Here is a 72,089-nt window from a genome sequence, read left to right on the forward strand (position 1 = left end):
CCAGTATACGCCCAGAACCATCGACCCGGTACTTGTGGTTCGGACTGTCTCCAACCAGCCATAATGTTGTGAGAGTGAAATTATGTCTAAGTCCAGCTTTGGTACATTAGAAGCAACTCTGAAACTTAACCTAAGCGTTTTTCCAAGCTACTTTTTGGCTAACTTCTTATAGGAAGGTCTAGGAGCTCTGAAAATGAACGTGCGCGTCTTTCACTCTTCCCGAGGGACTTAGAAGAATTTTGTGATATTTTTTATTAAAATGGTGTATAAGGGTATATATATAAATATATTATATAAATATATTTTATGCACTGTATATGAGCTGGCGATTTCTAAGTCTGTGGTTCCGAGAGGGGGTAACCAGGCTCACTAATAAAGGTCAAGTCACTTGGTTGCCAGAATGCCCTGCTTCAGCACAGACCAGAAAGGCATTGTGATAAGCGTATCCCCGGTATAGTCAGGGGTTAATGGGAGTCGTCCCCGTCCCCCCAGTATACGGCCAGAACCATGGACCCGGTACTTGTGGTTCGGACTGTCTCCAACCAGCCATAATGTTGTGAGAGTGAAATTATGTCTAAGTCCAGCTTTGGTACATTAGAAGCAACTCTGAAACTTAACCTAAGCGTTTTTCCAAGCTACTTTTTGGCTAACTTCTTATAGGAAGGTCTAGGAGATCTGAAAATGAACGTGCGCGTCTTTCACTCTTCCCGAGGGACTTAGAAGAATTTTGTGATATTTTTTATTAAAATGGTGTATAAGGGTATATATATAAATATATTTTATGCACTGTATATGAGCTGGCGATTTCTAAGTCTGTGGTTCCGAGAGGGGGTAACCAGGCGCACTAATAAAGGTCAAGCCACTTGGCTGCCAGAATGCCCTGCTTCAGCACAGACCAGAAAGGCATTGTGATAAGCGTATCCCCGGTATAGTCAGGGGTTAATGGGAGTCGTCCCCGTCCCCCCAGTATACGCCCAGAACCATGGACCCGGTACTTGTGGTTCGGACTGTCTCCAACCAGCCATAATGTTGTGAGAGTGAAATTATGTCTAAGTCCAGCTTTGGTACATTAGAAGCAACTCTGAAACTTAACCTAAGCGTTTTTCGAAGCTACTTTTTGGCTAACTTCTTATAGGAAGGTCTAGGAGCTCTGAAAATGAACGTGCGCGTCTTTCACTCTTCCCGAGGGACTTAGAAGAATTTTGTGATATTTTTTATTAAAATGGTGTATAAGGGTATATATATAAATATATTATATAAATATATTTTATGCACTGTATATGAGCTAGCGATTTCTAAGTCTGTGGTTCCGAGAGGGGGTAACCAGGCTCACTTATAAAGGTCAAGCCACTTGGCTGCCAGAATGCCCTGCTTCAGCACAGACCAGAAAGGCATTGTGATAAGCGTATCCCCGATATAGTCAGGGGTTAATGGGAGTCGTCCCCGTCCCCCAGTATACGCCCAGAACCATCGACCCGGTACTTGTGGTTCGGACTGTCTCCAACCAGCCATAATGTTGTGAGAGTGAAATTATGTCTAAGTCCAGCTTTGGTACATTAGAAGAAACTCTGAAACTTAACCTAAGCGTTTTTCGAAGCTACTTTTTGGCTAACTTCTTATAGGAAGGTCTAGGAACGCTGAAAATGAACGAGCGCATCTTTCACTCTTCCCGAGGGACTTAGAAGAATTTTGTGATATTTTTTATTAAAATGGTGTATAAGGGTATATATATAAAAATATTTTATGCACTGTATATGAGCTGGCGATTTCTAAGTCTGTGGTTCCGAGAGGGGGTAACCAGGCTCACTAATAAAGGTCAAGCCACTTGGCTGGCAGATTGCCCTGCTTCTGCACAGACCAGAAAGGCATTGTGATAAGCGTATCCCCGGTATAGTCAGGGGTTAATGGGAGTCGTCCCCGTCCCCCCAGTATACGCCCAGAACCATGGACCCGGTACTTGTGGTTCGGACTGTCTCCAACCAGCCATAATGTTGTTAGAGCGAAATTATGTCTAAGTCCAGCTTTGGTACATTAGAAGCAACTCTGAAACTTAACCTAAGCGTTTTTCGAAGCTACTTTTTGGCTAACTTCTTATAGGAAGGTCAAGGAGCTCTGAAAATGAACGTGCGCGTCTTTCACTCTTCCCGAGGGACTTAGAAGAATTTTGTGATATTTTTTATTAAAATGGTGTATAAGGGTATATAATAAATATATTATATAAATATATTTTATGCACTGTATATGAGCTGGCGATTTCTAAGTCTGTGGTTCCGAGAGGGGGTAATCAGGCTCACTAATAAAGGTCAAGCCACTTGGCTGCCAGAATGCCCTGCTTCAGCACAGACCAGAAATGCATTGTGATAAGCGTATCCCCGGTATAGTCAGGGGTTAATGGGAGTCGTCCCCTTCCCCCAGTATACGCCCAGAACCATGGACCCGGTACTTGTGGTTCGGACTGTCTCCAACCAGCCATAATGTTGTGAGAGTGAAATTATGTCTAAGTCCAGCTTTGGTACATTAGAAGCAACTCTGAAACTTAACCTAAGCGTTTTTCGAAGCTACTTTTTGGCTAACTTCTTATAGGAAGGTCTAGGAGCTCTGAAAATGAACGTGCGCGTCTTTCACTCTTCCCGAGGGACTTAGAAGAATTTTGTGATATTTTTTATTAAAATGGTGTATAAGGGTATATATATAAATATATTATATAAATATATTTTATGCACTGTATATGAGCTGGCGATTTCTAAGTCTGTGGTTCCGAGAGGGGGTAACCAGGCTCACTAATAAAGGTCAAGCCACTTGGTTGCCAGAATGCCCTGCTTCAGCACAGACCAGAAAGGCATTGTGATAAGCGTATCCCCGGTATAGTCAGGGGTTAATGGGAGTCGTCCCCGTCCCCCCAGTATACGGCCAGAACCATGGACCCGGTACTTGTGGTTCGGACTGTCTCCAACCAGCCATAATGTTGTGAGAGTGAAATTATGTCTAAGTCCAGCTTTGGTACATTAGAAGCAACTCTGAAACTTAACCTAAGCGTTTTTCCAAGCTACTTTTTGGCTAACTTCTTATAGGAAGGTCTAGGAGCTCTGAAAATGAACGTGCGCGTCTTTCACTCTTCCCGAGGGACTTAGAAGAATTTTGTGATATTTTTTATTAAAATGGTGTATAAGGGTATATATATAAATATATTATATAAATATATTTTATGCACTGTATATGAGCTGGCGATTTCTAAGTCTGTGGTTCCGAGAGGGGGTAACCAGGCTCACTAATAAAGGTCAAGCCACTTGGCTGCCAGAATGCCCTGCTTCAGCACAGACCAGAAAGGCATTGTGATAAGCGTATCCCCGATATAGTCAGGGGTTAATGGGAGTCGTCCCCGTCCCCCAGTATACGCCCAGAACCATCGACCCGGTACTTGTGGTTCGGACTGTCTCCAACCAGCCATAATGTTGTGAGAGTGAAATTATGTCTAAGTCCAGCTTTGGTACATTAGAAGCAACTCTGAAACTTAACCTAAGCGTTTTTCCAAGCTACTTTTTGGCTAACTTCTTATAGGAAGGTCTAGGAGCTCTGAAAATGAACGTGCGCGTCTTTCACTCTTCCCGAGGGACTTAGAAGAATTTTGTGATATTTTTTATTAAAATGGTGTATAAGGGTATATATATAAATATATTATATAAATATATTTTATGCACTGTATATGAGCTGGCGATTTCTAAGTCTGTGGTTCCGAGAGGGGGTAACCAGGCTCACTAATAAAGGTCAAGCCACTTGGCTGCCAGAATGCCCTGCTTCAGCACAGACCAGAAATGCATTGTGATAAGCGTATCCCCGGTATAGTCAGGGGTTAATGGGAGTCGTCCCCTTCCCCCAGTATACGCCCAGAACCATGGACCCGGTACTTGTGGTTCGGACTGTCTCCAACCAGCCATAATGTTGTGAGAGTGAAATTATGTCTAAGTCCAGCTTTGGTACATTAGAAGCAACTCTGAAACTTAACCTACAGTAAGCGTTTTTCCAAGCTACTTTTTGGCTAACTTCTTATAGGAAGGTCTAGGAGCTCTGAAAATGAACGTGCGCGTCTTTCACTCTTCCCGAGGGACTTAGAAGAATTTTGTGATATTTTTTATTAAAATGGTGTATAAGGGTATATATATAAATATATTATATAAATATATTTTATGCACTGTATATGAGCTGGCGATTTCTAAGTCTGTGGTTCCGAGAGGGGGTAACCAGGCTCACTAATAAAGGTCAAGCCACTGGGTTGCCAGAATGCCCTGCTTCAGCACAGACCAGAAAGGCATTGTGATAAGCGTATCCCCGGTATAGTCAGGGGTTAATGGGAGTCGTCCCCGTCCCCCCAGTATACGGCCAGAACCATGGACCCGGTACTTGTGGTTCGGACTGTCTCCAACCAGCCATAATGTTGTGAGAGTGAAATTATGTCTAAGTCCAGCTTTGGTACATTAGAAGCAACTCTGAAACTTAACCTAAGCGTTTTTCGAAGCTACTTTTTGGCTAACTTCTTATAGGAAGGTCTAGGAGCTCTGAAAATGAACGTGCGCGTCTTTCACTCTTCCCGAGGGACTTAGAAGAATTTTGTGATATTTTTTATTAAAATGGTGTATAAGGGTATATATATAAATATATTATATAAATATATTTTATGCACTGTATATGAGCTGGCGATTTCTAAGTCTGTGGTTCCGAGAGGGGGTAACCAGGCTCACTAATAAAGGTCAAGCCACTTGGCTGCCAGAATGCCCTGCTTCAGCACAGACCAGAAAGGCATTGTGATAAGCGTATCCCCGATATAGTCAGGGGTTAATGGGAGTCGTCCCCGTCCCCCAGTATACGCCCAGAACCATCGACCCGGTACTTGTGGTTCGGACTGTCTCCAACCAGCCATAATGTTGTGAGAGTGAAATTATGTCTAAGTCCAGCTTTGGTACATTAGAAGCAACTCTGAAACTTAACCTAAGCGTTTTTCGAAGCTACTTTTTGGCTAACTTCTTATAGGAAGGTCTAGGAACGCTGAAAATGAACGTGCGCATCTTTCACTCTTCCCGAGGGACTTAGAAGAATTTTGTGATATTTTTTATTAAAATGGTGTATAAGGGTATATATATAAATATATTTTATGCACTGTACATGAGCTGGCGATTTCTAAGTCTGTGGTTCCGAGAGGGGGTAACCAGGCGCACTAATAAAGGTCAAGCCACTTGGCTGCCAGAATGCCCTGCTTCAGCACAGACCAGAAAGGCATTGTGATAAGCGTATCCCCGGTATAGTCAGGGGTTAATGGGAGTCGTCCCCGTCCCCCCAGTATACGGCCAGAACCATGGACCCGGTACTTGTGGTTCGGACTGTCTCCAACCAGCCATAATATTGTGAGAGTGAAATTATGTCTAAGTCCAGCTTTGGTACATTAGAAGCAACTCTGAAACTTAACCTAAGCGTTTTTCGAAGCTACTTTTTGGCTAACTTCTTATAGGAAGGTCAAGGAGCTCTGAAAATGAACGTGCGCGTCTTTCACTTTTCCCGAGGGACTTAGAAGAATTTTGTGATATTTTTTATTAAAATGGTGTATAAGGGTATATAATAAATATATTATATAAATATATTTTATGCACTGTATATGAGCTGGCGATTTCTAAGTCTGTGGTTCCGAGAGGGGGTAATCAGGCTCACTAATAAAGGTCAAGCCACTTGGCTGCCAGAATGCCCTGCTTCAGCACAGACCAGAAATGCATTGTGATAAGCGTATCCCCGGTATAGTCAGGGGTTAATGGGAGTCGTCCCCTTCCCCCAGTATACGCCCAGAACCATGGACCCGGTACTTGTGGTTCGGACTGTCTCCAACCAGCCATAATGTTGTGAGAGTGAAATTATGTCTAAGTCCAGCTTTGGTACATTAGAAGCAACTCTGAAACTTAACCTAAGCGTTTTTCGAAGCTACTTTTTGGCTAACTTCTTATAGGAAGGTCTAGGAGCTCTGAAAATGAACGTGCGCGTCTTTCACTCTTCCCGAGGGACTTAGAAGAATTTTGTGATATTTTTTATTAAAATGGTGTATAAGGGTATATATATAAATATATTATATAAATATATTTTATGCACTGTATATGAGCTGGCGATTTCTAAGTCTGTGGTTCCGAGAGGGGGTAACCAGGCTCACTAATAAAGGTCAAGCCACTTGGTTGCCAGAATGCCCTGCTTCAGCACAGACCAGAAAGGCATTGTGATAAGCGTATCCCCGGTATAGTCAGGGGTTAATGGGAGTCGTCCCCGTCCCCCCAGTATACGGCCAGAACCATGGACCCGGTACTTGTGGTTCGGACTGTCTCCAACCAGCCATAATGTTGTGAGAGTGAAATTATGTCTAAGTCCAGCTTTGGTACATTAGAAGCAACTCTGAAACTTAACCTAAGCGTTTTTCCAAGCTACTTTTTGGCTAACTTCTTATAGGAAGGTCTAGGAGCTCTGAAAATGAACGTGCGCGTCTTTCACTCTTCCCGAGGGACTTAGAAGAATTTTGTGATATTTTTTATTAAAATGGTGTATAAGGGTATATATATAAATATATTATATAAATATATTTTATGCACTGTATATGAGCTGGCGATTTCTAAGTCTGTGGTTCCGAGAGGGGGTAACCAGGCTCACTAATAAAGGTCAAGCCACTTGGCTGCCAGAATGCCCTGCTTCAGCACAGACCAGAAAGGCATTGTGATAAGCGTATCCCCGATATAGTCAGGGGTTAATGGGAGTCGTCCCCGTCCCCCAGTATACGCCCAGAACCATCGACCCGGTACTTGTGGTTCGGACTGTCTCCAACCAGCCATAATGTTGTGAGAGTGAAATTATGTCTAAGTCCAGCTTTGGTACATTAGAAGCAACTCTGAAACTTAACCTAAGCGTTTTTCCAAGCTACTTTTTGGCTAACTTCTTATAGGAAGGTCTAGGAGCTCTGAAAATGAACGTGCGCGTCTTTCACTCTTCCCGAGGGACTTAGAAGAATTTTGTGATATTTTTTATTAAAATGGTGTATAAGGGTATATATATAAATATATTATATAAATATATTTTATGCACTGTATATGAGCTGGCGATTTCTAAGTCTGTGGTTCCGAGAGGGGGTAACCAGGCTCACTAATAAAGGTCAAGCCACTTGGCTGCCAGAATGCCCTGCTTCAGCACAGACCAGAAATGCATTGTGATAAGCGTATCCCCGGTATAGTCAGGGGTTAATGGGAGTCGTCCCCTTCCCCCAGTATACGCCCAGAACCATGGACCCGGTACTTGTGGTTCGGACTGTCTCCAACCAGCCATAATGTTGTGAGAGTGAAATTATGTCTAAGTCCAGCTTTGGTACATTAGAAGCAACTCTGAAACTTAACCTACAGTAAGCGTTTTTCCAAGCTACTTTTTGGCTAACTTCTTATAGGAAGGTCTAGGAGCTCTGAAAATGAACGTGCGCGTCTTTCACTCTTCCCGAGGGACTTAGAAGAATTTTGTGATATTTTTTATTAAAATGGTGTATAAGGGTATATATATAAATATATTATATAAATATATTTTATGCACTGTATATGAGCTGGCGATTTCTAAGTCTGTGGTTCCGAGAGGGGGTAACCAGGCTCACTAATAAAGGTCAAGCCACTGGGTTGCCAGAATGCCCTGCTTCAGCACAGACCAGAAAGGCATTGTGATAAGCGTATCCCCGGTATAGTCAGGGGTTAATGGGAGTCGTCCCCGTCCCCCCAGTATACGGCCAGAACCATGGACCCGGTACTTGTGGTTCGGACTGTCTCCAACCAGCCATAATGTTGTGAGAGTGAAATTATGTCTAAGTCCAGCTTTGGTACATTAGAAGCAACTCTGAAACTTAACCTAAGCGTTTTTCGAAGCTACTTTTTGGCTAACTTCTTATAGGAAGGTCTAGGAGCTCTGAAAATGAACGTGCGCGTCTTTCACTCTTCCCGAGGGACTTAGAAGAATTTTGTGATATTTTTTATTAAAATGGTGTATAAGGGTATATATATAAATATATTATATAAATATATTTTATGCACTGTATATGAGCTGGCGATTTCTAAGTCTGTGGTTCCGAGAGGGGGTAACCAGGCTCACTAATAAAGGTCAAGCCACTTGGCTGCCAGAATGCCCTGCTTCAGCACAGACCAGAAAGGCATTGTGATAAGCGTATCCCCGATATAGTCAGGGGTTAATGGGAGTCGTCCCCGTCCCCCAGTATACGCCCAGAACCATCGACCCGGTACTTGTGGTTCGGACTGTCTCCAACCAGCCATAATGTTGTGAGAGTGAAATTATGTCTAAGTCCAGCTTTGGTACATTAGAAGCAACTCTGAAACTTAACCTAAGCGTTTTTCGAAGCTACTTTTTGGCTAACTTCTTATAGGAAGGTCTAGGAACGCTGAAAATGAACGTGCGCATCTTTCACTCTTCCCGAGGGACTTAGAAGAATTTTGTGATATTTTTTATTAAAATGGTGTATAAGGGTATATATATAAATATATTTTATGCACTGTACATGAGCTGGCGATTTCTAAGTCTGTGGTTCCGAGAGGGGGTAACCAGGCGCACTAATAAAGGTCAAGCCACTTGGCTGCCAGAATGCCCTGCTTCAGCACAGACCAGAAAGGCATTGTGATAAGCGTATCCCCGGTATAGTCAGGGGTTAATGGGAGTCGTCCCCGTCCCCCCAGTATACGCCCAGAACCATGGACCCGGTACTTGTGGTTCGGACTGTCTCCAACCAGCCATAATGTTGTGAGAGTGAAATTATGTCTAAGTCCAGCTTTGGTACATTAGAAGCAACTCTGAAACTTAACCTAAGCGTTTTTCGAAGCTACTTTTTGGCTAACTTCTTATAGGAAGGTCTAGGAGCTCTGAAAATGAACGTGCGCGTCTTTCACTCTTCCCGAGGGACTTAGAAGAATTTTGTGATATTTTTTATTAAAATGGTGTATAAGGTTATATATATAAATATATTATATAAATATATTTTATGCACTGTATATGAGCTAGCGATTTCTAAGTCTGTGGTTCCGAGAGGGGGTAACCAGGCTCACTTATAAAGGTCAAGCCACTTGGCTGCCAGAATGCCCTGCTTCAGCACAGACCAGAAAGGCATTGTGATAAGCGTATCCCCGATATAGTCAGGGGTTAATGGGAGTCGTCCCCGTCCCCCAGTATACGCCCAGAACCATGGACCCGGTACTTGTGGTTCGGACTGTCTCCAACCAGCCATAATGTTGTGAGAGTGAAATTATGTCTAAGTCCAGCTTTGGTACATTAGAAGCAACTCTGAAACTTAACCTAAGCGTTTTTCGAAGCTACTTTTTGGCTAACTTCTTATAGGAAGGTCTAGGAGCTCTGAAAATGAACGTGCGCGTCTTTCACTCTTCCCGAGGGACTTAGAAGAATTTTGTGATATTTTTTATTAAAATGGTGTATAAGGGTTTTATATAAATATATTATATAAATATATTTTATGCACTGTATATGAGCTGGCGATTTCTAAGTCTGTGGTTCCGAGAGGGGGTAACCAGGCTCACTAATAAAGGTCAAGCCACTTGGTTGCCAGAATGCCCTGCTTCAGCACAGACCAGAAAGGCATTGTGATAAGCGTATCCCCGGTATAGTCAGGGGTTAATGGGAGTCGTCCCCGTCCCCCCAGTATACGGCCAGAACCATGGACCCGGTACTTGTGGTTCGGACTGTCTCCAACCAGCCATAATGTTGTGAGAGTGAAATTATGTCTAAGTCCAGCTTTGGTACATTAGAAGCAACTCTGAAACTTAACCTAAGCGTTTTTCCAAGCTACTTTTTGGCTAACTTCTTATTGGAAGGTCTAGGAGCTCTGAAAATGAACGTGCGCGTCTTTCACTCTTCCCGAGGGACTTAGAAGAATTTTGTGATATTTTTTATTAAAATGGTGTATAAGGGTATATATATAAATATATTATATAAATATATTTTATGCACTGTATATGAGCTGGCGATTTCTAAGTCTGTGGTTCCGAGAGGGGGTAACCAGGCTCACTAATAAAGGTCAAGCCACTTGGCAGCCAGAATGCCCTGCTTCAGCACAGACCAGAAAGGCATTGTGATAAGCGTATCCCCGATATAGTCAGGGGTTAATGGGAGTCGTCCCCGTCCCCCAGTATACGCCAAGAACCATCGACCCGGTACTTGTGGTTCGGACTGTCTCCAACCAGCCATAATGTTGTGAGAGTGAAATTATGTCTAAGTCCAGCTTTGGTACATTAGAAGCAACTCTGAAACTTAACCTAAGCGTTTTTCCAAGCTACTTTTTGGCTAACTTCTTATAGGAAGGTCTAGGAGCTCTGAAAATGAACGTGCGCGTCTTTCACTCTTCCCGAGGGACTTAGAAGAATTTTGTGATATTTTTTATTAAAATGGTGTATAAGGGTATATATATAAATATATTATATAAATATATTTTATGCACTGTATATGAGCTGGCGATTTCTAAGTCTGTGGTTCCGAGAGGGGGTAACCAGGCTCACTAATAAAGGTCAAGCCACTTGGCTGCCAGAATGCCCTGCTTCAGCACAGACCAGAAATGCATTGTGATAAGCGTATCCCCGGTATAGTCAGGGGTTAATGGGAGTCGTCCCCTTCCCCCAGTATACGCCCAGAACCATGGACCCGGTACTTGTGGTTCGGACTGTCTCCAACCAGCCATAATGTTGTGAGAGTGAAATTATGTCTAAGTCCAGCTTTGGTACATTAGAAGCAACTCTGAAACTTAACCTAAGCGTTTTTCGAAGCTACTTTTTGGCTAACTTCTTATAGGAAGGTCTAGGAGCTCTGAAAATGAACGTGCGCGTCTTTCACTCTTCCCGAGGGACTTAGAAGAATTTTGTGATATTTTTTATTAAAATGGTGTATAAGGGTATATATATAAATATATTATATAAATATATTTTATGCACTGTATATGAGCTGGCGATTTCTAAGTCTGTGGTTCCGAGAGGGGGTAACCAGGCTCACTAATAAAGGTCAAGCCACTGGGTTGCCAGAATGCCCTGCTTCAGCACAGACCAGAAAGGCATTGTGATAAGCGTATCCCCGGTATAGTCAGGGGTTAATGGGAGTCGTCCCCGTCCCCCCAGTATACGGCCAGAACCATGGACCCGGTACTTGTGGTTCGGACTGTCTCCAACCAGCCATAATGTTGTGAGAGTGAAATTATGTCTAAGTCCAGCTTTGGTACATTAGAAGCAACTCTGAAACTTAACCTAAGCGTTTTTCGAAGCTACTTTTTGGCTAACTTCTTATAGGAAGGTCTAGGAGCTCTGAAAATGAACGTGCGCGTCTTTCACTCTTCCCGAGGGACTTAGAAGAATTTTGTGATATTTTTTATTAAAATGGTGTATAAGGGTATATATATAAATATATTATATAAATATATTTTATGCACTGTATATGAGCTGGCGATTTCTAAGTCTGTGGTTCCGAGAGGGGGTAACCAGGCTCACTAATAAAGGTCAAGCCACTTGGCTGCCAGAATGCCCTGCTTCAGCACAGACCAGAAAGGCATTGTGATAAGCGTATCCCCGATATAGTCAGGGGTTAATGGGAGTCGTCCCCGTCCCCCAGTATACGCCCAGAACCATCGACCCGGTACTTGTGGTTCGGACTGTCTCCAACCAGCCATAATGTTGTGAGAGTGAAATTATGTCTAAGTCCAGCTTTGGTACATTAGAAGCAACTCTGAAACTTAACCTAAGCGTTTTTCGAAGCTACTTTTTGGCTAACTTCTTATAGGAAGGTCTAGGAACGCTGAAAATGAACGTGCGCATCTTTCACTCTTCCCGAGGGACTTAGAAGAATTTTGTGATATTTTTTATTAAAATGGTGTATAAGGGTATATATATAAATATATTTTATGCACTGTATATGAGCTGGCGATTTCTAAGTCTGTGGTTCCGAGAGGGGGTAACCAGGCGCACTAATAAAGGTCAAGCCACTTGGCTGCCAGAATGCCCTGCTTCAGCACAGACCAGAAAGGCATTGTGATAAGCGTATCCCCGGTATAGTCAGGGGTTAATGGGAGTCGTCCCCGTCCCCCCAGTATACGCCCAGAACCATGGACCCGGTACTTGTGGTTCGGACTGTCTCCAACCAGCCATAATGTTGTGAGAGTGAAATTATGTCTAAGTCCAGCTTTGGTACATTAGAAGCAACTCTGAAACTTAACCTAAGCGTTTTTCGAAGCTACTTTTTGGCTAACTTCTTATAGGAAGGTCTAGGAGCTCTGAAAATGAACGTGCGCGTCTTTCACTCTTCCCGAGGGACTTAGAAGAATTTTGTGATATTTTTTATTAAAATGGTGTATAAGGGTATATATATAAATATATTATATAAATATATTTTATGCACTGTATATGAGCTACTGTAGCGATTTATAAGTCTGTGGTACCGAGAGGGGGTAACCAGGCTCACTTATAAAGGTCAAGCCACTTGGCTGCCAGAATGCCCTGCTTCAGCACAGACCAGAAAGGCATTGTGATAAGCGTATCCCCGATATAGTCAGGGGTTAATGGGAGTCGTCCCCGTCCCCCAGTATACGCCCAGAACCATCGACCCGGTACTTGTGGTTCGGACTGTCTCCAACCAGCCATAATGTTGTGAGAGTGAAATTATGTCTAAGTCCAGCTTTGGTACATTAGAAGCAACTCTGAAACTTAACCTAAGCGTTTTTCGAAGCTACTTTTTGGCTAACTTCTTATAGGAAGGTCTAGGAACGCTGAAAATGAACGTACGCATCTTTCACTCTTCCCGAGGGACTTAGAAGAATTTTGTGATATTTTTTATTAAAATGGTGTATAAGGGTATATATATAAATATATTATATAAATATATTTTATGCACTGTATATGAGCTGGCGATTTCTAAGTCTGTGGTTCCGAGAGGGGGTAACCAGGCTCACTAATAAAGGTCAAGCCACTTGGCTGCCAGAATGCCCTGCTTCAGCACAGACCAGAAATGCATTGTGATAAGCGTATCCCCGGTATAGTCAGGGGTTAATGGGAGTCGTCCCCTTCCCCCAGTATACGCCCAGAACCATGGACCCGGTACTTGTGGTTCGGACTGTCTCCAACCAGCCATAATGTTGTGAGAGTGAAATTATGTCTAAGTCCAGCTTTGGTACATTAGAAGCAACTCTGAAACTTAACCTAAGCGTTTTTCGAAGCTACTTTTTGGCTAACTTCTTATAGGAAGGTCTAGGAGCTCTGAAAATGAACGTGCGCGTCTTTCACTCTTCCCTAGGGACTTAGAAGAATTTTGTGATATTTTTTATTAAAATGGTGTATAAGGGTATATATATAAATATATTATATAAATATATTTTATGCACTGTATATGAGCTGGCGATTTCTAAGTCTGTGGTTCCGAGAGGGGGTAACCAGGCTCACTAATAAAGGTCAAGCCACTTGGTCGCCAGAATGCCCTGCTTCAGCACAGACCAGAAAGGCATTGTGATAAGCGTATCCCCGGTATAGTCAGGGGTTAATGGGAGTCGTCCCCGTCCCCCCAGTATACGGCCAGAACCATGGACCCGGTACTTGTGGTTCGGACTGTCTCCAACCAGCCATAATGTTGTGAGAGTGAAATTATGTCTAAGTCCAGCTTTGGTACATTAGAAGCAACTCTGAAACTTAACCTAAGCGTTTTTCCAAGCTACTTTTTGGCTAACTTCTTATAGGAAGGTCTAGGAGCTCTGAAAATGAACGTGCGCGTCTTTCAGTCTTCCCGAGGGACTTAGAAGAATTTTGTGATATTTTTTATTAAAATGGTGTATAAGGGTATATATATAAATATATTATATAAATATATTTTATGCACTGTATATGAGCTGGCGATTTCTAAGTCTGTGGTTCCGAGAGGGGGTAACCTGGCTCACTAATTATTGTCAAGCCACTTGGCTGCCAGAATGCCCTGCTTCAGCACAGACCAGAAAGGCATTGTGATAAGCGTATCCCCGGTATAGTCAGGGGTTAATTGGAGTCGTCCCCGTCCCCCCAGTATACGCCCAGAACCATGGACCCGGTACTTGTGGTTCGGACTGTCTCCAACCAGCCATAATGTTGTGAGAGTGAAATTATGTCTAAGTCCAGCTTTGGTACATTAGAAGCAACTCTGAAACTTAACCTAAGCGTTTTTCCAAGCTACTTTTTGGCTAACTTCTTATAGGAAGGTCTAGGAGCTCTGAAAATGAACGTGCGCGTCTTTCACTCTTCCTGAGGGACTTAGAAGAATTTTGTGATATTTTTTATTAAAATGGTGTATAAGGGTATATATATAAATATATTATATAAATATATTTTATGCACTGTATATGAGCTGGCGATTTCTAAGTCTGTGGTTCCGAAAGGGGGTAACCAGGCTCACTAATAAAGGTCAAGCCACTTGGCTGCCAGAATGCCCTGCTTCAGCACAGACCAGAAATGCATTGTGATAAGCGTATCCCCGGTATAGTCAGGGGTTAATGGGAGTCGTCCCCTTCCCCCAGTATACGCCCAGAACCATGGACCCGGTACTTGTGGTTCGGACTGTCTCCAACCAGCCATAATGTTGTGAGAGTGAAATTATGTCTAAGTCCAGCTTTGGTACATTAGAAGCAACTCTGAAACTTAACCTAAGCGTTTTTCGAAGCTACTTTTTGGCTAACTTCTTATAGGAAGGTCTAGGAGCTCTGAAAATGAACGTGCGCGTCTTTCACTCTTCCCGAGGGACTTAGAAGAATTTTGTGATATTTTTTATTAAAATGGTGTATAAGGGTATATATATAAATATATTATATAAATATATTTTATGCACTGTATATGAGCTGGCGATTTCTAAGTCTGTGGTTCCGAGAGGGGGTAACCAGGCTCACTAATAAAGGTCAAGCCACTTGGTTGCCAGAATGCCCTGCTTCAGCACAGACCAGAAAGGCATTGTGATAAGCGTATCCCCGGTATAGTCAGGGGTTAATGGGAGTCGTCCCCGTCCCCCCAGTATACGGCCAGAACCATGGACCCGGTACTTGTGGTTCGGACTGTCTCCAACCAGCCATAATGTTGTGAGAGTGAAATTATGTCTAAGTCCAGCTTTGGTACATTAGAAGCAACTCTGAAACTTAACCTAAGCGTTTTTCGAAGCTACTTTTTGGCTAACTTCTTATAGGAAGGTCTAGGAGCTCTGAAAATGAACGTGCGCGTCTTTCACTCTTCCAGAGGGACTTAGAAGAATTTTGTGATATTTTTTATTAAAATGGTGTATAAGGGTATATAATAAATATATTATATAAATATATTTTATGCACTGTATATGAGCTGGCGATTTCTAAGTCTGTGGTTCCGAGACGGGGTAACCAGGCTCACTAATAAAGGTCAAGCCACTTGGCTGCCAGAATGCCCTGCTTCAGCACAGACCAGAAAGGCATTGTGATAAGCGTATCCCCGATATAGTCAGGGGTTAATGGGAGTCGTCCCCTTCCCCCAGTATACGCCCAGAACCATGGACCCGGTACTTGTGGTTCGGACTGTCTCCAACCAGCCATAATGTTGTGAGAGTGAAATTATGTCTAAGTCCAGCTTTGGTACATTAGAAGCAACTCTGAAACTTAACCTAAGCGTTTTTCGAAGCTACTTTTTGGCTAACTTCTTATAGGAAGGTCTAGGAGCTCTGAAAATGAACGTGCGCGTCTTTCACTCTTCCCGAGGGACTTAGAAGAATTTTGTGATATTTTTTATTAAAATGGTGAATAAGGGTATATATATAAATATATTATATAAATATATTTTATGCACTGTATATGAGCTGGCGATTTCTAAGTCTGTGGTTCCGAGAGGGGGTAACCAGGCTCACTAATAAAGGTCAAGCCACGTGGTTGCCAGAATGCCCTGCTTCAGCACAGACCAGAAAGGCATTGTGATAAGCGTATCCCCGGTATAGTCAGGGGTTAATGGGAGTCGTCCCCGTCCCCCCAGTATACGGCCAGAACCATGGACCCGGTACTTGTGGTTCGGACTGTCTCCAACCAGCCATAATGTTGTGAGAGTGAAATTATGTCTAAGTCCAGCTTTGGTACATTAGAAGCAACTCTGAAACTTAACCTAAGCGTTTTTCGAAGCTACTTTTTGGCTAACTTCTTATAGGAAGGTCTAGGAGCTCTGAAAATGAACGTGCGCGTCTTTCACTCTTCCAGAGGGACTTAGAAGAATTTTGTGATATTTTTTATTAAAATGGTGTATAAGGGTATATAATAAATATATTATATAAATATATTTTATGCACTGTATATGAGCTGGCGATTTCTAAGTCTGTGGTTCCGAGAGGGGGTAACCAGGCTCACTAATAAAGGTCAAGCCACTTGGCTGCCAGAATGCCCTGCTTCAGCACAGACCAGAAAGGCATTGTGATAAGCGTATCCCCGGTATAGTCAGGGGTTAATGGGAGTCGTCCCCGTCCCCCCAGTATACGGCCAGAACCATGGACCCGGTACTTGTGGTTCGGACTGTCTCCAACCAGCCATAATGTTGTGAGAGTGAAATTATGTCTAAGTCCAGCTTTGGTACATTAGAAGCAACTCTGAAACTTAACCTAAGCGTTTTTCGAAGCTACTTTTTGGCTAACTTCTTATAGGAAGGTCTAGGAGCTCTGAAAATGAACGTGCGCGTCTTTCACTCTTCCCGAGGGACTTAGAAGAATTTTGTGATATTTTTTATTAAAATGGTGTATAAGGGTATATATATAAATATATTATATAAATATATTTTATGCACTGTATATGAGCTGGCGATTTCTAAGTCTGTGGTTCCGAGAGGGGGTAACCAGGCTCACTAATAAAGGTCAAGCCACTTGGTTGCCAGAATGCCCTGCTTCAGCACAGACCAGAAAGGCATTGTGATAAGCGTATCCCCGGTATAGTCAGGGGTTAATGGGAGTCGTCCCCGTCCCCCCAGTATACGGCCAGAACCATGGACCCGGTACTTGTGGTTCGGACTGTCTCCAACCAGCCATAATGTTGTGAGAGTGAAATTATGTCTAAGTCCAGCTTTGGTACATTAGAAGCAACTCTGAAACTTAACCTAAGCGTTTTTCGAAGCTACTTTTTGGCTAACTTCTTATAGGAAGGTCTAGGAGCTCTGAAAATGAACATGCGCGTCTTTCACTCTTCCCGAGGGACTTAGAAGAATTTTGTGATATTTTTTATTAAAATGGTGTATAAGGGTATATATATAAATATATTATATAAATATATTTTATGCACTGTATATGAGCTGGCGATTTCTAAGTCTGTGGTTCCGAGAGGGGGTAACCAGGCTCACTAATAAAGGTCAAGCCACTTGGCTGCCAGAATGCCCTGCTTCAGCACAGACCAGAAAGGCATTGTGATAAGCGTATCCCCGATATAGTCAGGGGTTAATGGGAGTCGTCCCCGTCCCCCAGTATACGCCCAGAACCATCGACCCGGTACTTGTGGTTCGGACTGTCTCCAACCAGCCATAATGTTGTGAGTGTGAAATTATGTCTAAGTCCAGCTTTGGTACATTAGAAGCAACTCTGAAACTTAACCTAAGCGTTTTTCTAAGCTACTTTTTGGCTAACTTCTTATAGGAAGGTCAAGGAGCTCTGAAAATGAACGTGCGCGTCTTTCACTCTTCCCGAGGGACTTAGAAGAATTTTGTGATATTTTTTATTAAAATGGTGTATAAGGGTATATATATAAATATATTATATAAATATATTTTATGCACTGTATATGAGCTGGCGATTTCTAAGTCTGTGGTTCCGAGAGGGGGTAACCAGGCTCACTAATAAAGGTCAAGCCACTTGGTTGCCAGAATGCCCTGCTTCAGCACAGACCAGAAAGGCATTGTGATAAGCGTATCCCCGGTATAGTCAGGGGTTAATGGGAGTCGTCCCCGTCCCCCCAGTATACGGCCAGAACCATGGACCCGGTACTTGTGGTTCGGACTGTCTCCAACCAGCCATAATGTTGTGAGAGTGAAATTATGTCTAAGTCCAGCTTTGGTACATTAGAAGCAACTCTGAAACTTAACCTAAGCGTTTTTCGAAGCTACTTTTTGGCTAACTTCTTATAGGAAGGTCTAGGAGCTCTGAAAATGAACATGCGCGTCTTTCACTCTTCCCGAGGGACTTAGAAGAATTTTGTGATATTTTTTATTAAAATGGTGTATAAGGGTATATATATAAATATATTATATAAATATATTTTATGCACTGTATATGAGCTGGCGATTTCTAAGTCTGTGGTTCCGAGAGGGGGTAACCAGGCTCACTAATAAAGGTCAAGCCACTTGGCTGCCAGAATGCCCTGCTTCAGCACAGACCAGAAAGGCATTGTGATAAGCGTATCCCCGATATAGTCAGGGGTTAATGGGAGTCGTCCCCGTCCCCCAGTATACGCCCAGAACCATCGACCCGGTACTTGTGGTTCGGACTGTCTCCAACCAGCCATAATGTTGTGAGTGTGAAATTATGTCTAAGTCCAGCTTTGGTACATTAGAAGCAACTCTGAAACTTAACCTAAGCGTTTTTCTAAGCTACTTTTTGGCTAACTTCTTATAGGAAGGTCAAGGAGCTCTGAAAATGAACGTGCGCGTCTTTCACTCTTCCCGAGGGACTTAGAAGAATTTTGTGATATTTTTTATTAAAATGGTGTATAAGGGTATATATATAAATATATTATATAAATATATTTTATGCACTGTATATGAGCTGGCGATTTCTAAGTCTGTGGTTCCGAGAGGGGGTAACCAGGCTCACTAATAAAGGTCAAGCCACTTGGCTGCCAGAATGCCCTGCTTCAGCACAGACCAGAAAGGCATTGTGATAAGCGTATCCCCGGTATAGTCAGGGGTTAATGGGAGTAATCCCCGTCCCCCCAGTATACGCCCAGAACCATGGACCCGGTACTTGTGGTTCGGACTGTCTCCAACCAGCCATAATGTTGTGAGAGTGAAATTATGTCTAAGTCCAGCTTTGGTACATTAGAAGAAACTCTGAAACTTAACCTAAGCGTTTTTCGAAGCTACTTTTTGGCTAACTTCTTATAGGAAGGTCAAGGAGCTCTGAAAATGAACGTGCGCGTCTTTCACTCTTCCCGAGGGACTTAGAAGAATTTTGTGATATTTTTTATTAAAATGGTGTATAAGGGTATATATATAAATATATTTTATGCACTGTATATGAGCTGGCGATTTCTAAGTCTGTGGTTCCGAGAGGGGGTAACCAGGCTCACTAATAAAGGTCAAGCCACTTGGCTGCCAGAATGCCCTGCTTCAGCACAGACCAGAAAGGCATTGTGATAAGCGTACTGTATCCCCGGTATAGTCAGGGGTTAATGGGAGTCGTCCCCGTCCCCCCAGTATACGCCCAGAACCAGCGACCCGGTACTTGTGGTTCGGACTGTCTCCAACCAGCCATAATGTTGTGAGAGTGAAATTATGTCTAAGTCCAGCTTTGGTACATTAGAAGCAACTCTGAAACTTAACCTAAGCGTTTTTCGAAGCTACTTTTTGGCTAACTTCTTATAGGAAGGTCAAGGAGCTCTGAAAATGAACGTGCGCGTCTTTCACTCTTCCCGAGGGACTTAGAAGAATTTTGTGATATTTTTTATTAAAATGGTGTATAAGGGTATATATATAAATATATTATATAAATATATTTTATGCACTGTATATGAGCTGGCGATTTCTAAGTCTGTGGTTCCGAGAGGGGGTAACCAGGCTCACTAATAAAGGTCAAGCCACTTGGCTGCCAGAATGCCCTGCTTCAGCACAGACCAGAAATGCATTGTGATAAGCGTATCCCCGGTATAGTCAGGGGTTAATGGGAGTCGTCCCCTTCCCCCAGTATACGCCCAGAACCATGGACCCGGTACTTGTGGTTCGGACTGTCTCCAACCAGCCATAATGTTGTGAGAGTGAAATTATGTCTAAGTCCAGCTTTGGTACATTAGAAGCAACTCTGAAACTTTACCTAAGCGTTTTTCGAAGCTACTTATTGGCTAACTTCTTATAGGAAGGTCAAGGAGCTCTGAAAATGAACGTGCGCGTCTTTCACTCTTCCCGAGGGACTTAGAAGAATTTTGTGATATTTTTTATTAAAATGGTGTATAAGGGTATATATATAAATATATTATATAAATATATTTTATGCACTGTATATGAGCTGGCGATTTCTAAGTCTGTGGTTCCGAGAGGGGGTAACCAGGCTCACTAATATAGGTCAAGCCACTTGGTTGCCAGAATGCCCTGCTTCAGCACAGACCAGAAAGGCATTGTGATAAGCGTATCCCCGGTATAGTCAGGGGTTAATGGGAGTCGTCCCCGTCCCCCCAATATACGGCCAGAACCATGGACCCGGTACTTGTGGTTCGGACTGTCTCCAACCAGCCATAATGTTGTGAGAGTGAAATTATGTCTAAGTCCAGCTTTGGTACATTAGAAGCAACTCTGAAAGTTAACCTAAGCGTTTTTCGAAGCTACTTTTTGGCTAACTTCTTATAGGAAGGTCTAGGAGCTCTGAAAATGAACGTGCGCGTCTTTGACTCTTCCCGAGGGACTTAGAAGAATTTTGTGATATTTTTTATTAAAATGGTGTATAAGGGTATATATATAAATATATTATATAAATATATTTTATGCACTGTATATGAGCTGGCGATTTCTAAGTCTGTGGTTCCGAGAGGGGGTAACCAGGCTCACTAATAAAGGTCAAGCCACTTGGCTGCCAGAATGCCCTGCTTCAGCACAGACCAGAAATGCATTGTGATAAGCGTATCCCCGGTATAGTCAGGGGTTAATGGGAGTCGTCCCCTTCCCCCAGTATACGCCCAGAACCATGGACCCGGTACTTGTGGTTCGGACTGTCTCCAACCAGCCATAATGTTGTGAGAGTGAAATTATGTCTAAGTCCAGCTTTGGTACATTAGAAGCAACTCTGAAACTTAACCTAAGCGTTTTTCGAAGCTACTTTTTGGCTAACTTCTTATAGGAAGGTTTAGGAGCTCTGAAAATGAACGTGCGCGTCTTTCACTCTTCCCGAGGGACTTAGAAGAATTTTGTGATATTTTTTTATTAAAATGGTGTATAAGGGTATATATATAAATATATTATATAAATATATTTTATGCACTGTATATGAGCTGGCGATTTCTAAGTCTGTGGTTCCGAGAGGGGGTAACCAGGCTCACTAATAAAGGTCAAGCCACTTGGCTGCCAGAATGCCCTGCTTCAGCACAGACCAGAAAGGCATTGTGATAAGCGTATCCCCGGTATAGTCAGGGGTTAATGGGAGTAATCCCCGTCCCCCCAGTATACGCCCAGAACCATGGACCCGGTACTTGTGGTTCGGACTGTCTCCAACCAGCCATAATGTTGTGAGAGTGAAATTATGTCTAAGTCCAGCTTTGGTACATTAGAAGCAACTCTGAAACTTAACCTAAGCGTTTTTTAAGCTACTTTTTGGCTAACTTCTTATAGGAAGGTCAAGGAGCTCTGAAAATGAACGTGCGCGTCTTTCACTCTTCCCGAGGGACTTAGAAGAATTTTGTGATATTTTTTATTAAAATGGTGTATAAGGGTATATATATAAATATATTTTATGCACTGTATATGAGCTGGCGATTTCTAAGTCTGTGGTTCCGAGAGGGGGTAACCAGGCTCACTAATAAAGGTCAAGCCACTTGGCTGCCAGAATGCCCTGCTTCAGCACAGACCAGAAAGGCATTGTGATAAGCGTATCCCCGGTATAGTCAGGGGTTAATGGGAGTAATCCCCGTCCCCCCAGTATACGCCCAGAACCATGGACCCGGTACTTGTGGTTCGGACTGTCTCCAACCAGCCATAATGTTGTGAGAGTGAAATTATGTCTAAGTCCAGCTTTGGTACATTAGAAGCAACTCTGAAACTTTACCTAAGCGTTTTTCGAAGCTACTTATTGGCTAACTTCTTATAGGAAGGTCAAGGAGCTCTGAAAATGAACGTGCGCGTCTTTCACTCTTCCCGAGGGACTTAGAAGAATTTTGTGATATTTTTTATTAAAATGGTGTATAAGGGTATATATATAAATATATTATATAAATATATTTTATGCACTGTATATGAGCTGGCGATTTCTAAGTCTGTGGTTCCGAGAGGGGGTAACCAGGCTCACTAATATAGGTCAAGCCACTTGGTTGCCAGAATGCCCTGCTTCAGCACAGACCAGAAAGGCATTGTGATAAGCGTATCCCCGGTATAGTCAGGGGTTAATGGGAGTCGTCCCCGTCCCCCCAATATACGGCCAGAACCATGGACCCGGTACTTGTGGTTCGGACTGTCTCCAACCAGCCATAATGTTGTGAGAGTGAAATTATGTCTAAGTCCAGCTTTGGTACATTAGAAGCAACTCTGAAAGTTAACCTAAGCGTTTTTCGAAGCTACTTTTTGGCTAACTTCTTATAGGAAGGTCTAGGAGCTCTGAAAATGAACGTGCGCGTCTTTGACTCTTCCCGAGGGACTTAGAAGAATTTTGTGATATTTTTTATTAAAATGGTGTATAAGGGTATATATATAAATATATTATATAAATATATTTTATGCACTGTATATGAGCTGGCGATTTCTAAGTCTGTGGTTCCGAGAGGGGGTAACCAGGCTCACTAATAAAGGTCAAGCCACTTGGCTGCCAGAATGCCCTGCTTCAGCACAGACCAGAAATGCATTGTGATAAGCGTATCCCCGGTATAGTCAGGGGTTAATGGGAGTCGTCCCCTTCCCCCAGTATACGCCCAGAACCATGGACCCGGTACTTGTGGTTCGGACTGTCTCCAACCAGCCATAATGTTGTGAGAGTGAAATTATGTCTAAGTCCAGCTTTGGTACATTAGAAGCAACTCTGAAACTTAACCTAAGCGTTTTTCGAAGCTACTTTTTGGCTAACTTCTTATAGGAAGGTTTAGGAGCTCTGAAAATGAACGTGCGCGTCTTTCACTCTTCCCGAGGGACTTAGAAGAATTTTGTGATATTTTTTTATTAAAATGGTGTATAAGGGTATATATATAAATATATTATATAAATATATTTTATGCACTGTATATGAGCTGGCGATTTCTAAGTCTGTGGTTCCGAGAGGGGGTAACCAGGCTCACTAATAAAGGTCAAGCCACTTGGCTGCCAGAATGCCCTGCTTCAGCACAGACCAGAAAGGCATTGTGATAAGCGTATCCCCGGTATAGTCAGGGGTTAATGGGAGTAATCCCCGTCCCCCCAGTATACGCCCAGAACCATGGACCCGGTACTTGTGGTTCGGACTGTCTCCAACCAGCCATAATGTTGTGAGAGTGAAATTATGTCTAAGTCCAGCTTTGGTACATTAGAAGCAACTCTGAAACTTAACCTAAGCGTTTTTTAAGCTACTTTTTGCCTAACTTCTTATAGGAAGGTCAAGGAGCTCTGAAAATGAACGTGCGCGTCTTTCACTCTTCCCGAGGGACTTAGAAGAATTTTGTGATATTTTTTATTAAAATGGTGTATAAGGGTATATATATAAATATATTTTATGCACTGTATATGAGCTGGCGATTTCTAAGTCTGTGGTTCCGAGAGGGGGTAACCAGGCTCACTAATAAAGGTCAAGCCACTTGGCTGCCAGAATGCCCTGCTTCAGCACAGACCAGAAAGGCATTGTGATAAGCGTATCCCCGGTATAGTCAGGGGTTAATGGGAGTAATCCCCGTCCCCCCAGTATACGCCCAGAACCATGGACCCGGTACTTGTGGTTCGGACTGTCTCCAACCAGCCATAATGTTGTGAGAGTGAAATTATGTCTAAGTCCAGCTTTGGTACATTAGAAGCAACTCTGAAACTTAACCTAAGCGTTTTTCGAAGCTACTTTTTGGCTAACTTCTTATAGGAAGGTCAAGGAGCTCTGAAAATGAACGTGCGCGTCTTTCACTCTTCCCGAGGGACTTAGAAGAATTTTGTGATATTTTTTATTAAAATGGTGTATAAGGGTATATATATAAATATATTATATAAATATATTTTATGCACTGTATATGAGCTGGCGATTTCTAAGTCTGTGGTTCCGAGAGGGGGTAACCAGGCTCACTAATAAAGGTCAAGCCACGTGGTTGCCAGAATGCCCTGCTTCAGCACAGACCAGAAAGGCATTGTGATAAGCGTATCCCCGGTATAGTCAGGGGTTAATGGGAGTCGTCCCCGTCCCCCCAGTATACGGCCAGAACCATGGACCCGGTACTTGTGGTTCGGACTGTCTCCAACCAGCCATAATGTTGTGAGAGTGAAATTATGTCTAAGTCCAGCTTTGGTACATTAGAAGCAACTCTGAAACTTAACCTAAGCGTTTTTCGAAGCTACTTTTTGGCTAACTTCTTATAGGAAGGTCTAGGAGCTCTGAAAATGAACGTGCGCGTCTTTCACTCTTCCAGAGGGACTTAGAAGAATTTTGTGATATTTTTTATTAAAATGGTGTATAAGGGTATATAATAAATATATTATATAAATATATTTTATGCACTGTATATGAGCTGGCGATTTCTAAGTCTGTGGTTCCGAGAGGGGGTAACCAGGCTCACTAATAAAGGTCAAGCCACTTGGCTGCCAGAATGCCCTGCTTCAGCACAGACCAGAAAGGCATTGTGATAAGCGTATCCCCGATATAGTCAGGGGTTAATGGGAGTCGTCCCCTTCCCCCAGTATACGCCCAGAACCATGGACCCGGTACTTGTGGTTCGGACTGTCTCCAACCAGCCATAATGTTGTGAGAGTGAAATTATGTCTAAGTCCAGCTTTGGTACATTAGAAGCAACTCTGAAACTTAACCTAAGCGTTTTTCGAAGCTACTTTTTGGCTAACTTCTTATAGGAAGGTCTAGGAGCTCTGAAAATGAACGTGCGCGTCTTTCACTCTTCCCGAGGGACTTAGAAGAATTTTGTGATATTTTTTATTAAAATGGTGTATAAGGGTATATATATAAATATATTATATAAATATATTTTATGCACTGTATATGAGCTGGCGATTTCTAAGTCTGTGGTTCCGAGAGGGGGTAACCAGGCTCACTAATAAAGGTCAAGACACTTGGCTGCCAGAATGACCTGCTTCAGCACAGACCAGAAAGGCATTGTGATAAGCGTATCCCCGATATAGTCAGGGGTTAATGGGAGTCGTCCCCGTCCCCCAGTATACGCCCAGAACCATCGACCCGGTACTTGTGGTTCGGACTGTCTCCAACCAGCCATAATGTTGTGAGAGTGAAATTATGTCTAAGTCCAGCTTTGGTACATTAGAAGCAACTCTGAAACTTAATCTAAGCGTTTTTCGAAGCTACTTTTTGGCTAACTTCTTATAGGAAGGTCTAGGAACGCTGAAAATGAACGTGCGCATCTTTCACTCTTCCCGAGGGACTTAGAATAATTTTGTGATATTTTTTATTAAAATGGTGTATAAGGGTATATATATAAATATATTTTATGCACTGTATATGAGCTGGCGATTTCTAAGTCTGTGGTTCCGAGAGGGGGTAACCAGGCTCACTAATAAAGGTCAAGCCACTTGGCTGCCAGAATGCCCTGCTTCAGCACAGACCAGAAAGGCATTGTGATAAGCGTACTGTATCCCCGGTATAGTCAGGGGTTAATGGGAGTAATCCCCGTCCCCCCAGTATACGCCCAGAACCATGGACCCGGTACTTGTGGTTCGGACTGTCTCCAACCAGCCATAATGTTGTGAGAGTGAAATTATGTCTAAGTCCAGCTTTGGTACATTAGAAGCAACTCTGAAACTTAACCTAAGCGTTTTTCGAAGCTACTTTTTGGCTAACTTCTTATAGGAAGGTCAAGGAGCTCTGAAAATGAACGTGCGCGTCTTTCACTCTTCCCGAGGGACTTAGAAGAATTTTGTGATATTTTTTATTAAAATGGTGTATAAGGGTATATATATAAATATATTATATAAATATATTTTATGCACTGTATATGAGCTGGCGATTTCTAAGTCTGTGGTTCCGAGAGGGGGTAACCAGGCTCACTAATAAAGGTCAAGCCACTTGGCTGCCAGAATGCCCTGCTTCAGCACAGACCAGAAATGCATTGTGATAAGCGTATCCCCGGTATAGTCAGGGGTTAATGGGAGTCGTCCCCTTCCCCCAGTATACGCCCAGAACCATGGACCCGGTACTTGTGGTTCGGACTGTCTCCAACCAGCCATAATGTTGTGAGAGTGAAATTATGTCTAAGTCCAGCTTTGGTACATTAGAAGCAACTCTGAAACTTTACCTAAGCGTTTTTCGAAGCTACTTATTGGCTAACTTCTTATAGGAAGGTCAAGGAGCTCTGAAAATGAACGTGCGCGTCTTTCACTCTTCCCGAGGGACTTAGAAGAATTTTGTGATATTTTTTATTAAAATGGTGTATAAGGGTATATATATAAATATATTATATAAATATATTTTATGCACTGTATATGAGCTGGCGATTTCTAAGTCTGTGGTTCCGAGAGGGGGTAACCAGGCTCACTAATATAGGTCAAGCCACTTGGTTGCCAGAATGCCCTGCTTCAGCACAGACCAGAAAGGCATTGTGATAAGCGTATCCCCGGTATAGTCAGGGGTTAATGGGAGTCGTCCCCGTCCCCCCAATATACGGCCAGAACCATGGACCCGGTACTTGTGGTTCGGACTGTCTCCAACCAGCCATAATGTTGTGAGAGTGAAATTATGTCTAAGTCCAGCTTTGGTACATTAGAAGCAACTCTGAAAGTTAACCTAAGCGTTTTTCGAAGCTACTTTTTGGCTAACTTCTTATAGGAAGGTCTAGGAGCTCTGAAAATGAACGTGCGCGTCTTTGACTCTTCCCGAGGGACTTAGAAGAATTTTGTGATATTTTTTATTAAAATGGTGTATAAGGGTATATATATAAATATATTATATAAATATATTTTATGCACTGTATATGAGCTGGCGATTTCTAAGTCTGTGGTTCCGAGAGGGGGTAACCAGGCTCACTAATAAAGGTCAAGCCACTTGGCTGCCAGAATGCCCTGCTTCAGCACAGACCAGAAATGCATTGTGATAAGCGTATCCCCGGTATAGTCAGGGGTTAATGGGAGTCGTCCCCTTCCCCCAGTATACGCCCAGAACCATGGACCCGGTACTTGTGGTTCGGACTGTCTCCAACCAGCCATAATGTTGTGAGAGTGAAATTATGTCTAAGTCCAGCTTTGGTACATTAGAAGCAACTCTGAAACTTAACCTAAGCGTTTTTCGAAGCTACTTTTTGGCTAACTTCTTATAGGAAGGTTTAGGAGCTCTGAAAATGAACGTGCGCGTCTTTCACTCTTCCCGAGGGACTTAGAAGAATTTTGTGATATTTTTTTATTAAAATGGTGTATAAGGGTATATATATAAATATATTATATAAATATATTTTATGCACTGTATATGAGCTGGCGATTTCTAAGTCTGTGGTTCCGAGAGGGGGTAACCAGGCTCACTAATAAAGGTCAAGCCACTTGGCTGCCAGAATGCCCTGCTTCAGCACAGACCAGAAAGGCATTGTGATAAGCGTATCCCCGGTATAGTCAGGGGTTAATGGGAGTAATCCCCGTCCCCCCAGTATACGCCCAGAACCATGGACCCGGTACTTGTGGTTCGGACTGTCTCCAACCAGCCATAATGTTGTGAGAGTGAAATTATGTCTAAGTCCAGCTTTGGTACATTAGAAGCAACTCTGAAACTTAACCTAAGCGTTTTTTAAGCTACTTTTTGGCTAACTTCTTATAGGAAGGTCAAGGAGCTCTGAAAATGAACGTGCGCGTCTTTCACTCTTCCCGAGGGACTTAGAAGAATTTTGTGATATTTTTTATTAAAATGGTGTATAAGGGTATATATATAAATATATTTTATGCACTGTATATGAGCTGGCGATTTCTAAGTCTGTGGTTCCGAGAGGGGGTAACCAGGCTCACTAATAAAGGTCAAGCCACTTGGCTGCCAGAATGCCCTGCTTCAGCACAGACCAGAAAGGCATTGTGATAAGCGTATCCCCGGTATAGTCAGGGGTTAATGGGAGTAATCCCCGTCCCCCCAGTATACGCCCAGAACCATGGACCCGGTACTTGTGGTTCGGACTGTCTCCAACCAGCCATAATGTTGTGAGAGTGAAATTATGTCTAAGTCCAGCTTTGGTACATTAGAAGCAACTCTGAAACTTTACCTAAGCGTTTTTCGAAGCTACTTATTGGCTAACTTCTTATAGGAAGGTCAAGGAGCTCTGAAAATGAACGTGCGCGTCTTTCACTCTTCCCGAGGGACTTAGAAGAATTTTGTGATATTTTTTATTAAAATGGTGTATAAGGGTATATATATAAATATATTATATAAATATATTTTATGCACTGTATATGAGCTGGCGATTTCTAAGTCTGTGGTTCCGAGAGGGGGTAACCAGGCTCACTAATATAGGTCAAGCCACTTGGTTGCCAGAATGCCCTGCTTCAGCACAGACCAGAAAGGCATTGTGATAAGCGTATCCCCGGTATAGTCAGGGGTTAATGGGAGTCGTCCCCGTCCCCCCAATATACGGCCAGAACCATGGACCCGGTACTTGTGGTTCGGACTGTCTCCAACCAGCCATAATGTTGTGAGAGTGAAATTATGTCTAAGTCCAGCTTTGGTACATTAGAAGCAACTCTGAAAGTTAACCTAAGCGTTTTTCGAAGCTACTTTTTGGCTAACTTCTTATAGGAAGGTCTAGGAGCTCTGAAAATGAACGTGCGCGTCTTTGACTCTTCCCGAGGGACTTAGAAGAATTTTGTGATATTTTTTATTAAAATGGTGTATAAGGGTATATATATAAATATATTATATAAATATATTTTATGCACTGTATATGAGCTGGCGATTTCTAAGTCTGTGGTTCCGAGAGGGGGTAACCAGGCTCACTAATAAAGGTCAAGACACTTGGCTGCCAGAATGACCTGCTTCAGCACAGACCAGAAAGGCATTGTGATAAGCGTATCCCCGATATAGTCAGGGGTTAATGGGAGTCGTCCCCGTCCCCCAGTATACGCCCAGAACCATCGACCCGGTACTTGTGGTTCGGACTGTCTCCAACCAGCCATAATGTTGTGAGAGTGAAATTATGTCTAAGTCCAGCTTTGGTACATTAGAAGCAACTCTGAAACTTAATCTAAGCGTTTTTCGAAGCTACTTTTTGGCTAACTTCTTATAGGAAGGTCTAGGAACGCTGAAAATGAACGTGCGCATCTTTCACTCTTCCCGAGGGACTTAGAATAATTTTGTGATATTTTTTATTAAAATGGTGTATAAGGGTATATATATAAATATATTTTATGCACTGTATATGAGCTGGCGATTTCTAAGTCTGTGGTTCCGAGAGGGGGTAACCAGGCTCACTAATAAAGGTCAAGCCACTTGGCTGCCAGAATGCCCTGCTTCAGCACAGACCAGAAAGGCATTGTGATAAGCGTATCCCCGGTATAGTCAGGGGTTAATGGGAGTCGTCCCCGTCCCCCCAGTATACGGCCAGAACCATGGACCCGGTACTTGTGGTTCGGACTGTCTCCAACCAGCCATAATGTTGTGAGAGTGAAATTATGTCTAAGTACAGCTTTGGTACATTAGAAGCAACTCTGAAACTTAACCTAAGCGTTTTTCGAAGCTACTTTTTGGCTAACTTCTTATAGGAAGGTCTAGGAGCTCTGAAAATGAACGTGCGCGTCTTTCACTCTTCCCGAGGGACTTAGAAGAATTTTGTGATATTTTTTATTAAAATGGTGTATAAGGGTATATATATAAATATATTATATAAATATATTTTATGCACTGTATATGAGCTGGCGATTTCTAAGTCTGTGGTTCCGAGAGGGGGTAACCAGGCTCACTAATAAAGGTCAAGCCACTTGGTTGCCAGAATGCCCTGCTTCAGCACAGACCAGAAAGGCATTGTGATAAGCGTATCCCCGGTATAGTCAGGGGTTAATGGGAGTCGTCCCCGTCCCCCCAGTATACGGCCAGAACCATGGACCCGGTACTTGTGGTTCGGACTGTCTCCAACCAGCCATAATGTTGTGAGAGTGAAATTATGTCTAAGTCCAGCTTTGGTACATTAGAAGCAACTCTGAAACTTAACCTAAGCGTTTTTCGAAGCTACTTTTTGGCTAACTTCTTATAGGAAGGTCTAGGAGCTCTGAAAATGAACATGCGCGTCTTTCACTCTTCCCGAGGGACTTAGAAGAATTTTGTGATATTTTTTATTAAAATGGTGTATAAGGGTATATATATAAATATATTATATAAATATATTTTATGCACTGTATATGAGCTGGCGATTTCTAAGTCTGTGGTTCCGAGAGGGGGTAACCAGGCTCACTAATAAAGGTCAAGCCACTTGGCTGCCAGAATGCCCTGCTTCAGCACAGACCAGAAAGGCATTGTGATAAGCGTATCCCCGATATAGTCAGGGGTTAATGGGAGTCGTCCCCGTCCCCCAGTATACGCCCAGAACCATCGACCCGGTACTTGTGGTTCGGACTGTCTCCAACCAGCCATAATGTTGTGAGTGTGAAATTATGTCTAAGTCCAGCTTTGGTACATTAGAAGCAACTCTGAAACTTAACCTAAGCGTTTTTCTAAGCTACTTTTTGGCTAACTTCTTATAGGAAGGTCAAGGAGCTCTGAAAATGAACGTGCGCGTCTTTCACTCTTCCCGAGGGACTTAGAAGAATTTTGTGATATTTTTTATTAAAATGGTGTATAAGGGTATATATATAAATATATTATATAAATATATTTTATGCACTGTATATGAGCTGGCGATTTCTAAGTCTGTGGTTCCGAGAGGGGGTAACCAGGCTCACTAATAAAGGTCAAGCCACTTGGCTGCCAGAATGCCCTGCTTCAGCACAGACCAGAAAGGCATTGTGATAAGCGTATCCCCGGTATAGTCAGGGGTTAATGGGAGTAATCCCCGTCCCCCCAGTATACGCCCAGAACCATGGACCCGGTACTTGTGGTTCGGACTGTCTCCAACCAGCCATAATGTTGTGAGAGTGAAATTATGTCTAAGTCCAGCTTTGGTACATTAGAAGAAACTCTGAAACTTAACCTAAGCGTTTTTCGAAGCTACTTTTTGGCTAACTTCTTATAGGAAGGTCAAGGAGCTCTGAAAATGAACGTGCGCGTCTTTCACTCTTCCCGAGGGACTTAGAAGAATTTTGTGATATTTTTTATTAAAATGGTGTATAAGGGTATATATATAAATATATTTTATGCACTGTATATGAGCTGGCGATTTCTAAGTCTGTGGTTCCGAGAGGGGGTAACCAGGCTCACTAATAAAGGTCAAGCCACTTGGCTGCCAGAATGCCCTGCTTCAGCACAGACCAGAAAGGCATTGTGATAAGCGTACTGTATCCCCGGTATAGTCAGGGGTTAATGGGAGTAATCCCCGTCCCCCCAGTATACGCCCAGAACCATGGACCCGGTACTTGTGGTTCGGACTGTCTCCAACCAGCCATAATGTTGTGAGAGTGAAATTATGTCTAAGTCCAGCTTTGGTACATTAGAAGCAACTCTGAAACTTAACCTAAGCGTTTTTCGAAGCTACTTTTTTGGCTAACTTCTTATAGGAAGGTCAAGGAGCTCTGAAAATGAACGTGCGCGTCTTTCACTCTTCCCGAGGGACTTAGAAGAATTTTGTGATATTTTTTATTAAAATGGTGTATAAGGGTATATATATAAATATATTATATAAATATATTTTATGCACTGTATATGAGCTGGCGATTTCTAAGTCTGTGGTTCCGAGAGGGGGTAACCAGGCTCACTAATAAAGGTCAAGCCACTTGGCTGCCAGAATGCCCTGCTTCAGCACAGACCAGAAATGCATTGTGATAAGCGTATCCCCGGTATAGTCAGGGGTTAATGGGAGTCGTCCCCTTCCCCCAGTATACGCCCAGAACCATGGACCCGGTACTTGTGGTTCGGACTGTCTCCAACCAGCCATAATGTTGTGAGAGTGAAATTATGTCTAAGTCCAGCTTTGGTACATTAGAAGCAACTCTGAAACTTTACCTAAGCGTTTTTCGAAGCTACTTATTGGCTAACTTCTTATAGGAAGGTCAAGGAGCTCTGAAAATGAACGTGCGCGTCTTTCACTCTTCCCGAGGGACTTAGAAGAATTTTGTGATATTTTTTATTAAAATGGTGTATAAGGGTATATATATAAATATATTATATAAATATATTTTATGCACTGTATATGAGCTGGCGATTTCTAAGTCTGTGGTTCCGAGAGGGGGTAACCAGGCTCACTAATATAGGTCAAGCCACTTGGTTGCCAGAATGCCCTGCTTCAGCACAGACCAGAAAGGCATTGTGATAAGCGTATCCCCGGTATAGTCAGGGGTTAATGGGAGTCGTCCCCGTCCCCCCAATATACGGCCAGAACCATGGACCCGGTACTTGTGGTTCGGACTGTCTCCAACCAGCCATAATGTTGTGAGAGTGAAATTATGTCTAAGTCCAGCTTTGGTACATTAGAAGCAACTCTGAAACTTAACCTAAGCGTTTTTCGAAGCTACTTTTTGGCTAACTTCTTATAGGAAGGTTTAGGAGCTCTGAAAATGAACGTGCGCGTCTTTCACTCTTCCCGAGGGACTTAGAAGAATTTTGTGATATTTTTTATTAAAATGGTGTATAAGGGTATATATATAAATATATTTTATGCACTGTATATGAGCTGGCGATTTCTAAGTCTGTGGTTCCGAGAGGGGGTAACCAGGCTCACTAATAAAGGTCAAGCCACTTGGCTGCCAGAATGCCCTGCTTCAGCACAGACCAGAAAGGCATTGTGATAAGCGTATCCCCGGTATAGTCAGGGGTTAATGGGAGTAATCCCCGTCCCCCCAGTATACGCCCAGAACCATGGACCCGGTACTTGTGGTTCGGACTGTCTCCAACCAGCCATAATGTTGTGAGAGTGAAATTATGTCTAAGTCCAGCTTTGGTACATTAGAAGCAACTCTGAAACTTAACCTAAGCGTTTTTCGAAGCTACTTTTTGGCTAACTTCTTATAGGAAGGTCAAGGAGCTCTGAAAATGAACGTGCGCGTCTTTCACTCTTCCCGAGGGACTTAGAAGAATTTTGTGATATTTTTTATTAAAATGGTGTATAAGGGTATATATATAAATATATTTTATGCACTGTATATGAGCTGGCGATTTCTAAGTCTGTGGTTCCAAGAGGGGGTAACCAGGCTCACTAATAAAGGTCAAGCCACTTGGCTGCCAGAATGCCCTGCTTCAGCACAGACCAGAAATGCATTGTGATAAGCGTATCCCCGGTATAGTCAGGGGTTAATGGGAGTCGTCCCCTTCCCCCAGTATACGCCCAGAACCATGGACCCGGTACTTGTGGTTCGGACTGTCTCCAACCAGCCATAATGTTGTGAGAGTGAAATTATGTCTAAGTCCAGCTTTGGTACATTAGAAGCAACTCTGAAACTTTACCTAAGCGTTTTTCGAAGCTACTTATTGGCTAACTTCTTATAGGAAGGTCAAGGAGCTCTGAAAATGAACGTGCGCGTCTTTCACTCTTCCCGAGGGACTTAGAAGAATTTTGTGATATTTTTTATTAAAATGGTGTATAAGGGTATATATATAAATATATTATATAAATATATTTTATGCACTGTATATGAGCTTGCGATTTCTAAGTCTGTGGTTCCGAGAGGGGGTAACCAGGCTCACTAATATAGGTCAAGCCACTTGGTTGCCAGAATGCCCTGCTTCAGCACAGACCAGAAAGGCATTGTGATAAGCGTATCCCCGGTATAGTCAGGGGTTAATAGGAGTCGTCCCCGTCCCCCCAATAAACAGTACGGCCAGAACCATGGACCCGGTACTTGTGGTTCGGACTGTCTCCAACCAGCCATAATGTTGTGAGAGTGAAATTATGTCTAAGTCCAGCTTTGGTACATTAGAAGCAACTCTGAAACTTAACCTAAGCGTTTTTCGAAGCTACTTTTTGGCTAACTTCTTATAGGAAGGTCTAGGAGCTCTGAAAATGAACGTGCGCGTCTTTCACTCTTCCCGAGGGACTTAGAAGAATTTTGTGATATTTTTTTATTAAAATGGTGTATAAGGGTATATATATAAATATATTATATAAATATATTTTATGCACTGTATATGAGCTGGCGATTTCTAAGTCTGTGGTTCCGAGAGGGGGTAACCAGGCTCACTAATAAAGGTCAAGCCACTTGGCTGCCAGAATGCCCTGCTTCAGCACAGACCAGAAATGCATTGTGATAAGCGTATCCCCGGTATAGTCAGGGGTTAATGGGAGTCGTCCCCTTCCCCCAGTATACGCCCAGAACCATGGACCCGGTACTTGTGGTTCGGACTGTCTCCAACCAGCCATAATGTTGTGAGAGTGAAATTATGTCTAAGTCCAGCTTTGGTACATTAGAAGCAACTCTGAAACTTAACCTAAGCGTTTTTCGAAGCTACTTTTTGGCTAACTTCTTATAGGAAGGTCTAGGAGCTCTGAAAATGAACGTGCGCGTCTTTCACTCTTCCCGAGGGACTTAGAAGAATTTTGTGATATTTCTTTATTAAAATGGTGTATAAGGGTATATATATAAATATATTATATAAATATATTTTATGCACTGTATATGAGCTGGCGATTTCTAAGTCTGTGGTTCCGAGAGGGGGTAACCAGGCTCACTAATAAAGGTCAAGCCACTTGGCTGGCAGAATGCCCTGCTTCAGCACAGACCAGAAAGGCATTGTGATAAGCGTATCCCCGGTATAGTCAGGGGTTAATGGGAGTCCCGCCAGTCCCCCCAGTATACGCCCAGAACCATCGATCCGGTACTTGTGGTTCGGACTGTCTCCAACCAGCCATAATATTGTGAGAGTGAAATTATGTCTAAGTCCAGCTTTGTTACATTAGAAGCAACTCTGAAACTTAACCTAAGCGTTTTTCGAAGCTACTTTTTGGCTAACTTCTTATAGGAAGGTCTAGGAGCGCTGAAAATGAACGTGCGCGTCTTTCACTCTTCCCGAGGGACTTAGAAGAATTTTGTGATATTTTGTATTAAAATGGTGTATAAGGGTATATATATAAATATATTATATAAATATATTTTATGCACTGTATATGAGCTGGCGATTTCTAAGTCTGTGGTTCCGAGAGGGGGTAACCAGGCTCACTAATAAAGGTCAAGCCACTTGGCTGGCAGAATGCCCTGCTTCAGCACAGACCAGAAAGGCATTGTGATAAGCGTATCCCCGGTAAAGTCAGGGGTTAATGGGAGTCGTCCCCGTCCCCCCAGTATACGCCCAGAACCATGGACCCGGTACTTGTGGTTCAGACTGTCTCCAACCAGCCATAATGTTGTGAGAGTGAAATTATGTCTAAGTCCAGCTTTGCTACATTAGAAGCAACTCTGAAACTTAACCTAAGCGTTTTTCGAAGCTACTTTTTGGCTAACTTCTTATAGGAAGGTCTAGGAACGCTGAAAATGACCGTGCGCATCTTTCACTCTTCCCGAGGGACTTAGAATTTTGTGATATTTTTTATTAAAATGGTGTATAAGGGTATATATATAAATATATTAAATAAATATATTTTATGCACTGTATATGAGCTGGCGATTTCTAAGTCTGTGGTTCCGAGAGGGGGTAACCAGGCTCACTAATAAAGGTCAAGCCACTTGGCTGCCAGAATGCCCTGCTTCAGCACAGACCAGAAAGGCATTGTGATAAGCGTATCCCCGGTATAGTCAGGGGTTAATGGGAGTCGTCCCCGTCCCCCCAGTATACGCCCAGAACCATCGACCCGGTACTTGTGGTTCAGACTGTCTCCAACCAGCTATAATGTTGTGAGAGTGAAATTATGTCTAAGTCAAGCTTTGGTACATTAGAAGCAACTCTGAAACTTAACCTAAGCGTTTTTCGAAGCTACTTTTTGGCTAACTTCTTATAGGAAGGTCTAGGAACGCTGAAAATGAACGTGCGCATCTTTCACTCTTCCCGAGGGACTTAGAAGAATTTTGTGATATTTTTTATTAAAATGGTGTATAAGGGTATATATATAAATATATTATATAAATATATTTTATGCACTGTATATGAGCTGGCGATTTCTAAGTCTGTGGTTCCGAGAGGGGGTAACCAGGCTCACTAATAAAGGTCAAGCCACTTGGCTGCCAGAATGCCCTGCTTCAGCACAGACCAGAAAGGCATTGTGATAAGCGTATCCCCGGTATAGTCAGGGGTTAATGGGAGTCGTCCCCGTCCCCCCCAGTATACGCCCAGAACCATGGACCCGGTACTTGTGGTTCGGACTGTCTCCAACCAGCCATAATGTTGTGAGAATGAAATTATGTCTAAGTCCAGCTTTGGTACATTAGAAGCAACTCTGAAACTTAACCTAAGCGTTTTTCGAAGCTACTTTTTGGCTAACTTCTTATAGGAAGGTCTAGGAACGCTGAAAATGAACGTGCGCATCTTTCATTCTTCCCGAGGGACTTAGAAGAATTTTGTGATATTTTTTATTAAAATGGTGTATAAGGGTATATATATATAAATATATTATATAAATATATTTTATGCACTGTATATGAGCTGGCGATTTCTAAGTCTGTGGTTCCGAGAGGGGGTAACCAGGCTCACTAATAAAGGTCAAGCCACTTGGCTGGCAGAATGCCCTGCTTCAGCACAGACCAGAAAGGCATTGTGATAAGCGTATCCCCGGTAAAGTCAGGGGTTAATGGGAGTAATCCCCGTCCCCCCAGTATACGCCCAGAACCATGGACCCGGTACTTGTGGTTCGGACTGTCTCCAACCAGCCATAATGTTGTGAGAGTGAAATTATGTTTAAGTCCAGCTTTGGTACATTAGAAGCAACTCTGAAACTTAACCTAAGCGTTTTTCGAAGCTACTTTTTGGCTAACTTCTTATAGGAAGGTCAAGGAGCTCTGAAAATGAACGTGCGCGTCTTTCACTCTTCCCGAGGGACTTAGAAGAATTTTGTGATATTTTTTATTAAAATGGTGTATAAGGGTATATATAAATATATTATTTAAATATATTTTATGCACTGTATATGAGCTGGCGATTTCTAAGTCTGTGGTTCCGAGAGGGGGTAACCAGGCTCACTAATAAAGGTCAAGCCACTTGGCTGCCAGAATGCCCTGCTTCAGCACAGACCAGAAATGCATTGTGATAAGCGCATCCCCGGTATAGTCAGGGGTTAATGGGAGTCGTCCCCTTCCCCCAGTATACGCCCAGAACCATGGACCCGGTACTTGTGGTTCGGACTGTCTCCAACCAGCCATAATGTTGTGAGAGTGAAATTATGTCTAAGTCCAGCTTTGGTACATTAGAAGCAACTCTGAAACTTAACCTAAGCGTTTTTCGAAGCTACTTTTTTGGCTAACTTCTTATAGGAAGGTCAAGGAGCTCTGAAAATGAACGTGCGCGTCTTTCACTCTTCCCGAGGGACTTAGAAGAATTTTGTGATATTTTTTATTAAAATGGTGTATAAGGGTATATATATAAATATATTATATAAATATATTTTATGCACTGTATATGAGCTGGCGATTTCTAAGTCTGTGGTTCCGAGAGGGGGTAACCAGGCTCACTAATAAAGGTCAAGCCACTTGGCTGCCAGAATGCCCTGCTTCAGCACAGACCAGAAATGCATTGTGATAAGCGTATCCCCGGTATAGTCAGGGGTTAATGGGAGTCGTCCCCTTCCCCCAGTATACGCCCAGAACCATGGACCCGGTACTTGTGGTTCGGACTGTCTCCAACCAGCCATAATGTTGTGAGAGTGAAATTATGTCTAAGTCCAGCTTTGGTACATTAGAAGCAACTCTGAAACTTTACCTAAGCGTTTTTCGAAGCTACTTATTGGCTAACTTCTTATAGGAAGGTCAAGGAGCTCTGAAAATGAACGTGCGCGTCTTTCACTCTTCCCGAGGGACTTAGAAGAATTTTGTGATATTTTTTATTAAAATGGTGTATAAGGGTATATATATAAATATATTATATAAATATATTTTATGCACTGTATATGAGCTGGCGATTTCTAAGTCTGTGGTTCCGAGAGGGGGTAACCAGGCTCACTAATATAGGTCAAGCCACTTGGTTGCCAGAATGCCCTGCTTCAGCACAGACCAGAAAGGCATTGTGATAAGCGTATCCCCGGTATAGTCAGGGGTTAATGGGAGTCGTCCCCGTCCCCCCAATATACGGCCAGAACCATGGACCCGGTACTTGTGGTTCGGACTGTCTCCAACCAGCCATAATGTTGTGAGAGTGAAATTATGTCTAAGTCCAGCTTTGGTACATTAGAAGCAACTCTGAAACTTAACCTAAGCGTTTTTCGAATCTACTTTTTGGCTAACTTCTTATAGGAAGGTTTAGGAGCTCTGAAAATGAACGTGCGCGTCTTTCTCTCTTCCCGAGGGACTTAGAAGAATTTTGTGATATTTTTTATTAAAATGGTGTATAAGGGTATATATATAAATATATTTTATGCACTGTATATGAGCTGGCGATTTCTAAGTCTGTGGTTCCGAGAGGGGGTAACCAGGCTCACTAATAAAGGTCAAGCCACTTGGCTGCCAGAATGCCCTGCTTCAGCACAGACCAGAAAGGCATTGTGATAAGCGTATCCCCGGTATAGTCAGGGGTTAATGGGAGTAATCCCCGTCCCCCCAGTATACGCCCAGAACCATGGACCCGGTACTTGTGGTTCGGACTGTCTCCAACCAGCCATAATGTTGTGAGAGTGAAATTATGTCTAAGTCCAGCTTTGGTACATTAGAAGCAACTCTGAAACTTAACCTAAGCGTTTTTCGAAGCTACTTTTTGGCTAACTTCTTATAGGAAGGTCAAGGAGCTCTGAAAATGAACGTGCGCGTCTTTCACTCTTCCCGAGGGACTTAGAAGAATTTTGTGATATTTTTTATTAAAATGGTGTATAAGGGTATATATATAAATATATTTTATGCACTGTATATGAGCTGGCGATTTCTAAGTCTGTGGTTCCAAGAGGGGGTAACCAGGCTCACTAATAAAGGTCAAGCCACTTGGCTGCCAGAATGCCCTGCTTCAGCACAGACCAGAAATGCATTGTGATAAGCGTATCCCCGGTATAGTCAGGGGTTAATGGGAGTCGTCCCCTTCCCCCAGTATACGCCCAGAACCATGGACCCGGTACTTGTGGTTCGGACTGTCTCCAACCAGCCATAATGTTGTGAGAGTGAAATTATGTCTAAGTCCAGCTTTGGTACATTAGAAGCAACTCTGAAACTTTACCTAAGCGTTTTTCGAAGCTACTTATTGGCTAACTTCTTATAGGAAGGTCAAGGAGCTCTGAAAATGAACGTGCGCGTCTTTCACTCTTCCCGAGGGACTTAGAAGAATTTTGTGATATTTTTTATTAAAATGGTGTATAAGGGTATATATATAAATATATTATATAAATATATTTTATGCACTGTATATGAGCTTGCGATTTCTAAGTCTGTGGTTCCGAGAGGGGGTAACCAGGCTCACTAATATAGGTCAAGCCACTTGGTTGCCAGAATGCCCTGCTTCAGCACAGACCAGAAAGGCATTGTGATAAGCGTATCCCCGGTATAGTCAGGGGTTAATAGGAGTCGTCCCCGTCCCCCCAATAAACAGTACGGCCAGAACCATGGACCCGGTACTTGTGGTTCGGACTGTCTCCAACCAGCCATAATGTTGTGAGAGTGAAATTATGTCTAAGTCCAGCTTTGGTACATTAGAAGCAACTCTGAAACTTAACCTAAGCGTTTTTCGAAGCTACTTTTTGGCTAACTTCTTATAGGAAGGTCTACGAGCTCTGAAAATGAACGTGCGCGTCTTTCACTCTTCCCGAGGGACTTAGAAGAATTTTGTGATATTTTTTTATTAAAATGGTGTATAAGGGTATATATATAAATATATTATATAAATATATTTTATGCACTGTATATGAGCTGGCGATTTCTAAGTCTGTGGTTCCGAGAGGGGGTAACCAGGCTCACTAATAAAGGTCAAGCCACTTGGCTGCCAGAATGCCCTGCTTCAGCACAGACCAGAAATGCATTGTGATAAGCGTATCCCCGGTATAGTCAGGGGTTAATGGGAGTCGTCCCCTTCCCCCAGTATACGCCCAGAACCATGGACCCGGTACTTGTGGTTCGGACTGTCTCCAACCAGCCATAATGTTGTGAGAGTGAAATTATGTCTAAGTCCAGCTTTGGTACATTAGAAGCAACTCTGAAACTTAACCTAAGCGTTTTTCGAAGCTACTTTTTGGCTAACTTCTTATAGGAAGGTCTAGGAGCTCTGAAAATGAACGTGCGCGTCTTTCACTCTTCCCGAGGGACTTAGAAGAATTTTGTGATATTTCTTTATTAAAATGGTGTATAAGGGTATATATATAAATATATTATATAAATATATTTTATGCACTGTATATGAGCTGGCGATTTCTAAGTCTGTGGTTCCGAGAGGGGGTAACCAGGCTCACTAATAAAGGTCAAGCCACTTGGCTGGCAGAATGCCCTGCTTCAGCACAGACCAGAAAGGCATTGTGATAAGCGTATCCCCGGTATAGTCAGGGGTTAATGGGAGTCCCGCCAGTCCCCCCAGTATACGCCCAGAACCATCGATCCGGTACTTGTGGTTCGGACTGTCTCCAACCAGCCATAATATTGTGAGAGTGAAATTATGTCTAAGTCCAGCTTTGTTACATTAGAAGCAACTCTGAAACTTAACCTAAGCGTTTTTCGAAGCTACTTTTTGGCTAACTTCTTATAGGAAGGTCTAGGAGCGCTGAAAATGAACGTGCGCGTCTTTCACTCTTCCCGAGGGACTTAGAAGAATTTTGTGATATTTTGTATTAAAATGGTGTATAAGGGTATATATATATAAATATATTATATAAATATATTTTATGCACTGTATATGAGCTGGCGATTTCTAAGTCTGTGGTTCCGAGAGGGGGTAACCAGGCTCACTAATAAAGGTCAAGCCACTTGGCTGGCAGAATGCCCTGCTTCAGCACAGACCAGAAAGGCATTGTGATAAGCGTATCCCCGGTAAAGTCAGGGGTTAATGGGAGTCGTCCCCGTCCCCCCAGTATACGCCCAGAACCATGGACCCGGTACTTGTGGTTCAGACTGTCTCCAACCAGCCATAATGTTGTGAGAGTGAAATTATGTCTAAGTCCAGCTTTGCTACATTAGAAGCAACTCTGAAACTTAACCTAAGCGTTTTTCGAAGCTACTTTTTGGCTAACTTCTTATAGGAAGGTCTAGGAACGCTGAAAATGACCGTGCGCATCTTTCACTCTTCCCGAGGGACTTAGAATTTTGTGATATTTTTTATTAAAATGGTGTATAAGGGTATATATATAAATATATTAAATAAATATATTTTATGCACTGTATATGAGCTGGCGATTTCTAAGTCTGTGGTTCCGAGAGGGGGTAACCAGGCTCACTAATAAAGGTCAAGCCACTTGGCTGCCAGAATGCCCTGCTTCAGCACAGACCAGAAAGGCATTGTGATAAGCGTATCCCCGGTATAGTCAGGGGTTAATGGGAGTCGTCCCCGTCCCCCCAGTATACGCCCAGAACCATCGACCCGGTACTTGTGGTTCAGACTGTCTCCAACCAGCTATAATGTTGTGAGAGTGAAATTATGTCTAAGTCAAGCTTTGGTACATTAGAAGCAACTCTGAAACTTAACCTAAGCGTTTTTCGAAGCTACTTTTTGGCTAACTTCTTATAGGAAGGTCTAGGAACGCTGAAAATGAACGTGCGCATCTTTCACTCTTCCCGAGGGACTTAGAAGAATTTTGTGATATTTTTTATTAAAATGGTGTATAAGGGTATATATATAAATATATTATATAAATATATTTTATGCACTGTATATGAGCTGGCGATTTCTAAGTCTGTGGTTCCGAGAGGGGGTAACCAGGCTCACTAATAAAGGTCAAGCCACTTGGCTGCCAGAATGCCCTGCTTCAGCACAGACCAGAAAGGCATTGTGATAAGCGTATCCCCGGTATAGTCAGGGGTTAATGGGAGTCGTCCCCGTCCCCCCCAGTATACGCCCAGAACCATGGACCCGGTACTTGTGGTTCGGACTGTCTCCAACCAGCCATAATGTTGTGAGAATGAAATTATGTCTAAGTCCAGCTTTGGTACATTAGAAGCAACTCTGAAACTTAACCTAAGCGTTTTTCGAAGCTACTTTTTGGCTAACTTCTTATAGGAAGGTCTAGGAACGCTGAAAATGAACGTGCGCATCTTTCATTCTTCCCGAGGGACTTAGAAGAATTTTGTGATATTTTTTATTAAAATGGTGTATAAGGGTATATATATAAATATATTATATAAATATATTTTATGCACTGTATATGAGCTGGCGATTTCTAAGTCTGTGGTTCCGAGAGGGGGTAACCAGGCTCACTAATAAAGGTCAAGCCACTTGGCTGGCAGAATGCCCTGCTTCAGCACAGACCAGAAAGGCATTGTGATAAGCGTATCCCCGGTAAAGTCAGGGGTTAATGGGAGTAATCCCCGTCCCCCCAGTATACGCCCAGAACCATGGACCCGGTACTTGTGGTTCGGACTGTCTCCAACCAGCCATAATGTTGTGAGAGTGAAATTATGTTTAAGTCCAGCTTTGGTACATTAGAAGCAACTCTGAAACTTAACCTAAGCGTTTTTCGAAGCTACTTTTTGGCTAACTTCTTATAGGAAGGTCAAGGAGCTCTGAAAATGAACGTGCGCGTCTTTCACTCTTCCCGAGGGACTTAGAAGAATTTTGTGATATTTTTTATTAAAATGGTGTATAAGGGTATATATAAATATATTATTTAAATATATTTTATGCACTGTATATGAGCTGGCGATTTCTAAGTCTGTGGTTCCGAGAGGGGGTAACCAGGCTCACTAATAAAGGTCAAGCCACTTGGCTGCCAGAATGCCCTGCTTCAGCACAGACCAGAAATGCATTGTGATAAGCGCATCCCCGGTATAGTCAGGGGTTAATGGGAGTCGTCCCCTTCCCCCAGTATACGCCCAGAACCATGGACCCGGTACTTGTGGTTCGGACTGTCTCCAACCAGCCATAATGTTGTGAGAGTGAAATTATGTCTAAGTCCAGCTTTGGTACATTAGAAGCAACTCTGAAACTTAACCTAAGCGTTTTTCGAAGCTACTTTTTGGCTAACTTCTTATAGGAAGGTCTAGGAGCTCTGAAAATGAACGTGCGCGTCTTTCACTCTTCCCGAGGGACTTAGAAGAATTTTGTGATATTTTTTATTAAAATGGTGTATAAGGGTATATATATAAATATATTATATAAATATATTTTATGCACTGTATATGAGCTAGCGATTTCTAAGTCTGTGGTTCCGAGAGGGGGTAACCAGGCTCACTTATAAAGGTCAAGCCACTTGGCTGCCAGAATGCCCTGCTTCAGCACAGACCAGAAAGGCATTGTGATAAGCGTATCCCCGATATAGTCAGGGGTTAATGGGAGTCGTCCTCGTCCCCCCAGTATACGCCCAGAACCATCGACCCGGTACTTGTGGTTCGGACTGTCTTCAACCAGCCATAATGTTGTGAGAGTGAAATTATGTCTAAGTGCAGCTTTGGTACATTAGAAGCAACTCTGAAACTTAACCTAAGCGTTTTTCGAAGCTACTTTTTGGCTAACTTCTTATAGGAAGGTCTAGGAACGCTGAAAATGAACGTGCGCGTCTTTCACTCTTCCCGAGGGACTTAGAAGAATTTTGTGATATTTTTTATTAAAATGGTGTATAAGGGTATATATATATATAAATATATTTTATGCACTGTATATGAGCTGGCGATTTCTAAGTCTGTGGTTCCGAGAGGGGGTAACCAGGCTCACTAATAAAGGTCAAGCCACTTGGCTGCCAGAATGCCCTGCTTCAGCACAGACCAGAAAGGCATTGTGATAAGCGTATCCCCGGTATAGTCAGGGGTTAATGGGAGTCGTCCCCGTCCCCCCCAGTATACGCCCAGAACCATGGACCCGGTACTTGTGGTTCAGACTGTCTCCAACCAGCCATAATGTAGTGAGAGTGAAATTATGTCTAAGTCCAGCTTTGGTACATTAGAAGCAACTCTGAAACTTAACCTAAGCGTTTTTCGAAGCTACTTTTTGGCTAACTTCTTATAGGAAGGTCTAGGAGCTCTGAAAATGAACGTGCGCGTCTTTTACTCTTCCTGAGGGACTTAGAAGAATTTTGTGATATTTTTTATTAAAATGGTGTATAAGGGTATATATATAAATATATTATATAAATATATTTTATGCACTGTATATGAGCTTGCGATTTCTAAGTCTGTGGTTCCGAGAGGGGGTAACCAGGCTCACTAATAAAGGTCAAGCCACTTGGCTGCCAGAATGCCCTGCTTCAGCACAGACCAGAAATGCATTGTGATAAGCGTATCCCCGGTATAGTCAGGGGTTAATGGGAGTCGTCCCCGTCCCCCCCAGTATACGCCCAGAACCATGGACCCGGTACTTGTGGTTCAGACTGTCTCCAACCAGCCATAATGTAGTGAGAGTGAAATTATGTCTAAGTCCAGCTTTGGTACATTAGAAGCAACTCTGAAACTTAACCTAAGCGTTTTTCGAAGCTACTTTTTGGCTAACTTCTTATAGGAAGGTCTATGAGCTCTGAAAATGAACGTGCGCGTCTTTTACTCTTCCTGAGGGACTTAGAAGAATTTTGTGATATTTTTTATTAAAATGGTGTATAAGGGTATATATATAAATATATTTTATGCACTGTATATGAGCTGGCGATTTCTAAGTCTGTGGTTCCGAGAGGGGGTAACCAGGCTCACTAATAAAGGTCAAGCCACTTGGCTGCCAGAATGCCCTGCTTCAGCACAGACCAGAAAGGCATTGTGATAAGCGTATCCCCGGTATAGTCAGGGGTTAATGGGAGTCGTCCCCGTCCCCCCCAGTATACGCCCAGAACCATGGACCCGGTACTTGTGGTTCGGACTGTCTCCAACCAGCCATAATGTTGTGAGAGTCAAATTATGTCTAAGTCCAGCTTTGGTACATTAGAAGCAACTCTGAAACTTAACCTAAGCGTTTTTCGAAGCTACTTTTTGGCTAACTTCTTATAGGAAGGTCTAGGAGCGCTGAAAATGAACGTGCGCGTCTTTCACTCTTCCCGAGGGACTTAGAAGAATTTTGTGATATTTTTTATTAAAATGGTGTATAAGGGTATATATATAAATATATTATATAAATATATTTTATGCACTGTATATGAGCTGGCGATTTCTAAGTCTGTGGTTCCGAGAGGGGGTAACCAGGCTCACTAATAAAGGTCAAGCCACTTGGCTGCCAGAATGCCCTGCTTCAGCACAGACCAGAAAGGCATTGTGATAAGCGCATCCCCGGTATAGTCAGGGGTTAATGGGAGTCGTCCCCGTCTCCCCAGTATACGCCCAGAACCATCGACCCGGTACTTGTGGTTCAGACTGTCTCCAACCAGCCATAATGTTGTGAGAGTGAAATTATGTGTAAGTCCAGCTTTGGTACATTAGAAGCAACTCTGAAACTTAACCTAAGCGTTTTTCGAAGCTACTTTTTGGCTAACTTCTTATAGGAAGGTCTAGGAGCTCTGAAAATGAACGTGCGCGTCTTTCACTCTTCCCGAGGGACTTAGAAGAATTTTGTGATATTTTTTTATTAAAATGGTGTATAAGGGTATATATAGAAATATATTTTATGCACTGTATATGAGCTGGCGATTTCTAAGTCTGTGGTTCCGAGAGGGGGTAACCAGGCTCACTAATAAAGGTCAAGACACTTGGCTGCCAGAATGCCCTGCTTCAGCACAGACCAGAAAGGCATTGTGATAAGCGTATCCCCGGTATAGTCAGGGGTTAATGGGAGTCGTCCCCGTCCCCCCCAGTATACGCCCAGAACCATGGACCCGGTACTTGTGGTTCGGACTGTCTCCAACCAGCCATAATGTTGTGAGAGTGAAATTATGTCTAAGTCCAGCTTTGGTACATTAGAAGCAACTCTGAAACTTAACCTAAGCGTTTTTCGAAGCTACTTACTTTTTGGCTAACTTCTTATAGGAAGGTCTAGGAGCGCTGAAAATGAACGTGCGCGTCTTTCACTCTTCCCGAGGGACTTAGAAGAATTTTGTGATATTTTTTATTAAAATGGTGTATAAGGGTATATATATAAATATATTATATAAATATATTTTATGCACTGTATATGAGCTGGCGATTTCTAAGTCTGTGGTTCCGAGAGGGGGTAACCAGGCACACTAATAAAGGTCAAGCCACTTGGCTGCCAGAATGCCCTGCTTCAGCACAGACCAGAAAGGCATTGTGATAAGCGTATCCCCGGTATAGTCAGGGGTTAATGGGAGTCGTCCCCGTCCCCCCCAGTATACGCCCAGAACCATGGACCCGGTACTTGTGGTTCGGACTGTCTCCAACCAGCCATAATGTTGTGAGAGTGAAATTATGTCTAAGTCCAGCTTTGGTACATTAGAAGCAACTCTGAAACTTAACCTAAGCGTTTTTCGAAGCTACTTACTTTTTGGCTAACTTCTTATAGGAAGGTCTAGGAGCGCTGAAAATGAACGTGCGCGTCTTTCACTCTTCCCGAGGGACTTAGAAGAATTTTGTGATATTTTTTATTAAAATGGTGTATAAGGGTATATATAGAAATATATTTTATGCACTGTATATGAGCTGGCGATTTCTAAGTCTGTGGTTCCGAGAGGGGGTAACCAGGCTCACTAATAAAGGTCAAGACACTTGGCTGCCAGAATGCCCTGCTTCAGCACAGACCAGAAAGGCATTGTGATAAGCGTATCCCCGGTATAGTCAGGGGTTAATGGGAGTCGTCCCCGTCCCCCCCAGTATACGCCCAGAACCATGGACCCGGTACTTGTGGTTCGGACTGTCTCCAACCAGCCATAATGTTGTGAGAGTGAAATTATGTCTAAGTCCAGCTTTGGTACATTAGAAGCAACTCTGAAACTTAACCTAAGCGTTTTTCGAAGCTACTTACTTTTTGGCTAACTTCTTATAGGAAGGTCTAGGAGCGCTGAAAATGAACGTGCGCGTCTTTCACTCTTCCCGAGGGACTTAGAAGAATTTTGTGATATTTTTTATTAAAATGGTGTATAAGGGTATATATAGAAATATATTTTATGCACTGTATATGAGCTGGCGATTTCTAAGTCTGTGGTTCCGAGAGGGGGTAACCAGGCTCACTAATAAAGGTCAAGACACTTGGCTGCCAGAATGCCCTGCTTCAGCACAGACCAGAAAGGCATTGTGATAAGCGTATCCCCGGTATAGTCAGGGGTTAATGGGAGTCGTCCCCGTCCCCCCCAGTATACGCCCAGAACCATGGACCCGGTACTTGTGGTTCGGACTGTCTCCAACCAGCCATAATGTTGTGAGAGTGAAATTATGTCTAAGTCCAGCTTTGGTACATTAGAAGCAACTCTGAAACTTAACCTAAGCGTTTTTCGAAGCTACTTACTTTTTGGCTAACTTCTTATAGGAAGGTCTAGGAGCGCTGAAAATGAACGTGCGCGTCTTTCACTCTTCCCGAGGGACTTAGAAGAATTTTGTGATATTTTTTATTAAAATGGTGTATAAGGGTATATATATAAATATATTATATAAATATATTTTATGCACTGTATATGAGCTGGCGATTTCTAAGTCTGTGGTTCCGAGAGGGGGTAACCAGGCACACTAATAAAGGTCAAGCCACTTGGCTGCCAGAATGCCCTGCTTCAGCACAGACCAGAAAGGCATTGTGATAAGCGTATCCCCGGTATAGTCAGGGGTTAATGGGAGTCGTCCCCGTCCCCCCCAGTATACGCCCAGAACCATGGACCCGGTACTTGTGGTTCGGACTGTCTCCAACCAGCCATAATGTTGTGAGAGTGAAATGATGTCTAAGTCCAGCTTTGGTACATTAGAAGCAACTCTGAAACTTAACCTAAGCGTTTTTCGAAGCTACTTACTTTTTGGCTAACTTCTTATAGGAAGGTCTAGGAGCGCTGAAAATGAACGTGCGCGTCTTTCACTCTTCCCGAGGGACTTAGAAGAATTTTGTGATATTTTTTATTAAAATGGTGTATAAGGGTATATATATAAATATATTATATAAATATATTTTATGCACTCTATACAGTATGAGCTGGCGATTTCTAAGTCTGTGGTTCCGAGAGGGGGTAACCAGGCTCACTAATAAAGGTCAAGCCACTTGGCTGCCAGAATGCCCTGCTTCAGCACAGACCAGAAAGGCATTGTGATAAGCGTATCCCCGGTATAGTCAGGGGTTAATGGGAGTCGTCCCCGTCCCCCCAGTATACGCCCAGAACCATCGACCCGGTACTTGTGGTTCGGACTGTCTCCAACCAGCCATAATGTTGTGAGAGTGAAATTATGTCTAAGTCCAGCTTTGGTACATTAGAAGCAACTCTGAAACTTAACCTAAGCGTTTTTCGAAGATACTTTTTGGCTAACTTCTTATAGGAAGGTCTAGGAGCGCCGAAAATGAACGTGCGCGTCTTTCACTCTTCCCGAGGGACTTAGAAGAATTTTGTGATATTTTTTATTAAAATGGTGTATAAGGGTATATATATATAAATATATTTTATGCACTGTATATGAGCTGGCGATTTCTACGTCTGTGGTTCCGAGAGGGGGTAACCAGGCTCACTAATAAAGGTCAAGCCACTTGGCTGCCAGAATGCCCTGCTTCAGCACAGACCAGAAATGCATTGTGATAAGCGTATCCCCGGTATAGTCAGGGGTTAATGGGAGTCGTCCCCGTTCCCCCAGTATACGCCCAGAACCATCGACCCGGTACTTGTGGTTCGGACTGTCTCCAACCAGCCATTATGTTGTGAGAGTGAAATTATGTCTAAGTCCAGCTTTGGTACATTAGAAGCAACTCTGAAACTTAACCTAAGCGTTTTTCGAAGCTACTTTTTGGCTAACTTCTTATAGGAAGGTCTGGGAGCGCTAAAAATGAACGTGCGCGTCTTTCACTCTTCCCGAGGGACTTAGAAGAATTTTGTGATATTTTTTATTAAAATGGTGTATAAGGGTATATATATAAATATATTATATAAATATATTTTATGCACTGTATATGAGCTGGCGATTTCTAAGTCTGTGGTTCCGAGAGGGGGTAACCAGGCTCACTAATAAAGGTCAAGCCACTTGGCTGCCAGAATGCCCTGCTTCAGCACAGACCAGAAAGGCATTGTGATAAGCGTATCCCCGGTATAGTCAGGGGTTAATGGGAGTCGTCCCCGTCCCCCCCAGTATACGCCCAGAACCATGGACCCGGTACTTGTGGTTCGGACTGTCTCCAACCAGCCATAATGTTGTGAGAGTGAAATTATGTCTAAGTCCAGCTTTGGTACATTAGAAGCAACTCTGAAACTTAACCTAAGCGTTTTTCGAAGCTACTTACTTTTTGGCTAACTTCTTATAGGAAGGTCTAGGAGCGCTGAAAATGAACGTGCGCGTCTTTCACTCTTCCCGAGGGACTTAGAAGAATTTTGTGATATTTTTTATTAAAATGGTGTATAAGGGTATATATATAAATATATTATATAAATATATTTTATGCACTCTATATGAGCTGGCGATTTCTAAGTCTGTGGTTCCGAGAGGGGGTAACCAGGCTCACTAATAAAGGTCAAGCCACTTGGCTGCCAGAATGCCCTGCTTCAGCACAGACCAGAAAGGCATTGTGATAAGCGTATCCCCGGTATAGTCAGGGGTTAATGGGAGTCGTCCCCGTCCCCCCAGTATACGCCCAGAACCATCGACCCGGTACTTGTGGTTCGGACTGTCTCCAACCAGCCATAATGTTGTGAGAGTGAAATTATGTCTAAGTCCAGCTTTGGTACATTAGAAGCAACTCTGAAACTTAACCTAAGCGTTTTTCGAAGCTACTTTTTGGCTAACTTCTAATAGGAAGGTCTAGGAGCGCTGAAAATGAACGTGCGCGTCTTTCACTCTTCCCGAGGGACTTAGAAGAATTTTGTGATATTTTTTATTAAAATGGTGTATAAGGGTATATATATAAATATATTTTATGCACTGTATATGAGCTGGCGATTTCTACGTCTGTGGTTCCGAGAGGGGGTAACCAGGCTCACTAATAAAGGTCAAGCCACTTGGCTGCCAGAATGCCCTGCTTCAGCACAGACCAGAAAGGCATTGTGATAAGCGTATCCCCGGTATAGTCAGGGGTTAATGGGAGTCGTCCCCGTCCCCCCAGTATACGCCTAGAACCATCGACCCGGTACTTGTGGTTCGGACTGTCTCCAACCAGCCATAATGTTGTGAGAGTGAAATTATGTCTAAGTCCAGCTTTGGTACATTAGAAGCAACTCTGAAACTTAACCTAAGCATTTTTTCGAAGCTACTTTTTGGCTAACTTCTTATAGGAAGGTCTAGGAGCGCTGAAAATGAACGTGCGCGTCTTTCACTCTTCCCGAGGGACTTAGAAGAATTTTGTGATATTTTTTATTAAAATGGTGTATAAGGGTATATATATAAATATATTATATAAATATATTTTATGCACTGTATATGAGCTGGCGATTTCTAAGTCTGTGGTTCCGAGAGGGGGTAACCAGGCTCACTAATAAAGGTCAAGCCACTTGGCTGCCAGAATGCCCTGCTTCAGCACAGACCAGAAAGGCATTGTGATAAGCGTATCCCCGGTATAGTCAGGGGTTAATGGGAGTCGTCCCCGTCCCCCCAGTATACGCCCAGAACCATCGACCCGGTACTTGTGGTTCGGACTGTCTCCAACCAGCCATAATGTTGTGAGAGTGAAATTATGTCTAAGTCCAGCTTTGGTACATTAGAAGCAACTCTGAAACTTAACCTAAGCGTTTTTCGAAGCTACTTTTTGGCTAACTTCTAATAGGAAGGTCTAGGAGCGCTGAAAATGAACGTGCGCGTCTTTCACTCTTCCCGAGGGACTTAGAAGAATTTTGTGATATTTTTTATTAAAATGGTGTATAAGGGTATATATATAAATATATTTTATGCACTGTATATGAGCTGGCGATTTCTACGTCTGTGGTTCCGAGAGGGGGTAACCAGGCTCACTAATAAAGGTCAAGCCACTTGGCTGCCAGAATGCCCTGCTTCAGCACAGACCAGAAAGGCATTGTGATAAGCGCATTCCCGGTATAGTCAGGGGTTAATGGGAGTCGTCCCCGTCTCCCCAGTATACGCCCAGAACCATCGACCCGGTACTTGTGGTTCAGACTGTCTCCAACCAGCCATAATGTTGTGAGAGTGAAATTATGTCTAAGTCCAGCTTTGGTACATTAGAAGCAACTCTGAAACTTAACCTAAGCGTTTTTCGAAGCTACTTTTTGGCTAACTTCTTATAGGAAGGTCTAGGAGCTCTGAAAATGAACGTGCGCGTCTTTCACTCTTCCCGAGGGACTTTGAAGAATTTTGTGATATTTTTTTATTAAAATGGTGTATAAGGGTATATATAGAAATATATTTTATGCACTGTATATGAGCTGGCGATTTCTAAGTCTGTGGTTCCGAGAGGGGGTAACCAGGCTCACTAATAAAGGTCAAGCCACTTGTCTGCCAGAATGCCCTGCTTCAGCACAGACCAGAAAGGCATTGTGATAAGCGTATCCCCGGTATAGTCAGGGGTTAATGGGAGTCGTCCCCGTCCCCCCCAGTATACGCCCAGAACCATGGACCCGGTACTTGTGGTTCGGACTGTCTCCAACCAGCCATAATGTTGTGAGAGTGAAATTATGTCTAAGTCCAGCTTTGGTACATTAGAAGCAACTCTGAAACTTAACCTAAGCGTTTTTCGAAGCTACTTACTTTTTGGCTAACTTCTTATAGGAAGGTCTAGGAGCGCTGAAAATGAACGTGCGCGTCTTTCACTCTTCCCGAGGGACTTAGAAGAATTTTGTGATATTTTTTATTAAAATGGTGTATAAGGGTATATATATAAATATATTATATAAATATATTTTATGCACTGTATATGAGCTGGCGATTTCTAAGTCTGTGGTTCCGAGAGGGGGTAACCAGGCTCACTAATAAAGGTCAAGCCACTTGGCTGCCAGAATGCCCTGCTTCAGCACAGACCAGAAAGGCATTGTGATAAGCGTATCCCCGGTATAGTCAGGGGTTAATGGGAGTCGTCCCCGTCCCCCCAGTATACGCCTATAACCATCGACCCGGTACTTGTGGTTCGGACTGTCTCCAACCAGCCATAATGTTGTGAGAGTGAAATTATGTCTAAGTCAAGCTTTGGTACATTAGAAGCAACTCTGAAACTTAACCTAAGCGTTTTTCGAAGCTACTTTTTGGCTAACTTCTTATAGGAAGGTCTAGGAGCGCTGAAAATGAACGTGCGCGTCTTTCACTCTTCCCGAGGGACTTAGAAGAATTTTGTGATATTTTTTATTAAAATGGTGTATAAGGGTATATATATAAATATATTTTATGCACTGTATATGAGCTGGCGATTTCTAAGTCTGTGGTTCCGAGAGGGGGTAACCAGGCTCACTAACAAATGTCAAGCCACTTGGTTTCCAGAATGCCCTGCTTCAGCACAGACCAGAAAGGCATTGTGATAAGCGTATCCCCGGTATAGTCAGGGGTTAATGGGAGTCGCCCCCGTCCCCCCAGTATACGGCCAGAAACATGGACCCGGTACTTGTGCTTCGGACTGTCTCCAACCAGCCATAATGTTGTGAGAGTGAAATTATGTCTAAGTCCAGCTTTGGTACATTAGAAGCAACTCTGAAACTTAACCTACAGTAAGCGTTTTTCGAAGCTACTTTTTGGCTAACTTCTTATAGGAAGGTCTAGGAGCGCTGAAAATGAACGTGCGCGTCTTTCACTCTTCCCGAGGTACTTAGAAGAATTTTGTGATATTTTTTATTAAAATGGTGTATAAGGGTATATATATAAATATATTTTATGCACTGTATATGAGCTGGCGATTTCTAAGTCTGTGGTTCCGAGAGGGGGTAACCAGGCTCACTAATAAAGGTCAAGCCACTTGGCTGCCAGAATGCCCTGCTTCAGCACAGACCAGAAAGGCATTGTGATAAGCGTATCCCCGGTATAGTCAGGGGTTAATGGGAGTCGTCCCTGTCCCCCCCAGTATACGCCCAGAACCATGGACCCGGTACTTGTGGTTCGGACTGTCTCCAACCAGCCATAATGTTGTGAGAGTCAAATTATGTCTAAGTCCAGCTTTGGTACATTAGAAGCAACTCTGAAACTTAACCTAAGCGTTTTTCGAAGCTACTTTTTGGCTAACTTCTTATAGGAAGGTCTAGGAGCGCTGAAAATGAACGTGCGCGTCTTTCACTCTTCCCGAGGGACTTAGAAGAATTTTGTGATATTTTTTATTAAAATGGTGTATAAGGGTATATATATAAATATATTATATAAATATATTTTATGCACTGTATATGAGCTGGCGATTTCTAAGTCTGTGGTTCCGAGAGGGGGTAACCAGGCTCACTAATAAAGGTCAAGCCACTTGGCTGCCAGAATGCCCTGCTTCAGCACAGACCAGAAAGGCATTGTGATAAGCGTATCCCCGGTATAGTCAGGGGTTAATGGGAGTCGTCCCCGTCCCCCCAGTATACGCCCAGAACCATCGACCCGGTACTTGTGGTTCGGACTGTCTCCAACCAGCCATAATGTTGTGAGAGTGAAATTATGTCTAAGTCCAGCTTTGGTACATTAGAAGCAACTCTGAAACTTAACCTAAGCGTTTTTCTAAGCTACTTTTTGGCTAACTTCTTATAGGAAGGTCTAGGAGCGCTGAAAATGAACGTGCGCGTCTTTCACTCTTCCCGAGGGACTTAGAAGAATTTTGTGATATTTTTTATTAAAATGGTGTATAAGGGTATATATATAAATATATTTTATGCACTGTATATGAGCTGGCGATTTCTAAGTCTGTGGTTCCGAGAGGGGGTAACCAGGCTCACTAACAAAGGTCAAGCCACTTGGTTTCCAGAATGCCCTGCTTCAGCACAGACCAGAAAGGCATTGTGATAAGCGTATCCCCGGTATAGTCAGGGGTTAATGGGAGTCGCCCCCGTCCCCCCAGTATACGGCCAGAAACATGGACCCGGTACTTGTGCTTCGGACTGTCTCCAACCAGCCATAATGTTGTGAGAGTGAAATTATGTCTAAGTCCAGCTTTGGTACATTAGAAGCAACTCTGAAACTTAACCTACAGTAAGCGTTTTTCGAAGCTACTTTTTGGCTAACTTCTTATAGGAAGGTCTAGGAGCGCTGAAAATGAACGTGCGCGTCTTTCACTCTTCCCGAGGGACTTAGAAGAATTTTGTGATATTTTTTATTAAAATGGTGTATAAGGGTATATATATAAATATATTTTATGCACTGTATATGAGCTGGCGATTTCTAAGTCTGTGGTTCCGAGAGGGGGTAACCAGGCTCACTAATAAAGGTCAAGCCACTTGGCTGCCAGAATGCCCTGCTTCAGCACAGACCAGAAAGGCATTGTGATAAGCGTATCCCCGGTATAGTCAGGGGTTAATGGGAGTCGTCCCTGTCCCCCCCAGTATACGCCCAGAACCATGGACCCGGTACTTGTGGTTCGGACTGTCTCCAACCAGCCATAATGTTGTGAGAGTCAAATTATGTCTAAGTCCAGCTTTGGTACATTAGAAGCAACTCTGAAACTTAACCTAAGCGTTTTTCGAAGCTACTTTTTGGCTAACTTCTTATAGGAAGGTCTAGGAGCGCTGAAAATGAACGTGCGCGTCTTTCACTCTTCCCGAGGGACTTAGAAGAATTTTGTGATATTTTTTATTAAAATGGTGTATAAGGGTATATATATAAATATATTTTATGCACTGTATATGAGCTTGCGATTTCTAAGTCTGTGGTTCCGAGAGGGGGTAACCAGGCTCACTAACAAAGGTCAAGCCACTTGGTTTCCAGAATGCCCTGCTTCAGCACAGACCAGAAAGGCATTGTGATAAGCGTATCCCCGGTATAGTCAGGGGTTAATGGGAGTCGCCCCCGTCCCCCCAGTATACGGCCAGAAACATGGACCCGGTACTTGTGCTTCGGAATGTCTCCAACCAGCCATAATGTTGTGAGAGTGAAATTATGTCTAAGTCCAGCTTTGGTACATTAGAAGCAACTCTGAAACTTAACCTACAGTAAGCGTTTTTCGAAGCTACTTTTTGGCTAACTTCTTATAGGAAGGTCTAGGAGCGCTGAAAATGAACGTGCGCGTCTTTCACTCTTCCCGAGGGACTTAGAAGAATTTTGTGATATTTTTTATTAAAATGGTGTATAAGGGTATATATATAAATATATTTTATGCACTGTATATGAGCTGGCGATTTCTAAGTCTGTGGTTCCGAGAGGGGGTAACCAGGCTCACTAATAAAGGTCATGCCACTTGGCTGCCAGAATGCCCTGCTTCAGCACAGACCAGAAAGGCATTGTGATAAGCGTATCCCCGGTATAGTCAGGGGTTAATGGGAGTCGTCCCTGTCCCCCCCAGTATACGCCCAGAACCATGGACCCGGTACTTGTGGTTCGGACTGTCTCCAACCAGCCATAATGTTGTGAGAGTCAAATTATGTCTAAGTCCAGCTTTGGTACATTAGAAGCAACTCTGAAACTTAACCTAAGCGTTTTTCGAAGCTACTTTTTGGCTAACTTCTTATAGGAAGGTCTAGGAGCGCTGAAAATGAACGTGCGCGTCTTTCACTCTTCCCGAGGGACTTAGAAGAATTTTGTGATATTTTTTATTAAAATGGTGTATAAGGGTATATATATAAATATATTTTATGCACTGTATATGAGCTGGCGATTTCTAAGTCTGTGGTTCCGAGAGGGGGTAACCAGGCTCACTAATAAAGGTCAAGCCACTTGGCTGCCAGAATGCCCTGCTTCAGCACAGACCAGAAAGGCATTGTGATAAGCGTATCCCCGGTATAGTCAGGGGTTAATGGGAGTCGCCCCCGTCCCCCCAGTATACGGCCAGAAACATGGACCCGGTACTTGTGCTTCGGAATGTCTCCAACCAGCCATAATGTTGTGAGAGTGAAATTATGTCTAAGTCCAGCTTTGGTACATTAGAAGCAACTCTGAAACTTAACCTACAGTAAGCGTTTTTCGAAGCTACTTTTTGGCTAACTTCTTATAGGAAGGTCTAGGAGCGCTGAAAATGAACGTGCGCGTCTTTCACTCTTCCCGAGGGACTTAGAAGAATTTTGTGATATTTTTTATTAAAATGGTGTATAAGGGTATATATATAAATATATTATATAAATATATTTTATGCACTGTATATGAGCTGGCGATTTCTAAGTCTGTGGTTCCGAGAGGGGGTAACCAGGCTCACTAATAAAGGTCAAGCCACTTGGCTGCCAGAATGCCCTGCTTCAGCACAGACCAGAAAGGCATTGTGATAAGCTTATCCCCGGTATAGTCAGGGGTTAATGGGAGTCGTCCCCGTCCCCCCAGTATACGCCCAGAACCATCGACCCGGTACTTGTGGTTCGGACTGTCTCCAACCAGCCATAATGTCGTGAGAGTGAAATTATGTCTAAGTCCAGCTTTGGTACATTAGAAGCAACTCTGAAACTTAACCTAAGCGTTTTTCGAAGCTACTTTTTGGCTAACTTCTTATAGGAAGGTCTAGGAGCGCTGAAAATGAACGTGCGCGTCTTTCACTCTTCCCGAGGGACTTAGAAGAATTTTGTGATATTTTTTATTAAAATGGTGTATAAGGGTATATATATAAATATATTTTATGCACTGTATATGAGCTGGCGATTTCTAAGTCTGTGGTTCCGAGAGGGGGTAACCAGGCTCACTAATAAAGGTCAAGCCACTTGGCTGCCAGAATGCCCTGCTTCAGCACAGACCAGAAAGGCATTGTGATAAGCGTATCCCCGGTATAGTCAGGGGTTAATGGGAGTCGTCCCCGTCCCCCCCAGTATACGCCCAGAACCATGGACCCGGTACTTGTGGTTCGGACTGTCTCCAACCAGCCATAATGTTGTGAGAGTCAAATTATGTCTAAGTCCAGCTTTGGTACATTAGAAGCAACTCTGAAACTTAACCTAAGCATTTTTTCGAAGCTACTTTTTGGCTAACTTCTTATAGGAAGGTCTAGGAGCGCTGAAAATGAACGTGCGCGTCTTTCACTCTTCCCGAGGGACTTAGAAGAATTTTGTGATATTTTTTATTAAAATGGTGTATAAGGGTATATATATAAATATATTATATAAATATATTTTATGCACTGTATATGAGCTGGCGATTTCTAAGTCTGTGGTTCCGAGAGGGGGTAACCAGGCTCACTAATAAAGGTCAAGCCACTTGGCTGCCAGAATGCCCTGCTTCAGCACAGACCAGAAAGGCATTGTGATAAGCGTATCCCCGGTATAGTCAGGGGTTAATGGGAGTCGTCCCCGTCCCCCCAGTATACGCCCAGAACCATCGACCCGGTACTTGTGGTTCGGACTGTCTCCAACCAGCCATAATGTTGTGAGAGTGAAATTATGTCTAAGTCCAGCTTTGGTACATTAGAAGCAACTCTGAAACTTAACCTAAGCGTTTTTCGAAGCTACTTTTTGGCTAACTTCTAATAGGAAGGTCTAGGAGCGCTGAAAATGAACGTGCGCGTCTTTCACTCTTCCCGAGGGACTTAGAAGAATTTTGTGATATTTTTTATTAAAATGGTGTATAAGGGTATATATATAAATATATTTTATGCACTGTATATGAGCTGGCGATTTCTACGTCTGTGGTTCCGAGAGGGGGTAACCAGGCTCACTAATAAAGGTCAAGCCACTTGGCTGCCAGAATGCCCTGCTTCAGCACAGACCAGAAAGGCATTGTGATAAGCGTATCCCCGGTATAGTCAGGGGTTAATGGGAGTCGTCCCCGTCCCCCCAGTATACGCCTAGAACCATCGACCCGGTACTTGTGGTTCGGACTGTCTCCAACCAGCCATAATGTTGTGAGAGTGAAATTATGTCTAAGTCCAGCTTTGGTACATTAGAAGCAACTCTGAAACTTAACCTAAGCATTTTTTCGAAGCTACTTTTTGGCTAACTTCTTATAGGAAGGTCTAGGAGCGCTGAAAATGAACGTGCGCGTCTTTCACTCTTCCCGAGGGACTTAGAAGAATTTTGTGATATTTTTTATTAAAATGGTGTATAAGGGTATATATATAAATATATTATATAAATATATTTTATGCACTGTATATGAGCTGGCGATTTCTAAGTCTGTGGTTCCGAGAGGGGGTAACCAGGCTCACTAATAAAGGTCAAGCCATTTGGCTGCCAGAATGCCCTGCTTCAGCACAGACCAGAAAGGCATTGTGATAAGCGCATCCCCGGTATAGTCAGGGGTTAATGGGAGTCGTCCCCGTCTCCCCAGTATACGCCCAGAACCATCGACCCGGTACTTGTGGTTCAGACTGTCTCCAACCAGCCATAATGTTGTGAGAGTGAAATTATGTCTAAGTCCAGCTTTGGTACATTAGAAGCAACTCTGAAACTTAACCTAAGCGTTTTTCGAAGCTACTTTTTGGCTAACTTCTTATAGGAAGGTCTAGGAGCTCTGAAAATGAACGTGCGCGTCTTTCACTCTTCCCGAGGGACTTTGAAGAATTTTGTGATATTTTTTTATTAAAATGGTGTATAAGGGTATATATAGAAATATATTTTATGCACTGTATATGAGCTGGCGATTTCTAAGTCTGTGGTTCCGAGAGGGGGTAACCAGGCTCACTAATAAAGGTCAAGCCACTTGTCTGCCAGAATGCCCTGCTTCAGCACAGACCAGAAAGGCATTGTGATAAGCGTATCCCCGGTATAGTCAGGGGTTAATGGGAGTCGTCCCCGTCCCCCCCAGTATACGCCCAGAACCATGGACCCGGTACTTGTGGTTCGGACTGTCTCCAACCAGCCATAATGTTGTGAGAGTGAAATTATGTCTAAGTCCAGCTTTGGTACATTAGAAGCAACTCTGAAACTTAACCTAAGCGTTTTTCGAAGCTACTTACTTTTTGGCTAACTTCTTATAGGAAGGTCTAGGAGCGCTGAAAATGAACGTGCGCGTCTTTCACTCTTCCCGAGGGACTTAGAAGAATTTTGTGATATTTTTTATTAAAATGGTGTATAAGGGTATATATATAAATATATTATATAAATATATTTTATGCACTGTATATGAGCTGGCGATTTCTAAGTCTGTGGTTCCGAGAGGGGGTAACCAGGCTCACTAATAAAGGTCAAGCCACTTGGCTGCCAGAATGCCCTGCTTCAGCACAGACCAGAAAGGCATTGTGATAAGCGTATCCCCGGTATAGTCAGGGGTTAATGGGAGTCGTCCCCGTCCCCCCAGTATACGCCCAGAACCATCGACCCGGTACTTGTGGTTCGGACTGTCTCCAACCAGCCATAATGTTGTGAGAGTGAAATTATGTCTAAGTCCAGCTTTGGTACATTAGAAGCAACTCTGAAACTTAACCTAAGCGTTTTTCGAAGCTACTTTTTGGCTAACTTCTTATAGGAAGGTCTAGGAGCGCTGAAAATGAACGTGCGCGTCTTTCACTCTTCCCGAGGGACTTAGAAGAATTTTGTGATATTTTTTATTAAAATGGTGTATAAGGGTATATATATAAATATATTTTATGCACTGTATATGAGCTGGCGATTTCTACGTCTGTGGTTCCGAGAGGGGGTAACCAGGCTCACTAATAAAGGTCAAGCCACTTGGCTGCCAGAATGCCCTGCTTCAGCACAGACCAGAAAGGCATTGTGATAAGCGTATCCCCGGTATAGTCAGGGGTTAATGGGAGTCGTCCCCGTCCCCCCAGTATACGCCTATAACCATCGACCCGGTACTTGTGGTTCGGACTGTCTCCAACCAGCCATAATGTTGTGAGAGTGAAATTATGTCTAAGTCAAGCTTTGGTACATTAGAAGCAACTCTGAAACTTAACCTAAGCGTTTTTCGAAGCTACTTTTTGGCTAACTTCTTATAGGAAGGTCTAGGAGCGCTGAAAATGAACGTGCGCGTCTTTCACTCTTCCCGAGGGACTTAGAAGAATTTTGTGATATTTTTTATTAAAATGGTGTATAAGGGTATATACTGTATATAAATATATTTTATGCACTGTATATGAGCTGGCGATTTCTAAGTCTGTGGTTCCGAGAGGGGGTAACCAGGCTCACTAACAAATGTCAAGCCACTTGGTTTCCAGAATGCCCTGCTTCAGCACAGACCAGAAAGGCATTGTGATAAGCGTATCCCCGGTATAGTCAGGGGTTAATGGGAGTCGCCCCCGTCCCCCCAGTATACGGCCAGAAACATGGACCCGGTACTTGTGCTTCGGACTGTCTCCAACCAGCCATAATGTTGTGAGAGTGAAATTATGTCTAAGTCCAGCTTTGGTACATTAGAAGCAACTCTGAAACTTAACCTACAGTAAGCGTTTTTCGAAGCTACTTTTTGGCTAACTTCTTATAGGAAGGTCTAGGAGCGCTGAAAATGAACGTGCGCGTCTTTCACTCTTCCCGAGGTACTTAGAAGAATTTTGTGATATTTTTTATTAAAATGGTGTATAAGGGTATATATATAAATATATTTTATGCACTGTATATGAGCTGGCGATTTCTAAGTCTGTGGTTCCGAGAGGGGGTAACCAGGCTCACTAATAAAGGTCAAGCCACTTGGCTGCCAGAATGCCCTGCTTCAGCACAGACCAGAAAGGCATTGTGATAAGCGTATCCCCGGTATAGTCAGGGGTTAATGGGAGTCGTCCCTGTCCCCCCCAGTATACGCCCAGAACCATGGACCCGGTACTTGTGGTTCGGACTGTCTCCAACCAGCCATAATGTTGTGAGAGTCAAATTATGTCTAAGTCCAGCTTTGGTACATTAGAAGCAACTCTGAAACTTAACCTAAGCGTTTTTCGAAGCTACTTTTTGGCTAACTTCTTATAGGAAGGTCTAGGAGCGCTGAAAATGAACGTGCGCGTCTTTCACTCTTCCCGAGGGACTTAGAAGAATTTTGTGATATTTTTTATTAAAATGGTGTATAAGGGTATATATATAAATATATTATATAAATATATTTTATGCACTGTATATGAGCTGGCGATTTCTAAGTCTGTGGTTCCGAGAGGGGGTAACCAGGCTCACTAATAAAGGTCAAGCCACTTGGCTGCCAGAATGCCCTGCTTCAGCACAGACCAGAAAGGCATTGTGATAAGCGTATCCCCGGTATAGTCAGGGGTTAATGGGAGTCGTCCCCGTCCCCCCAGTATACGCCCAGAACCATCGACCCGGTACTTGTGGTTCGGACTGTCTCCAACCAGCCATAATGTTGTGAGAGTGAAATTATGTCTAAGTCCAGCTTTGGTACATTAGAAGCAACTCTGAAACTTAACCTAAGCGTTTTTCGAAGCTACTTTTTGGCTAACTTCTTATAGGAAGGTCTAGGAGCGCTGAAAATGAACGTGCGCGTCTTTCACTCTTCCCGAGGGACTTAGAAGAATTTTGTGATATTTTTTATTAAAATGGTGTATAAGGGTATATATATAAATATATTTTATGCACTGTATATGAGCTGGCGATTTCTAAGTCTGTGGTTCCGAGAGGGGGTAACCAGGCTCACTAACAAAGGTCAAGCCACTTGGTTTCCAGAATGCCCTGCTTCAGCACAGACCAGAAAGGCATTGTGATAAGCGTATCCCCGGTATAGTCAGGGGTTAATGGGAGTCGCCCCCGTCCCCCCAGTATACGGCCAGAAACATGGACCCGGTACTTGTGCTTCGGACTGTCTCCAACCAGCCATAATGTTGTGAGAGTGAAATTATGTCTAAGTCCAGCTTTGGTACATTAGAAGCAACTCTGAAACTTAACCTACAGTAAGCGTTTTTCGAAGCTACTTTTTGGCTAACTTCTTATAGGAAGGTCTAGGAGCGCTGAAAATGAACGTGCGCGTCTTTCACTCTTCCCGAGGGACTTAGAAGAATTTTGTGATATTTTTTATTAAAATGGTGTATAAGGGTATATATATAAATATATTTTATGCACTGTATATGAGCTGGCGATTTCTAAGTCTGTGGTTCCGAGAGGGGGTAACCAGGCTCACTAACAAAGGTCAAGCCACTTGGTTTCCAGAATGCCCTGCTTCAGCACAGACCAGAAAGGCATTGTGATAAGCGTATCCCCGGTATAGTCAGGGGTTAATGGGAGTCGCCCCCGTCCCCCCAGTATACGGCCAGAAACATGGACCCGGTACTTGTGCTTCGGAATGTCTCCAACCAGCCATAATGTTGTGAGAGTGAAATTATGTCTAAGTCCAGCTTTGGTACATTAGAAGCAACTCTGAAACTTAACCTACAGTAAGCGTTTTTCGAAGCTACTTTTTGGCTAACTTCTTATAGGAAGGTCTAGGAGCGCTGAAAATGAACGTGCGCGTCTTTCACTCTTCCCGAGGGACTTAGAAGAATTTTGTGATATTTTTTATTAAAATGGTGTATAAGGGTATATATATAAATATATTATATAAATATATTTTATGCACTGTATATGAGCTGGCGATTTCTAAGTCTGTGGTTCCGAGAGGGGGTAACCAGGCTCACTAATAAAGGTCAAGCCACTTGGCTGCCAGAATGCCCTGCTTCAGCACAGACCAGAAAGGCATTGTGATAAGCTTATCCCCGGTATAGTCAGGGGTTAATGGGAGTCGTCCCCGTCCCCCCAGTATACGCCCAGAACCATCGACCCGGTACTTGTGGTTCGGACTGTCTCCAACCAGCCATAATGTCGTGAGAGTGAAATTATGTCTAAGTCCAGCTTTGGTACATTAGAAGCAACTCTGAAACTTAACCTAAGCGTTTTTCGAAGCTACTTTTTGGCTAACTTCTTATAGGAAGGTCTAGGAGCGCTGAAAATGAACGTGCGCGTCTTTCACTCTTCCCGGGGGACTTAGAAGAATTTTGTGATATTTTTTATTAAAATGGTGTATAAGGGTATATATATAAATATATTTTATGCACTGTATATGAGCTGGCGATTTCTAAGTCTGTGGTTCCGAGAGGGGGTAACCAGGCTCACTAATAAAGGTCAAGCCACTTGGCTGCCAGAATGCCCTGCTTCAGCACAGACCAGAAAGGCATTGTGATAAGCGTATCCCCGGTATAGTCAGGGGTTAATGGGAGTCGTCCCCGTCCCCCCCAGTATACGCCCAGAACCATGGACCCGGTACTTGTGGTTCGGACTGTCTCCAACCAGCCATAATGTTGTGAGAGTCAAATTATGTCTAAGTACAGCTTTGGTACATTAGAAGCAACTCTGAAACTTAACCTAAGCGTTTTTCGAAGCTACTTTTTGGCTAACTTCTTATAGGAAGGTCTAGGAGCGCTGAAAATGAACGTGCGTGTCTTTCACTCTTCCCGAGGGACTTAGAAGAATTTTGTGATATTTTTTATTAAAATGGTGTATAAGGGTATATATATAAATATATTTTATGCACTGTATATGAGCTGGCGATTTCTAAGTCTGTGGTTCCGAGAGGGGGTAACCAGGCTCACTAATAAAGGTCAAGCCACTTGGTTTCCAGAATGCCCTGCTTCAGCACAGACCAGAAAGGCATTGTGATAAGCGTATCCCCGGTATAGTCAGGGGTTAATGGGAGTCGCCCCCGTCCCCCCAGTATACGGCCAGAAACATGGACCCGGTACTTGTGCTTCGGACTGTCTCCAACCAGCCATAATGTTGTGAGAGTGAAATCCTTCTAAGTCCAGCTTTGGTACATTAGAAGCAACTCTGAAACTTAACCTAAGCGTTTTTCGAAGCTACTTTTTGTCTAACTTCTTATAGGAAGGTCTAGGAGCGCTGAAAATGAACGTGCGCGTCTTTCACTCTTCCCGAGGGACTTAGAAGAATTTTGTGATATTTTTTATTAAAATGGTGTATAAGGGTATATATATAAATATATTTTATGCACTGTATATGAGCTGGCGATTTCTAAGTCTGTGGTTCCGAGAGGGGGTAACCAGGCTCACTAATAAAGGTCAAGCCACTTGGCTGCCAGAATGCCCTGCTTCAGCACAGACCAGAAAGGCATTGTGATAAGCGTATCCCCGGTATAGTCAGGGGTTAATGGGAGTCGTCCCCGTCCCCCCCAGTATACGCCCAGAACCATGGACCCGGTACTTGTGGTTCGGACTGTCTCCAACCAGCCATAATGTTGTGAGAGTCAAATTATGTCTAAGTCCAGCTTTGGTACATTAGAAGCAACTCTGAAACTTAACCTAAGCGTTTTTCGCAGCTACTTTTTGGCTAACTTCTTATAGGAAGGTCTAGGAGCGCTGAAAATGAACGTGCGCGTCTTTCACTCTTCCCGAGGGACTTAGAAGAATTTTGTGATATTTTTTATTAAAATGGTGTATAAGGGTATATATATAAATATATTTTATGCACTGTATATGAGCTGGCGATTTCTAAGTCTGTGGTTCCGAGAGGGGGTAACCAGGCTCACTAATAAAGGTCAAGCCACTTGGTTTCCAGAATGCCCTGCTTCAGCACAGACCAGAAAGGCATTGTGATAAGCGTATCCCCGGTATAGTCAGGGGTTAATGGGAGTCGCCCCCGTCCCCCCAGTATACGGCCAGAAACATGGACCCGGTACTTGTGCTTCGGACTGTCTCCAACCAGCCATAATGTTGTGAGAGTGAAATCCTTCTAAGTCCAGCTTTGGTACATTAGAAGCAACTCTGAAACTTAACCTAAGCGTTTTTCGAAGCTACTTTTTGTCTAACTTCTTATAGGAAGGTCTAGGAGCGCTGAAAATGAACGTGCGCGTCTTTCACTCTTCCCGAGGGACTTACTGTAGAAGAATTTTGTGATATTTTTTATTAAAATGGTGTATAAGGGTATATATATAAATATATTTTATGCACTGTATATGAGCTGGCGATTTCTAAGTCTGTGGTTCCGAGAGGGGGTAACCAGGCTCACTAATAAAGGTCAAGCCACTTGGCTGCCAGAATGCCCTGCTTCAGCACAGACCAGAAAGGCATTGTGATAAGCGTATCCCCGGTATAGTCAGGGGTTAATGGGAGTCGTCCCCGTCCCCCCCAGTATACGCCCAGAACCATGGACCCGGTACTTGTGGTTCGGACTGTCTCCAACCAGCCATAATGTTGTGAGAGTCAAATTATGTCTAAGTCCAGCTTTGGTACATTAGAAGCAACTCTGAAACTTAACCTAAGCGTTTTTCGAAGCTACTTTTTGGCTAACTTCTTATAGGAAGGTCTAGGAGCGCTGACAATGAACGTGCGTGTCTTTCACTCTTCCCGAGGGACTTAGAAGAATTTTGTGATATTTTTTATTAAAATGGTGTATAAGGGTATATATATAAATATATTTTATGCACTGTATATGAGCTGGCGATTTCTAAGTCTGTGGTTCCGAGAGGGGGTAACCAGGCTCACTAATAAAGGTCAAGCCACTTGGTTTCCAGAATGCCCTGCTTCAGCACAGACCAGAAAGGCATTGTGATAAGCGTATCCCCGGTATAGTCAGGGGTTAATGGGAGTCGCCCCCGTCCCCCCAGTATACGGCCAGAAACATGGACCCGGTACTTGTGCTTCGGACTGTCTCCAACCAGCCATAATGTTGTGAGAGTGAAATCCTTCTAAGTCCAGCTTTGGTACATTAGAAGCAACTCTGAAACTTAACCTAAGCGTTTTTCGAAGCTACTTTTTGTCTAACTTCTTATAGGAAGGTCTAGGAGCGCTGAAAATGAACGTGCGCGTCTTTCACTCTTCCCGAGGGACTTAGAAGAATTTTGTGATATTTTTTATTAAAATGGTGTATAAGGGTATATATATAAATATATTTTATGCACTGTATATGAGCTGGCGATTTCTAAGTCTGTGGTTCCGAGAGGGGGTAACCAGGCTCACTAATAAAGGTCAAGCCACTTGGCTGCCAGAATGCCCTGCTTCAGCACAGACCAGAAAGGCATTGTGATAAGCGTATCCCCGGTATAGTCAGGGGTTAATGGGAGTCGTCCCCGTCCCCCCCAGTATACGCCCAGAACCATGGACCCGGTACTTGTGGTTCGGACTGTCTCCAACCAGCCATAATGTTGTGAGAGTCAAATTATGTCTAAGTCCAGCTTTGGTACATTAGAAGCAACTCTGAAACTTAACCTAAGCGTTTTTCGAAGCTACTTTTTGGCTAACTTCTTATAGGAAGGTCTAGGAGCGCTGAAAATGAACGTGCGCGTCTTTCACTCTTCCCGAGGGACTTAGAAGAATTTTGTGATATTTTTTATTAAAATGGTGTATAAGGGTATATATATAAATATATTTTATGCACTGTATATGAGCTGGCGATTTCTAAGTCTGTGGTTCCGAGAGGGGGTAACCAGGCTCACTAATAAAGGTCAAGCCACTTGGCTGCCAGAATGCCCTGCTTCAGCACAGACCAGAAAGGCATTGTGATAAGCGTATCCCCGGTATAGTCAGGGGTTAATGGGAGTCGTCCCCGTCCCCCCAGTATACGCCTAGAACCATCGACCCGGTACTTGTGGTTCAGACTGTCTCCAACCAGCCATAATGTTGTGAGAGTGAAATTATGTCTAAGTCCAGCTTTGGTACATTAGAAGCAACTCTGAAACTTAACCTAAGCGTTTTTCGAAGCTACTTTTTGGCTAACTTCTTATAGGAAGGTCTAGGAGCGCTGAAAATGAACGTGCGCGTCTTTCACTCTTCCCGAGGGACTTAGAAGAATTTTGTGATATTTTTTATTAAAATGGTGTATAAGGGTATATATATAAATATATTTTATGCACTGTATATGAGCTGGCGATTTCTAAGTCTGTGGTTCCGAGAGGGGGTAACCAGGCTCACTAATAAAGGTCAAGCCACTTGGCTGCCAGAATGCCCTGCTTCAGCACAGACCAGAAAGGCATTGTGATAAGCGTATCCCCGGTATAGTCAGGGGTTAATGGGAGTCGTCCCTGTCCCCCCCAGTATACGCCCAGAACCATGGACCCGGTACTTGTGGTTCGGACTGTCTCCAACCAGCCATAATGTTGTGAGAGTCAAATTATGTCTAAGTCCTGCTTTGGTACATTAGAAGCAACTCTGAAACTTAACCTAAGCGTTTTTCGAAGCTACTTTTTGGCTAACTTCTTATAGGAAGGTCTAGGAGCGCTGAAAATGAACGTGCGCGTCTTTCACTCTTCCCGAGGGACTTAGAAGAATTTTGTGATATTTTTTATTAAAATGGTGTATAAGGGTATATATATAAATATATTATATAAATATATTTTATGCACTGTATATGAGCTGGCGATTTCTAAGTCTGTGGTTCCGAGAGGGGGTAACCAGGCTCACTAATAAAGGTCAAGCCACTTGGCTGCCAGAATGCCCTGCTTCAGCACAGACCAGAAAGGCATTGTGATAAGCGTATCCCCGGTATAGTCAGGGGTTAATGGGAGTCGTCCCCGTCCCCCCAGTATACGCCCAGAACCATCGACCCGGTACTTGTGGTTCGGACTGTCTCCAACCAGCCATAATGTTGTGAGAGTGAAATTATGTCTAAGTCCAGCTTTGGTACATTAGAAGCAACTCTGAAACTTAACCTAAGCGTTTTTCGAAGCTACTTTTTGGCTAACTTCTTATAGGAAGGTCTAGGAGCGCTGAAAATGAACGTGCGCGTCTTTCACTCTTCCCGAGGGACTTAGAAGAATTTTGTGATATTTTTTATTAAAATGGTGTATAAGGGTATATATATAAATATATTTTATGCACTGTATATGAGCTGGCGATTTCTACGTCTGTGGTTCCGAGAGGGGGTAACCAGGCTCACTAATAAAGGTCAAGCCACTTGGCTGCCAGAATGCCCTGCTTCAGCACAGACCAGAAAGGCATTGTGATAAGCGTATCCCCGGTATAGTCAGGGGTTAATGGGAGTCGTCCCCGTCCCCCCAGTATACGCCTATAACCATCGACCCGGTACTTGTGGTTCGGACTGTCTCCAACCAGCCATAATGTTGTGAGAGTGAAATTATGTCTAAGTCAAGCTTTGGTACATTAGAAGCAACTCTGAAACTTAACCTAAGCGTTTTTCGAAGCTACTTTTTGGCTAACTTCTTATAGGAAGGTCTAGGAGCGCTGAAAATGAACGTGCGCGTCTTTCACTCTTCCCGAGGGACTTAGAAGAATTTTGTGATATTTTTTATTAAAATGGTGTATAAGGGTATATACTGTATATAAATATATTTTATGCACTGTATATGAGCTGGCGATTTCTAAGTCTGTGGTTCCGAGAGGGGGTAACCAGGCTCACTAACAAATGTCAAGCCACTTGGTTTCCAGAATGCCCTGCTTCAGCACAGACCAGAAAGGCATTGTGATAAGCGTATCCCCGGTATAGTCAGGGGTTAATGGGAGTCGCCCCCGTCCCCCCAGTATACGGCCAGAAACATGGACCCGGTACTTGTGCTTCGGACTGTCTCCAACCAGCCATAATGTTGTGAGAGTGAAATTATGTCTAAGTCCAGCTTTGGTACATTAGAAGCAACTCTGAAACTTAACCTACAGTAAGCGTTTTTCGAAGCTACTTTTTGGCTAACTTCTTATAGGAAGGTCTAGGAGCGCTGAAAATGAACGTGCGCGTCTTTCACTCTTCCCGAGGTACTTAGAAGAATTTTGTGATATTTTTTATTAAAATGGTGTATAAGGGTATATATATAAATATATTTTATGCACTGTATATGAGCTGGCGATTTCTAAGTCTGTGGTTCCGAGAGGGGGTAACCAGGCTCACTAATAAAGGTCAAGCCACTTGGCTGCCAGAATGCCCTGCTTCAGCACAGACCAGAAAGGCATTGTGATAAGCGTATCCCCGGTATAGTCAGGGGTTAATGGGAGTCGTCCCTGTCCCCCCCAGTATACGCCCAGAACCATGGACCCGGTACTTGTGGTTCGGACTGTCTCCAACCAGCCATAATGTTGTGAGAGTCAAATTATGTCTAAGTCCAGCTTTGGTACATTAGAAGCAACTCTGAAACTTAACCTAAGCGTTTTTCGAAGCTACTTTTTGGCTAACTTCTTATAGGAAGGTCTAGGAGCGCTGAAAATGAACGTGCGCGTCTTTCACTCTTCCCGAGGGACTTAGAAGAATTTTGTGATATTTTTTATTAAAATGGTGTATAAGGGTATATATATAAATATATTATATAAATATATTTTATGCACTGTATATGAGCTGGCGATTTCTAAGTCTGTGGTTCCGAGAGGGGGTAACCAGGCTCACTAATAAAGGTCAAGCCACTTGGCTGCCAGAATGCCCTGCTTCAGCACAGACCAGAAAGGCATTGTGATAAGCGTATCCCCGGTATAGTCAGGGGTTAATGGGAGTCGTCCCCGTCCCCCCAGTATACGCCCAGAACCATCGACCCGGTACTTGTGGTTCGGACTGTCTCCAACCAGCCATAATGTTGTGAGAGTGAAATTATGTCTAAGTCCAGCTTTGGTACATTAGAAGCAACTCTGAAACTTAACCTAAGCGTTTTTCGAAGCTACTTTTTGGCTAACTTCTTATAGGAAGGTCTAGGAGCGCTGAAAATGAACGTGCGCGTCTTTCACTCTTCCCGAGGGACTTAGAAGAATTTTGTGATATTTTTTATTAAAATGGTGTATAAGGGTATATATATAAATATATTTTATGCACTGTATATGAGCTGGCGATTTCTAAGTCTGTGGTTCCGAGAGGGGGTAACCAGGCTCACTAACAAAGGTCAAGCCACTTGGTTTCCAGAATGCCCTGCTTCAGCACAGACCAGAAAGGCATTGTGATAAGCGTATCCCCGGTATAGTCAGGGGTTAATGGGAGTCGCCCCCGTCCCCCCAGTATACGGCCAGAAACATGGACCCGGTACTTGTGCTTCGGACTGTCTCCAACCAGCCATAATGTTGTGAGAGTGAAATTATGTCTAAGTCCAGCTTTGGTACATTAGAAGCAACTCTGAAACTTAACCTACAGTAAGCGTTTTTCGAAGCTACTTTTTGGCTAACTTCTTATAGGAAGGTCTAGGAGCGCTGAAAATGAACGTGCGCGTCTTTCACTCTTCCCGAGGGACTTAGAAGAATTTTGTGATATTTTTTATTAAAATGGTGTATAAGGGTATATATATAAATATATTTTATGCACAGTATATGAGCTGGCGATTTCTAAGTCTGTGGTTCCGAGAGGGGGTAACCAGGCTCACTAATAAAGGTCAAGCCACTTGGCTGCCAGAATGCCCTGCTTCAGCACAGACCAGAAAGGCATTGTGATAAGCGTATCCCCGGTATAGTCAGGGGTTAATGGGAGTCGTCCCTGTCCCCCCCAGTATACGCCCAGAACCATGGACCCGGTACTTGTGGTTCGGACTGTCTCCAACCAGCCATAATGTTGTGAGAGTCAAATTATGTCTAAGTCCAGCTTTGGTACATTAGAAGCAACTCTGAAACTTAACCTAAGCGTTTTTCGAAGCTACTTTTTGGCTAACTTCTTATAGGAAGGTCTAGGAGCGCTGAAAATGAACGTGCGCGTCTTTCACTCTTCCCGAGGGACTTAGAAGAATTTTGTGATATTTTTTATTAAAATGGTGTATAAGGGTATATATATAAATATATTTTATGCACTGTATATGAGCTGGCGATTTCTAAGTCTGTGGTTCCGAGAGGGGGTAACCAGGCTCACTAACAAAGGTCAAGCCACTTGGTTTCCAGAATGCCCTGCTTCAGCACAGACCAGAAAGGCATTGTGATAAGCGTATCCCCGGTATAGTCAGGGGTTAATGGGAGTCGCCCCCGTCCCCCCAGTATACGGCCAGAAACATGGACCCGGTACTTGTGCTTCGGAATGTCTCCAACCAGCCATAATGTTGTGAGAGTGAAATTATGTCTAAGTCCAGCTTTGGTACATTAGAAGCAACTCTGAAACTTAACCTACAGTAAGCGTTTTTCGAAGCTACTTTTTGGCTAACTTCTTATAGGAAGGTCTAGGAGCGCTGAAAATGAACGTGCGCGTCTTTCACTCTTCCCGAGGGACTTAGAAGAATTTTGTGATATTTTTTATTAAAATGGTGTATAAGGGTATATATATAAATATATTATATAAATATATTTTATGCACTGTATATGAGCTGGCGATTTCTAAGTCTGTGGTTCCGAGAGGGGGTAACCAGGCTCACTAATAAAGGTCAAGCCACTTGGCTGCCAGAATGCCCTGCTTCAGCACAGACCAGAAAGGCATTGTGATAAGCTTATCCCCGGTATAGTCAGGGGTTAATGGGAGTCGTCCCCGTCCCCCCAGTATACGCCCAGAACCATCGACCCGGTACTTGTGGTTCGGACTGTCTCCAACCAGCCATAATGTCGTGAGAGTGAAATTATGTCTAAGTCCAGCTTTGGTACATTAGAAGCAACTCTGAAACTTAACCTAAGCGTTTTTCGAAGCTACTTTTTGGCTAACTTCTTATAGGAAGGTCTAGGAGCGCTGAAAATGAACGTGCGCGTCTTTCACTCTTCCCGGGGGACTTAGAAGAATTTTGTGATATTTTTTATTAAAATGGTGTATAAGGGTATATATATAAATATATTTTATGCACTGTATATGAGCTGGCGATTTCTAAGTCTGTGGTTCCGAGAGGGGGTAACCAGGCTCACTAATAAAGGTCAAGCCACTTGGCTGCCAGAATGCCCTGCTTCAGCACAGACCAGAAAGGCATTGTGATAAGCGTATCCCCGGTATAGTC

This window comes from Ascaphus truei, chromosome 1 (genome assembly GCF_040206685.1).
Source record: "Ascaphus truei isolate aAscTru1 chromosome 1, aAscTru1.hap1, whole genome shotgun sequence".
NCBI classification, from domain to species: Eukaryota; Metazoa; Chordata; class Amphibia; order Anura; family Ascaphidae; genus Ascaphus; species Ascaphus truei.